The sequence below is a fragment of the Lycium barbarum genome, chromosome 9 (assembly GCF_019175385.1).
Source record: "Lycium barbarum isolate Lr01 chromosome 9, ASM1917538v2, whole genome shotgun sequence".
NCBI lineage: Eukaryota > Viridiplantae > Streptophyta > Magnoliopsida > Solanales > Solanaceae > Lycium > Lycium barbarum.
In genome coordinates, this window is record NC_083345.1 from 22204631 (window position 1) to 22274298 (window position 69668).

A 69668-nucleotide genomic window follows, 5' to 3' on the forward strand; every position below is an offset into this window, starting at 1 on the left:
TTCTGTAAGCCCACAACACCTCCGGCAATATATCCCTCCAATGGTGCTTCGATGCTTCAAGCCTTTTCCTCAAATTTTGGATTATCGTTTTGTTCGTGGATTTTGCCTGTCCGTTCGCGCATGGGTGATACGGGGTTGACACAATTTTCTTGATCTTCACTCCCTCGAGGAAATTATTGACCTTGCCACCCACGAACTGAGGACCATTATCACACGTTATCTCGGAGGGGATGCCGAAATGGCAGATGATGTGATCCCATATGAAGTCGATGACTTCCTTCTCTCTTATCTTTTCGAAGGCCTGTGCTTCAACCTATTTAGAAAAATAGTCAGTCATAAACAAAATGAAACGGGCCTTACCTGGTGCCTGAGGTAACAGACCCACAATGTCCATTCCCCACTTCATGAAAGGCCAAGGTGAGATCACCGAATGCAGCAACTCCCCGGGCTGGTGAATCATCGGAGCATGCTTCTGACATCCGTCGCATTTTCGGACAAAACTTTTAGCGTCTTCGTCCATCCGATTCCAGTAATAACCGGCCCTGATGATTTTTCGAACCAGAGCTTCCGCACCGGAGTGGTTGCCACAGGTTCCTTCGTGTACCTCTCTCATCACATATTCCGTTTCTCCGGGGCCCAAACACTTAGCCAGGGGGCCGAGGAAAGAGTGTCGATACAATTGGCCGTCCACTAAGCAAAAACGGGCGGCCTTGGTCCGTAGTGACCGTGATTCCTTCGGGGCATTCGGGAGCTTTCCGTCACGCAAGTAGTCGATGTACTTATTGCGCCAATCCCAAGTTAAGCTCATTGTGTATATTTTGGCGTGTCCGCTTTCTATGGCCGTGTTTGATAAGTGCACCGTTGCACCGGGGTCAATTTCCTCCCCCTCGACCGAGGATCCCAAATTTGCCAATGTGTCGGCCTCACTGTTCTGCTCCCTCGGTATGTGCTGCAAGGTCCATTCTTTAAACTGATGAAGCACCACTTGGGTTTTTTCGAGGTACCTTTGCATTCGTTCGTCCTTTACTTCGAACACGTTGTTCACCTAGTTTGCGACCAAAAGCGAATCGCACTTTGCCTCGATTATCTCGGCCCCCATGCTTCGAGCCAATTCCAAACCTGCAATCATAGCCTCATACTCGGCTTCATTGTTAGTCAATTTAGCAGTTTTAACGGATTGTCGAATGACATCCCCGGCCGGGGTCCTAAGGACAATCCCTAGTCCGGAACCTCTAAGGTTCGAGGCCCCGTCCGTGTGTAGAGACTAAATGCCCGTGGTCTTTCCCGAAGTCAGCAAAAGTTCCTTTTCGACCTCGGGGACCATAGCCGGGGTAAAGTCTGCTACAAAATCGGCCAAGATTTGGGATTTGATGGTCGTTCGAGGTTTATACTCGATATCGTAACCGCTAATCTCTACAGCCCATTTTGTTAATCTACCTGACAACTCAGGTTTATGCATGATGTTTTTTAAAGGGTAAGTGGTCACTACACATATGGGGTGGCATTGGAAATAAGGTTTGAGCTTTCTGGAAGCGCTTACCAATGCTAATGTCAACTTTTCCAAATGGGGGTAACGGGTCTCTGCATCCCCCAAAGTTCTACTTACATAATAGATAGGGAATTGCGTACCTGATTCTTCTCGGACCAAAACGCCACTTACCGCCATTTCGGAGACAGCTAGGTAGAGGAAAAGTGGCTCATCGGCCTTTGGTGTGTGCAGCAACGGAGGGCTAGACAAGTACCTCTTCAACTATCGTAGGGCTTTTTGGCACTCCGGTGTCCATACGAAGTACATCGAAGGTTTCCTGCAAATGCTTCAAATGGTCCTCTGTTTCCAGGGACTTAACAACCATATCGTCAACATAAACTTCCATTGTTTTCCCTATTTGTTCTTCGAACATTCCATTAACTAGGCGTTGGTAAGTTGCACCAGCATTTTTTAGTCCGAAAGGCATGACGTTATAACAGTAAGTCCCATAACGGGTGATGAAGGACGTTTTCTCTTGATCCTCCGGGTGCATCCGGATTTGGTTGTACCCGGAGTAAGCATCGAGAAAACTTAACATTTCATGTCCGGCCGTCGCATCGATCATTCTATCAATGTGAGGCAATGGAAATGAATCCTTCGGGCATGCCTTATTTAAATCCTTATAATCGACACACATTAGAAATTTGTTACCTTTTTTGGGCACCACCACCACGTTAGCAAGCCAATCCGGGTATTTCACCTCCCGGATGGAACCTATTTTTAAAAGCTTTGTTACCTCGTCTTTCACGAAGGCGTGTTTTGGTTCCTCCATGGGCCTTATGTTTTGCTTCACCGGGGGAAACTTCCTGTCCAAGCTGAGTTTGTGTGATGCTATTTCTGGTGATATACCTGTCATATCTATATGCGACCATGCAAAGCAATCGGCGTTAGCTCGAAGAAACTCAATTAATTTGCGCCTGAGCTCCGGGGTAAGACCCGTGCCCAGGTATACCTTTCTGTCCGGTAAGAACTCGAACAGGATGATCTGCTCCAACTCCTCTACGGTAGATTTGGTCGCGTCCGAGTCATCCGGCATGACAAAGGATCTGGGTATCCCGAAGTCATCTTCTTCATGCACTGGATCTGGCCCGGTATACTTTGGTTGCTATTGGGGGACCTCCCCACCGGTTACACCCTTCTTTTCCTGAGCCGGCTCCTTGGGCCGGAGCGCCGCCTCCTCTATTGCGAACATTTCCTTTGCCGCGGGCTGCTCACCTCGGATGGTCTTCACCCCCTCCGGGGTGGGGAACTTCAGCAACTGATGCAGTGTTGAGGGAACTGCCCTCATGTTATGTAACCAAGGTCTGCCCAATAACGCATTATACTTCATGTCGCCCTCGATCACATAGAACACCGTTTGCTGAATGGTTCCATCCGCGTTCACGGGCAACGATATCTCTCCCTTCGTAGTCTCGCTGGCCATATTGAACCCACTGAGTACCCGAGCCACCGATACGATCCGATCTAGCAGCCCTAGCTGTTCGACCACTCTCCATCGGATGATGTTGGCCGAGCTACTTGGGTCAACCAAAATACGTTTAACCTTAGTTTTAAAGATGAGTATAGAAATTACCAGTGCATCATTGTGCGGTTGAATGATGCCTTCCGCGTCTTCGTCATCGAAGGAAATAGAGCCCCCGGTTGAATGGTCTCGGATGCGTTTTTCACGAATCACGAACAATAGAGACCTTGGTCCGTTTCATTATCGGCCCCCGAGGGACGTCGATACCCCCAACTATCATGTTGATTGTATGCTGGTGTTCAACCGGTTCGACCCCCTGATGAGCTTCCCTTTCCTTATAGTGATTTTTGGCTCGCTCGCTCAATAGATCTCGGAGGTGGCCGTTTTTCAATAACCGGGCTACCTCCTCTCTCAACTGGCGGCAATCCTCAGTTTTGTGACCATGGGTTCCGTGATATTCACACACCATGTTCGGATCCCGTTGTCCCAGATCTGACCTTAGTGGTTTCGGCCATCGCACATCTGGGACGCGGCCGATGGCCGAGACAAGATCCGAAGTACTGACGTTGAAGTTGTACTCCGAAATCTTCGGTGGACCCTTATTGCTGGAGGAATTTCCGGCATCACTCCTGAACGAGAGCCCCCGGCTGTTTGACGGGCGCTCGATCCGCTTGCTACCTCGACCTAAGAAGTGGCTCGGGCTTTCCCTTGACTTTTCCGACCTGAAATTTGCCTCTCCGAGTGGGAGTATGGCTGAAACCTTTCTTTTGATGATTCGGACTTCGTTTCGTAACCCTTCCTCGGTTTCTCGAAACCTCTATTCACTTTTAACTTTACCGAAGAGAGCTCGAGCTGATCATCCTCCACCCGAATCTTTGACTCATACCGATTGTGGACATCGGCCCATGTCACGGCCTCGTATTCCAGCAAATTTTCTTTCAATTTGGCCGAAGCAGCTGAACTTAGCATGTTGAGCCCCTTTGTGAAAGCTTGTGCCGCCCATTCTTCTGGCACCGGGGGGAGTTCCATCCGTTCCCTCTGGAACCGGTTGACGAACTCCCGCAATAGCTCATCGTCCATTTGGGTTATCCGGAAGATATCGGCCTTACGGGCCTGCACCTTGATGGCACCGACATATGCCTTTACGAAGGCATCGGCGAGCATTTCGAAAGAAGTGATCGAATGCTCAGGTAGGTGGTCATACCACGTCAATGCTCCCTTCGACAAAGTTTCCCCAAATTTTTTCAGCAACACTGACTCGATCTCATCTTCCTCCATATCATTACCCTTTATGGCACAGGTATATGAGGTCACATGCTCGTGCGGGTCTGTTGTGCCGTCATACTTCTGTATATCGGGCATTTTGAACCTCTTGGGGATCATTTTCGGGGCCGCACTCGGTGGAAAAGGCCTTTGAATGTACCTTTTTGAATTCGGCCCCTTCAGTAAAGGTGGAGCCCCCGGTATCTGGTCCACCCTAGAATTGTATGTCTCGACCCTCTTTTCGGTTGAATCTACCCGTTTCGCCAAAGTTTCGAGCATCTTTAGAACCTCGGTAGAGGAGCCAGCTCCAGAGCCGTCGCTCTCGACCATTCGTGCCTCGTTTCTTCCGTTGTCGGCAGCACTCCTTGCCTTTTCCAGCCCTGCTTCACCCTTTCCGTTCTGCAGCCGGGCAATTGCTATTCCTTGCTTGGCGATTGCCGCTCTTTGTTCCTGCAACATTTCAAAAATCAAACGTAAGTTAATACCATCGTTTGGCGCGTCCGGTTCTCTCCGGCCCCGATCCCGGGACAGTGTAACGGAATTGTGTGTATTTAGAGGATCAGTGGCCGGTAGGGCGGCATTCTCTTGATCCACAGTATTTTGCCGGTTGAGTCCCTCCCTTGAATCGACGGGGTTCGGGTCAGCGGGGTTCGGCAATGCCCGTAGTCCGCTTCCTTCGTTTTGCGCCACAATCTCAGTGTTATTGACATGACCGGATTGTTCGATGTCAGCCATTTAGTCCGTTTTCGCAGAGACGGGCAGGGACGTTTTTGATTTTGATGAATATAATAGAAATCAAGACCAAAGACCACTATTATCCTAGCCCCACGGTGGGCGCCAAACTGTTTACCCCGGAATCGGATAATCAATTAAATTTGTATGCGGGTATAGGATATGTGCTTGGATCTTGATGTATGTTAGATAGAGAAAATGTGTATGTGAAAGCTCTTTAATGAAACGGCTACTGATGACGATTTGTTATGATAGCAATGGGAAACACTTGATGTAAGAAACACAATAATAATGGAAACAAACGGCCTTGGCCGAATCAAATATTGAGAGAGAGATTGGATATGTGAATTCTTCTATTATAAGTGTTCTTGGAAAGTAAAAGGAACCAACCCCCACAAAGGAGGAAGATATGCCCTATTTATAGTGTCACCTCCATGGGTCTCATACAATGGGAAACAATAAAATAATAATAGCAAGGACAGCTCTGCACGGATTTGGTGGGATTAGACTGACGGCGCCGTCTGACACACGCATGGTAGGTAGTTGACTGCGGCAGGACGCTACTGGCGCGTGGCCCGCATGCAACGGCTACTCGGACAAACGGCCATGAATGCTCGGGTGACCGGGCTTGGATGCTCGGGTCACCGGGCTTGGCTACTACGACAACGTCGAAGGCAGACCTGTCGGTGCCCTTGCCCAGCACCGGCCCAAGCATTGCCCCGGTCAAGGGCGAATAGTATCCCTCACATTCTCATTCCTTCCTCTGGTTCCTCGTTCCACCGGTTCGCCTCATATCCGGTTTCTACCGTATACAAGGACAAGTCACTTTAAATTTTGATCCGAGTAGAGTCTTCCCAAAACAAGGAGTTTTATTTATATTAGATTAGATGTCTTTCTTAGATTGAGGTTTAGCATAAATTAGGCGTCTTGCCTGAAAATAGTCACTAAAATATTTTGTCTATCATTATCGACTATTGCTACCGGTTATTCAAAAATATAATTTTATAATCATTTGCGTTTTTCTTTGTTCTAACCCCCAACCCCCCCCCCCCCCTCCCCGGCCCCAATGTTTGAAAATAATTCTTTAACTTCCTTTTATCCATGTCATAACTTCCGCTCGAAACAAGTGACCTTGATTTTTTATTCAGGTAAGAGTTTTGTCTATGACAAAAGCCATAGATTAGGTGTTTAGACTAATTTGGTGGCTAATTACGTATAAATACTTGCTACAGTGTCCTTATCATCAAAAGATGAATGATCAGCAAGCGCGGTGTTTTAGTTTCTGTAATTGAAAGTAGCTAGGCACTGTCTTAAAATTTCAAATTTCACACATGAAATGTCATGGAATTTGACTTGTCGAATTTAAAACGTCAAGGCAGTTATTCTTTAAAGATAAGGCAAAAAAGGCCACTAAACTTGTTTCTACATGCATTTAAGGATCTTAATCGGCACTATCCAGTTAGAGTTAGCAATATGAGTGAACTTAATTTCTCCTCATGTTGCTTTGCGATATACTGACGTAATGAAAATACTCCAAAGTAAATGGATAGAATTTTTTGACAACTCCTGAATCTGATTTCTGTATGAAAGAGGCAGATTTTATGATTTTAGCTACTAGTGACTGAAGACTAAATTTCTAAAATTCCGAGGGTTATCCAGATAATTTTTTTTTTGAACCCCTAGGGAAATCTGCCGCCGCTACCCTTCTAGTGTAAACTGCTCACTGTGCAATATCTCGCAAATCACATAGGAAATGTAAACCGCACTAGGCAAACTCGGTGAGACAAAGTCTGACTGAGAAGGTTGCTGGTGAGGGGAATCGATCCCAACTCATGTGGGAAACCACTCACCCAACCAACTTAATCAACCGTTGCGGGTGGTTATCCATATATTACAAGAAGAAGAAAATTGAGTTTTTTTTTTTCCTAATAAGTTGCCAACGGACGAGTTGCCTATTTTGAGCGATACTCAGCATCTTATTGATTCAGTGACGTCGCTTGGCTTACCAAATTAAATTTCAATTGCATGATGCGCCTAAAGGTAAATCAACATTTGGAGAGAATGACCAGATGAGATTTTTCGTGTTGTGACACGAATCCTATAAATTAAGGTGTGAAAGGATGTCCGCTAAGGAAAAAAAAAAACATGTAAGAAGAATTTTCCAAGTATGTTTTAAGCATATAAAATTTCTTATCCCATGCTCAATTTAGTCCTTAATTACCTAGGAACAATTTGCTAATTAAGTTCAACTCCAAGCGTGTAATAGAGGTTTAGTTCCAACGTTTATGACACGGGACGAGGTTTCATTCTTCCAGACATCTCACATCTAACTATGTTCGATAAATCTAGCCAGGTAGGGCAGCTAGCAATACGATTATCCCAATTGCATGTAAAAGACGATTTCAAGCCAATGGTTTTTCTTTTCTTCCTTTTTGGCTATATTATACCAATTATTTGGCCATAAAGTATCACATTATGTTGTACTAAGACAGCTCAAACTTCAAAGACATCAAACGTCGGCCATACATCTCCTTAATCTGTACAAAATGTATCAATTTATCATGTCTTTTGAGTTGTTATGTTTAGGCTAATGATATCGAGACGTCGGCGATACATCTCCTTAATCTGTACAAAATGTGTCAATTTATCATGTCTTTTGAGTTGTTATGTTTAGGCTAATGATATCGAGTTTAATTAGTTTGGTTGAAGTATTAAGATAAAGAAGTCGCAGTTTCAACTTATGCTATTCCCTCCCGTTCATTTTAGTACTTATTGTGGTTATTAAACATAATTGATCCAAAATACTTGTCACGTTAGAATTAATTATTTTGTACCACAAGTTAAGATATTAATTTGAAAACTCTGTGAAATTGGGGAGTCAAAACTTTTAATAAGTGGAATTGTCTATTTAGGTATTAAGCCTTTTCAAAGTACTTGATATTTCTTATGGTCTTCATCACTTTGACTATTGTGTTCCTATTAGTACATTGGTCTAACTACTGGGTTATTCAGCTACGAACTCAATGCTTTCGTTCCTTCATAATCAATAACCAGTCCTATTTCTCATGGGGCATTGAGAGTTGAGTCCAATTATGAATGAAGGAATAATACTTCAAATCTTGTCTTATCTTGAGTATCTGGCAAGTGGGGAAGGACTATAATAAATGAAGTACTGGGAAATAGAAAATAGTCATATGCAATAAATGGGAAATTAAACAATGGAAGACTAGTTATGACTCATGGATTTTGTTGGAGCAATTGTATAACTGTAATTGGACCCAGGCTGATGAGGGTCCTTCAACAATATTCCAACTCTATGATTAACACAGAAGGAGGGAGTGGGGGGGGGGGGGGGGGGGGGGAGAGCGGGGAGGGAATGGCTACTAATGAGCTTTTTTAGTATTCTGCCCAAAAAATAAATTATCTGTATTATGGCTATGCCTTTGCTAAGAGAAAAGAGGAAAAGGAAAGACAAAAAGAAATCTTTCCAATCATTTGACTGAACATAGGATTGACTTTCGCCTGGTGATTTAGTTGAGTGAAAAAAAATAGCATTTAAAATTCAAGTCGAAAAATGGTACATTTGAACGTGAAAATAAAGTTGAAATTTTGTGAGTGAAAACTTGAATTTTAAAAAAAAAAAAAAAAAAAAACTTCTAAGACCTATTTTTGAAGCTTCAAATTCTATATTTCAAATTTAAAGCTATAATAATTTGATAAATAAAAACTTATTTGAAATAATTATTAAATATTATTTTAAATATTCTACATCTTATTCATGGTCAAACAACTCTAATTCTTGTTCGGTAAACCCACTGCTAGATAGTAGATCTGATCCGATATCAGACACGACAGAGTCCGATCATAATGCATGGTTCCTAGTATTAGATTTGATTGATTTTGAGTAGGATTGGGGATTTTCCTGTGGCATAGGAAATATATAGGTTCCAATTGATTTCACAGGCATAATTTCAAGCTATAATAATGCTATTGCTACTTTGACTAATCTTTTACAAAATACATGTGATCTTTCGAGTTTCAAATAATGAGAGCTCTTTACATTCATTGAAGATATTATTGCTTTAACTATTCATGAGAAGCAATTATTTTCACTTTCTTCTTTTTTCATTGTTCTCATCAAATAAATAAATAAAAAGACAAAGGTAGCCTTTCTAAATCAGTAGACATTGGAGGAATTGAGGTATCCTATGTGCATGGAGAATCTTTTCGTGAGTTTTCACTTTTCACCTCTCTTGTTTCTTCTTTTTCTTTAGGTGGTCGAACACAATGTCACGCGTCATGATTTGAGCAAAAGAAATGATTGAAAGATGATTTTTATTTATATTCTTTTCATTTGACTTTCTATCTGGTGGATCCAAGCGTATTATGTCTTTGTCCAGATCGACTCGATCCACTAGCGTAGATTTGGAATGTACTTTTAGGCGTTCATAAAAATTCACTAATTTTTATTCAGACCTTATATACTCTCTTTGTTTCAATTTATGTGAACCTATTTGACTGGACACGAAGTTTAAGAAAAAAGATAAAACTTTTGAACTTGTGTAAAATGAGGCACATGTATTTCGTGTGGCTATAAATCATTGCATAAAGGTAAATTATTTTCAAATATGGAAAGAAGTCATTCTTTTTGACATGGACTAAAAAGAAAATATATTTACATAAATTGAAACGGTGGAAATATATATTAAAAAAATTATTATAAACTCACTTATAATTGTATATTGACTTAAATCGTTATAGAAATCTATAAATTTCAAATAGGAGATCCTGAATTCGTGGATGTCGATCTACTCTACGATTCTTTCCTTAAATTTAAAATGTAAAACTGTTGCACGCGGACGGAGGACGTTTTGGTGGAGCCATGCAGATAAATCACGACAAACAAGAACTACACCAGTGCAAAGAAAGGAAAAGGAGACAATTCATAAGTATATCTAGCCTCTAGGTAATACTAGCAATATCTGTAATTATTAGACTCTATAAATTACCTTATCAAACAAAGATTTTCAATCTAAGGGTCATTTAGCTAGAAAGATTCTTTCTTAATCATTTTTCAAACAAACTCCACTCGTATGCAATTAGCTTCCTGTATTAACACACGTTTCGTGTTCCATTATATTCCGGTTAAAAAGAAAGGACAATCTTAAATTAACAACTAGCATAAAGTTAATCAATTATTATTGTTGCATTTATTTTTCAAAACCAGAAGCGGTTTTGCAAACGAAATGGCCATTGAGAGAAAATTATCTGGCCCAAAAATAAATGATTCAACACTGGTGGTGTGGGCTGCCCTCCATCTCAAAGATAGACTTTGGTATAATGGTCCGATTGATAGAAGTGAGTTGCTATGTAAAAGATGAGGTGATTTGCACAAATAGGCTAATTCCGGTTGCTGTTTAAATTTTTGTCCTGTTTAAGGAATTTAAACAAAACTAGTTTTGCTGCTACATGTTCGGAGAATTAAAAATTATGTTTCACAGGTCATGTCAAGCGGGTCATAACTTTAGTACAAACTCCACTCTACTTACCTTATTAAATTGTTCCCAAGTTTTATAGGATCAGTAATCTTTCATTTTTCACAAATTATGTCAGATGAATCATAACTTTAGTATAATCATCATTTTATTTATTTTATTAAGTTGTTCACAAGTTTGTTGGATTTGCAAGATTGATACTATCTTTATTTTGTATATCTTGTTAATTCGTTCACAAGTGTTGTCGGATATAACAAATTATAATGTGTTGTTTAATTATTCACAAATATTGCCGAATTGACAAGCGCCAATGCTCTCTTTATTCTATGTACAGTATCTTTTTATTTTGACAGATTAGTAAATCTTACCTGTGTTCAATTTATACGAAATCGTTAGTCCTTCCATTAGTAAGTAATACTTTGCATTCCATTAAGCTGAAGAAATGTATTAATCCATAAATTTCTTTATTTTAAATTTTTTAAAAATATAGTCTTTAACTCATCATCCTCATCATCTTTCATTCGGCCTATTTCAAAATAGGTTGGCCCAACCCAATTCTAGCGGGTAGAAGACTCCAACAACCTAGCCCAACCTAATCCTTCATTTGAAAAGACCTTCAAAATGCTAGTCTAACCTAGTTTTAAACGGGTCACGAGCTAGCCCTACTTATAAATTTTAGTTTTTACAAAAATCTATGAGATATTATCTTTTTGAAAATGAAGAAAGACTTTTAATATTTAGATATAAATAAGATTATTATTTTTTATTTAATAGTTAAATCCACATATTAAATTTAATTAATATATTTAGTTATATTAGCCCATAATATATGTTTGGATTAAATAAATCTTGAATTTAAAATATCCAAATTAATTTATCGATTTTAGTCCAATAAATTTAAATGCCTAAAATTTCCCTACTTTTAAGTCTTATCGAATTTGGAAGGTGGAGATCTTCTTAATGAACTTGTAAGTAATAAAGTTGGAAATTTGAACTCCCTTCCTCCTATTAACACTAGTAAGCAATTACAAGTTGTTGGAAGTAGTTCTTTTTCTCCACATATTCTACAAGATGCAGTTTTTTTGCAGATTTTTTTGACGAAAGCGAGGAGGATGAAATTCTGGATAGATGCTTTGCAAGGGACACCGACATCTCTCATAGGCAACAAAAAAGTGGAAAACACGAATTAAAAATAAAACTCATGATAGACATCATAGTTGGGATGATAAAGTGTATGAGGAGTTTGTCCCAAGGCAACGACCAATGAGTGGCAAAGCAGAAGGTGACAAAGTTCAACTACATCAACAAGGTTCAACAGATCTAAGTAGAATTATGTATTTTCAAGAACTCTTGAACATCTGGTTGGGGGAAGGAGACAAGGAGAAGAACCAAATTGATACTAGGCAACATATTTTAGGATTTGTCACAGGTAGAAGAATGGGCTCTACTCTACTCTCTTTCTTGTTTTATTATCATTTTATTAGTATCCACATTTGTAATATCATCATAGAATGTGTTACAAACACCGTAGTGATCATAGAGTCTCAGGTTCTTTCAAGTTCTTATTTCTTACATGTTTGCTAGTAATAGTAGAGGTACGTGACCTCATTAAGATTTGTAAGGCTCCCTTACTTGTACTTATTCTTTTTTGAGGTTCTTTTATTATTAATAAAAAGGTCATTCATGTGACTACATGAGCGGTCCAGTAGTCGGAGTTAAAAAAAGACGAATTTGGAAGGTGAGACATGAAATACTCACAAGAAAAACAATCTTTACGTGAGGTCAAATTTGATGAACTCCACCTCACCAGCAAATTGCATGTAAAGTTAAAGAATTCCTAGTTCCTTGGTTTCTCCGTGCACCCAAAAAAAATTGTGGATATCAGCTAGTTGTACCTCTTGAAGTTGGGGTACCAAATGGTTAGATTTCCATACTTTCAAATTGGACTTAAACGTGGCTCAACCAAAAAATATTGCATCCATGCTATTTTTCGCAAATTAGTAGGCCCCATTTGTCTGTATTAGTATTTTCTTAAGTCACAAAATACTTGTCATGTTTTGCTTCCGAGATTCAAACTACATCAACTTTGAGCAACATTTAACATGTATTTTTTTACCATACTAATATGAGAAGATATGCAACTTGTAGATTTTTTGTATAGTTTTCAAATAGCTAAATTTTAATTTAAACTACCGAGTTAATCTAATCTAATTTAGTTCCGAAGTTAATCAAATTGACTCTCGAAAAGAGAAAGACAAAAGAATTTTGAGATGGAGGAAATAGTAATTAGCTAACCAGTTTTTATTGGGTTCGAAGGAGGTTAATTCCTTCTCAATAACGCCCTCCTTCCCATACTAGCTGTCAAGATTACTAAAAATACTTTATCTCAAAAACACTCTCTTCGGTCCATTTTACTTGTCGTCCTTACTAAAAATAGATGGTCCAAAATAATTGTCATTTTAGAAAATCACGATATAATTAAGTTTTTTTTTTTTAATTTTACGCTTACTCAATAAATATGGAGAGAAGAGTAGAATTAAATTGAGATCAAAAAATAAATAGGGATAATTGAATAGAATTAAATTGAGATCAAAGAATAAATAGAGATAATTTAGTCAAATTACCCTTTTAGTTAATGTTTTCTTAAGACGTGCAAAAGGAAAACATGACAAGTAAAATGGATCGCAGGGAATGCTTGTCATTTTGTAAAATCAAGATAGAATCTTATTTTGCCCTTAGTATTAAGTACTGTTCTTGAAGGTAACCAATAATAATTACATACAGGGCGGATCTACAGCCCAGTGAGGGTGTTCACCTGAACATCCTTGGCAAAAAATTATACTGTATATATAAGGTATTTTTATATGTTTTATGTACATATATAGATTTTGAACACCCTAAACACAAGAGTAGGGGTTGGTTCAGTGGTTTGTTGGGTCCAAATTTCACCTTAAGGTTCCAAGTTCAAACCTTGAGCATTACATTTTTATTTTTCGAACCCCTCAGAGAAAATCTCTTCAATCCTTTTTAAAAAAAAAAGGTTTCCTTGTGGAATTGGGTCTTGGGAAATTGTATTTTAGTTGGGAAAAAGAACTGCTAACTTAAGTCCTAACCCAATTCTTGTGGGAATGGTACGTAAGCATCTTAACCGCCTATTCTATATAAAGAGTATGCTAGCTCACATCAAGTTTTATTACAATTCTTGGGACTGATCCAAATTGCTGCTCTGTTTTGTCTTTTGGTTTAGGCGTCCTTCTGATGGAAAATTTATATCTCAACGCAAGAAGGTCGACGCACTGGAAACTACACTCCCCGAGCTACAACATACAAAAAATCATAATCAGATTGCCGCGACATATGCTCGCAAGGACTGGGCCTGCCAAAGATAATTTCACTGAAAGAGTCATCAAGCTTGCAACTTTGAAGACGCTAGCACGAACGCAGTTAACTTTCTTGTTTGGAAGGACAAATTTGCAGAGCCAATATGCAAGGAAAGCCGGCAAAGAAGTTATGTCTCAGAGTTACTCTTTCATACCTAGCTCAACGAAGGGGCATTCTCCTCTTCGGTTCATGGTAGGAAGCTCATGTCGATGCTTCCAGAGGGATTGTGACTCAACCTTGGCTTTGTAGTCCGATTCTTTGACGCCTTTTGCGGAGACTCAGCATACCTACTCGGTCCTCGAAACCAAAACTTCTCCAATCATGGACGAGACCGGACACCTTTTGCAAGTCTGTAGAACCGCAAAAACAAGTATAGGCAACTTTTGGTGAGGAATGTTTTCCCTTGATTGTCCACTTGCGTCAAACTCCTTCTCTATGGGAAGACTTCCTCATAGAAGGATCTGTGCATAGGAAGACCTCAAATTGCTCGTAAATCCCACAATGAGATGAGCACTTCTCCAATGAATGCAAAAAGTGTGTTGGTGGATGGACGCCAAAGCTCACAAAAAGGCTTGAAGCACATTCTCATTGTGGCCAGACGTGAACAATAAGGGTATATGGCAGCAACATAGAACTTGACATGTTCTCTTCCTAGTGACGGGCGATCTACACTTTACTGTTCACGTATGACCACAATGGAACATGTTTCAGAACTTTTGCGAGCTTTGGTGGCCATCCACCAACACACTTTCCACATTCATTAGAGAATTCTCCATCTCATTGTGGGATTTGCGAGCAATTGGAATTTTCTTGTACATGGACCATTTTATGACAGAATCGTTTCCTCACCGAGTTGATTCAAGTGGAAAATCGAGGGAGTCATTCCTCCCTGAAAGTTGGAGTAAATATCTTAAAAGGTCACTTAACTTTGAGAAATTATTTGGCAAAGTCACTGAACTTTGCTACATATCAATAAAATCATTCAACTTTGACCTTTACTTCCATAAAATCACTCAACTAAATATGTCATCAAAAAAAATATAACATGACAATATTAATTATTATTTTTATGCCATGTAGACATGGACCCCACAAATTAAAAAAATCATATTTTAATACCTCAACATCAACCCACCAACCCTTCATTTAAAACTCATTTTCTTTGTTGTTTCTACCTTATTTTTATGTGTGCTCTTAATATTTTGAGAAAAGACATCATCCCCCCCCCCCCCCAAAACTTGGCACGAAAACTCACTTTAACTAAACTTAACTGATAATTATTTACCCCCCCTAAACAACTTATACAGCAATTATTTTGAACCTTATGTGGCCCATACCAGTTGAGAGGTGGGTGTTGTTCACCACTCGCCGTCTGATAGGTCCACGTCATTAAGTTTTTTTTAATTCCTTGAAATTTATTTTATTATTTCTTTAGTTTCTTCCTTCTTCTTCCTTTTTTCCCAATTTTCTTTTCTTTTCCACATCCATCCATGGCAGATCTTCACTTTAATGGCAAATTCAAGTTTCCTCCATTAAAGATGCACTGTGAGCTTCATCACCATCACTTCTCCTTCACTCCACAATCCATAAATTAACAATATCAAACTACACCCAACATCATATGCTTCACTCCAAAACGTCATCATTTTTCACCCGTTATTACTATTATTAGCAACCCCATTTCTTCCATAACCATTTTAGAGGCTCTTCCTCAAAATTAAAGACCATCCCATTTGAAGGACAAACTGTGCAATTTCTTTATTTTTGTGCTGTTGCTGCTGCCCTCGTCCCTCCGCCCCCACTCACGCCTCCTCTCCTTCTTCCCCATCGTTTCAAGCTTACCACAACAATTCAAGTGAGTCTTTTGCTTTATGTGCTTTGTAATTGAAGATATGAAGCTTCAAACGACGAATTGTAACAAAAAGTGGAGAAATAAGTGATTTAGATAAGTGAGTATTATTTAAATTGGGGAATTTTCAGAAATTGGGTTTGAACAACAATAACATACCCAGTAGTGTATTCTTTCTTAGTGGTAATAAAGTAAAGGTGAAGGAATCGCAATGGCATTAAAATCAGGTGAAGGAATCGCAATGGCATTAAAATCAGTACTCGATTCTTCAATGGCATTAACGTTAACTTATTTTGTTCTTCAAAGGCATTAACGTTAACTTATTGTATCTGCTCTCTTCAATTTATATAGAAAAAGAAAGGAATTTTTTATTTATTTATTTTTTTAAAAAAAAGATGAGGATAGAGAGCAGATACAGGGGGAGGATGGGGAAGAAGGAGTTAGAAGCAGGGGAAAGGGAAAAGAATAAGAAAGAAATGGAAAAAGTTAATTTAAAATAGAAAATAAAATATTAAGCAAATCTTAATATATCATCCAATTAGAAGATGACATCTGTACAGTTGGGATCACTTTTAGTGTTATTTTTTCCTCCCACGCGCTTTTAAGAAATTGAGTATACTTTCTTGCCACGTCACCCATTAAGGTGGTATTTAATTCAATTGAAAGTTGTTTAGGGGGTAAATAATTACAAGTAAAGTTTAGTTGCTAAAGTGAGTTTTGCTGCCAAGTTTCAGGGGGAAATGATGTCTTTTCTCTAATCTTTTTCTTGAAATTATTTTCTTATTTATTTATTGCACTGTCCTTCTTTTCAGCTTCTATAATCTTTCTTTTCGTCTCTATTTTCTTATCTTTCTACTTTGTGTATGTATATCTATTTAATAGATAAGACTTACTCATACAAGATATTTAAACCAAATCAATATGTATGAATTTTATTATAATTAAGAAATAAATAAAATAAAATTACATATTAATTAATCACAATAAAATATATATATATATATATATATATATATATATATATATATATATATATATATATATATATATATATATATATATAGAGAGAGAGAGAGAGAGAGAGAGAGAGAGAGAGAGAAACACGTGAATGTTATTATTGGTCTGGCTGAAAAGAAGAGGCCACATAGGACCAGTTGGACCCTTTCCTTTTGTAAGCAACAACAATTTTTTTTTCACCAAAAAAAAACAACACTTTTTTTGGCTAATATACATTGGAACTAAGGTTAAAAATAAATCCGTTGGCATTAGTGTTTTCAATGAGTCAATTGAAATTTAACAACTTAGCTCTCACGTAAAGTGTCTAAAGTAGTAGATTAATTTTTATACATTAAATTTTAGAAAAACTGAAATGTATATCCAAAATTAAAATATGAATTTATTTTATTTTATTTGTGGGGTCCATATCTACATGGCATAAAAAAATTGATTAATATTGTCATGTCAAATTTCTTTGATGACACATTTAGTTGAGTGATTTTATGAAAGTAAAGGCCAAAGTTGAGTGATTTTATTGATATGTAGCAAAGTTTAGTGATTTTGTCACATAATTACTCAAAGTTGAGTGATCTTTTGAGATATTTACTCCTGAAAGTTGTCTATACTTGTTTTGGCATTCTACAGACTTACAAAAGGTGACCACCATGAGGTCTCCGTCCATGATTCAGTGAAGTTTTGATTTAGGGGACCGAGTAGGTATGCTGAGTCTCTGCAAAGGGCGTCAAAGAATCGAACTACAAAGACAAGGCTGAGTCACAATCCTTCTGGAAATAACAACATGAGCTTCCTACAACAAACCGAGGAGAGGAATTCCCCCTTTGTTGAGCTAGGTGTGGAAGAGTTACTCTGAGATGAAACTTCTTTGGCGACTTTCCTTGCATATTGTCTAACTCTACAAATTTGTCCTTCCACACAAGAAAGTTAACTATGTTCGTCTAGCATCTTTAAAGTTGCAAGCTTGATGGCTCATGGAGTGAGATTATCTTTGGCGGTCCCAATCCTTGCGAGTGGATCACATAGTTCTCTGTAGATTCCTTGGACAGCTATTGAAGTTGGAGGAAAGTATCACTTTCATTCTTAAAGAAATTAGAGAAGTCACTGTAATTGATACTTCTACTTTGGAGGATTTTGTTGAGGTTTTCTTCAAGCCGTATGAAGAGTGTGTTCCAGGAGCTTTGTGGATAGCATGTTCTAGGAGCTTTTCTCTATTTTCTTTTCTTTTTTTACTTGGGAAGGGTTCCAGAGAGGAAGATCTACGAGTCCGGAGCCTAAAGGGCACAAAAATACATAAAATAAACCAAAAGGGGGGCTTCCTTCCACGATATACCAAAAGGGGTATAACGTAGAGGGACCAACGTTATAGCGCAAAAAAAAATTCCCAATGTCAGACCAAAACAAAAAAAAAAAATTAAGGGTATAACGTGGACTGATCCACGTTATACAAATAATTTTGTATAACTTGGATCAGTCCACGTTTTACAATATATATGTTGTAAAATGTGGATCAATCCACGTTATACAACATATATATATATTGTAAATCGTGGGGCTGTCCACGACTCATACAACATATACCCAAAATTTTTGCCCTAATTTTTCTCATCTTTCTCCTCCGCTTCTTCCTCCATTCTTTTCAACTTACAAAATGTCTTATCCTTCTTCTTCTCCTTCTCCTTCTCCTCCATTTATTTTCTTTTTAAACCCTGCGTTACAGTCTAATTTTTGGAGCAACTTCTTCATCAAAAATATTTTGTTCCTATCTATATTAAGGTATTTTTTCTAACTCATATAATATTGTATATTTATAGTAGATGTAGGATATCTATTTGTCTTATATATCTTGATTATATGGAATCTTTAATTTTTTATTTGCATTATTTTTATCTGAACTTTAGACATGATTGTTAGAAGCATTGTTATATAAAAGGTCTGATTTGCTTAGTAGCACTTTTGAAGAAATGTGTTCCTATGTTACTGTTATTTTTGTGGATTGTTATATAAAAGGTCTGATTTGTTAAGTTTTTCATTGTACCTTTAATGTGATATTTATATAGCCAGAAAAGTGAAACTTAATTGATGCCTCGCTAGCCCAGAAAAAAGGATACTTAAAATGTTATGATAATGCTTTATTACATGGGACCTAAGTCTAAGTGGGTGGACAATTATTTTCTCTATACTTTATAGGTATTAATGTGGTCCACTATCAGTGGTTTCTAAATAAGGCGTATGGAAGTTGGCTTTATCTAGCCAGTGCATATTTGTTCTGCTAAAATTGGAATAATAATTTTTTTTAATAGTAAGTTACTCCAAATAGCTTGATCTGGACTTCAATTTTTATTTTATTTTTTTAAGGTATGGAGCTTCCACGGGTACCCCTACATCCGGGGCCAGAAGTGTACGATGTGTTAACACTCCAGGAGAAGCATCGATCACAGGCTGTGTGGGATGGGGCCTTGAGAGGACCGACCGGATGCCTGTTTCCACGCCGCGCGGATACCGAATTTTGGAAGCAAGTGAGGCGCCATCCTTTTCATCCTCGCATCCTTGACTACTTTGGCCTTTGTGGATTTAGGGGAGTAGTAGAGGTAGGATGTGTATCATATGATTGGGCAGTCATCACTGCACTTATAGAGAGATGGCGTCCTGAGACGCACACCTTTCATCTGCGTACGGGTGAGGCGACTATCACATTATAAGATATTGAGCTCATGTTTGGCATGGTTGTTGATGGTAATCCCTTGAATGATCTTAATGCTAGAAATATAAATACTGTTGGGTGGCAACAGTTGATCCATGAGCTTACTGGTTGGGCACCCGGTCTGGATTGTTTTAATGGTGTTAGTAGGTTGGAAGTAAATAAACTAATTGAATATATTAGAGGCTTAGATGCTATTACAGATCAGACCCCAGAAATTGATGTGCAAAAGCGGGTTAGGTTGTACTTGCTATGGTTTTGTGGCGGCACGATATTTCCGGATAAGTCCGGTGACTTACTTAGTTTAGACTATTTGCTTGACATGCGTGACCTTAGAGCAATGAGTAGACAAGCTTGGGGAGCGCCTGCATTGTCATATTTGTATACTTGTCTATGCCGCACTTCGATGAGGAAAGCCAAGGATGTGTGTGGATTCATTTCCTTATTGCAGGTACGTGACCTTTAAAATTATATAATTTTATTTGGTTGTCTTATTTGATAGTTATAAGCTTTTATTTATGTATTTTAAATTTTTAAAGGTTTGGGCTTGGGAGCGAATTATACTGATGTAGCCATCACCCAGGGCCCTTCAGCCACACACGGCTCTTGCACAAAAGTGGAATCATCGTAAAGCTCGCGAAAATGAGGCATGTGTTGTGCTACCCATATGTAGGGATGTATTGGACAACCTAACAGATGGTCAGATATTTTATCATAATTATGGTTGTTAATGGCGTTTTGATAGAATAGTTACGCTTATGTGTAATTTATTTATTTTATTATCATGTAATTTATGTTCTTTCTATCGTAGTTTGTGTGGCAGCCTTATTCAGAGGCCATCATTAATGGACTCCCTGAGTGGTGTCGGCGTGGCCGGGGTATTTGGACGGCGCAGGTTCCCCTTATTTGTGGAATCTATCGAGAGTGGCACATGATAGACCGCGTTCTCAAACAGTTTGGTAGGAAGCAACATATTCCGGGACCATGTGTTGAGATTGATCCTTTTCATTACAAGCGTGACAAGCGGTATGCTATAACAGTGGAGGATCAACAAAATTTTATGCGAACGGACCTTTTTTGGGAAAATCGTCGACAAAGGGTAATTCGGGCTGAGTATGAAACTTAAGACCCAGAGTCATTATCAGAGTATTTTTGTTGGTATCGACGTCATTCGCGCACTTTCATAGGAAATCCTGCGCATAATATGGATAGAGGATACCAACACATAGCAGGCAGGCATGAGGCACTGGTACGTACATTACATTGCATTAGATGTTTGATGTCTTTATATGTGTCTTAGACCACTATCAAATCTTATAATTTTATTTTTTTTAGGCTTTAGGACATCAAGAATCATACAGGTTTTCTCACGAGACTATCCAAGATCCAACAAAGTCTAATGAAATGAAGGAATTAGCAGAGAAGTTTAGCCACATTAATACAGAGTCCATGGCTGCTGCCTTTCTGGGGACGATGCTGAGTTTTGCTCCAAATTATACACCACCGATGGAGTATGTTGAGCCGCCTACTGTGCAAGTTCCTCGTCGTCAACTTCCTAATGTACCAAGACCTGCGGCGCATGGTAGAGGACGCCAAGCAGGTAACAGACGGGGTCAAGGTCCCGTGGATCACCAGTTGGTTGATGAGGATGAGGTTCGTTTTGATCAAGATATGCCCAGCTCATCGATGCTTGCAGCTGATGATGCATATTACCCAATAATAGATTTTGGTATGTCCAGCTCATCAACGTCTGCTCCCGAGGTCCAATCCCCGACCGTAATCACATGTGAGGGGCCTTTTCAGGCATTCGCTTCGTCTGAGCCTATTAGCCTCGCAGTTATGGCCCAACACTATGGTGTTCAGACAGGCACCTCTTATGGGATGACATATGATTTTCCTACATTCACTAGACATAGCTCTTCAATTGGGAGGAGACTGAGTTTTACCGACGTGAGTATTCTAACCACTCAAATAGCTTTTATCTAGTTTAATTTCATTAATTTAATGGATACCTTATGTGTCTATATTATTTATTTTGCATAGTCTCCCATGGCATTTGATGTTGGATCCTCACACATTCCTGTGCCGGATGTACAGACCTTAGAGCCACATGTTCGCTTTTTATTCAAAGTATTTATCTATTAAATTAGATTAAGAAGTCTTTAAGGAGTGATATGATGACTTGTGGTTGTTATGTGGTGTCTTGTTGGCGATGTTCATTGTTGTTGGATTGCTTTGGTTGTTTGTTTTGGAAGAAGTCCTTGTTACAGGGGAGATGTTGTCCGATTTTACGCAGACAATTAAAGAAACTGCTAAGAAAATTTATTCAAGGAATTCAATTGTACAAAAATAACTTCTATTTTTTATGGCATTTACAGGATGAGGATGTGATACAAGAGGTGGTTTACCAACGTAGATCAAAACGAGAGCGCCGACAAACTACGTGTGGCACGGGGGAAAAAAGGGACAATGTAAAAATTGAATTTTTATTAATTATTGAATTTATCTCAAATCTCAATTCTTATATAATCTTCCAAGAATACATAGTATGTCTTGTGCTTTTTATAGTTAATTATTAAATGACTTGTGTAAAAACTACATTATAAGATGCCTTAACTTGAAAATAAAGGTCACAGATATTCATTAAAAATAGAAATATAGGCAGGTTCAATTTACTTCAAAAGGAAGTTACGCAAATTAAATTGTTGCAATTGCATGCTTGATTTGACGATTGCATGGCAGATTTGACGACTGCATGCATTTCAACTTTAACAAAAAAAATTATAAATTAATTTACCGTTTTGCTTTTACGACTGCATGGCTGATTTAACGACTGCATGGATTCTCAGCTATAACGTGCATAAAAAAAATTCAAGAATCAATTATTGCAAAACGTTGGCCGGCCAACGTTTTACAACAAAATCAATTGCTACAAAACGTTGGCCGGGAGCGGTAGCAATAATTGATTCTTGAATTTTTTTTATGCAGAGAATCCATGCAGTCGTCAAATCAAGCATGTAGTTGTAAATGCAAAACAGTAAATTAATTTGTATTTTTTTTTTTTGTTAAAGCTGAGAATGCATCCAGTCGTCAAATCTGCCATGCAATCGTCAAATCAAGCATGCAGTTGTAAAATCAAACAGTAAATAAATTTTTTCAACATCTGCATTATGACAAAGGTCCGTGATTCATTTTTTTTATATACCAGTTAAGATTTTTTCAAGAATTCTCCAATTCTCTCTTGTATTCTGCATATCTCTCTGAATTCTCCACTTCTCTCTTGCATTCTTTCATTCATTTTTACATTTGTATTCTCTTGAAAATAATATGGAGGAAAATTATGCAAGAGTTAATTTATATTGGGGTGGTGAAGTTGTGTACGAAGAGGTTCAATGAGATATAACCGCCGTCTGGGAGCCGTACAAAGGTCTCCACTCTCCCTCAAATACGATCGTCTAGAACGTGTTTTCATAAGCAAAATGGCCATAACTGATCCTAACCTTTTAGTGGTTATCACTGGACGATATTCAACATCAATTACGGCTAGGGGATTTCCATTTACGAGGAAACTCTTATTTCGGACAATGATTCCTTATCGTTATTTCTTCGAAGTCCTGATATATTTAGCAATCATATCAGCATAGCGACACTTGACATGTATACAACTGTTGAACTCTCTACCAATGTTGAAGCACCCACTGACGATGAGTTTGATATTCGAGGTACTATGTATTTTCCCGCTATGAATATTAGGCTTCAAAGAGGTACACTTCAACAAGAAACAATGGTAGGAGTTGGTAGCCAGTCACATAACTTTGGTTGGACTATGCAGAGCTGTGATATTCCTGGACCGAGTAGTGCTCCAGATACAAGTGAATTAGGTGGCACGAGTATAGTTCGATATCGCCCTACTCAAGTGGAGTCATTTACGGAAAGGTAAATATAACGATGTTTTGTTCGCTTAAACTAAGAGACTTCTAACTAATTGTTTTTGAGATTTGAACGCGTTGAATTTTCCTATGTTTGTAGGTGTAACGATTTTGAAGAAAATCCCGTACTGACTCAGCTCACACAAATTGTGAGAAATAATGATGTAGCTAATGATCACTCCGATGAGTCAGCTAGTGATATCCTATTAGATCACACAGAAACAGACGATGATCACTCATCTGATGATGATGGTCATTCTTATGAAGACATTACTGCTCGAGGTGATGGTAACGTTAGCTATCATTCTAATGCGATTCCATATTTGGATAACACAGAAGAAGGCCCGGATAACTTTGCCTTCATGAGAGATGACGGTCCAGTTCGACCTGCACTTTGGGATCGTAAAAAACCTGAATTTATCAATTCAGGTTAGTATGGTGGCAATGAATATTCTTTTTGTTTGTTGGCCCATTTTTAGGGGGTTGATAATTTTCCTTGTATTATGCAATTAGGTATGTTATTTCAGAACAAGCAGGAAATAAAAGGCGCAGTGAGACTATATTGTCTCAAAGAAAAGAAAGAGTTCATTTCTGATCAGTCCAAAGGTAAATTTTGGAGGGTTATTTGCAAGAGTTATATGTTGGGATGTGAGTGGATGATCCGTTTTAGAGAAATTTCAAGTCGTATGTGGAAGGCAGGCAAAACGGTTCTCCAACACAGTTGTCTCACAGATGATTACAGGAAGAATCATTCCAATTTGAACAGTCACCTAATTGCTACTACGTTGATACCATCTATTATGGTCGATCCATACATCAGTATTAAGTCAGTTCAGGAAAAAATAAAAGGGTTGCATACGTTTACTCCTAGTTATAGAAAAGCACAAAAGGGGCGTAATAAAGCTATTGAAATGGTATTTGGAGATTTTGAAACCTCTTTCAAGACATTGCCCCGATACATGGATGCCTTAAAATATTTCAATCCAAGGACCGTTGTTGAGTGGGAGCACCAATCAACTACAATGCAAGGTGAACACATCTTCAAGTTTCTTTTCTGGGCTTATAAACCAAGCATCGATGGATTCAAAAATTGCAGGCCTGTTATCTCAATAGATGGCACTCATCTGTACGGTAAGTATGAGATGAAACTGTTAATTGTTGTTGGAATTGATGCGAACAATAACATTTTTCCGCTTGCATATGCTATTGTTGCACGCAAGAGCTTTGAGTCTTGGACGTAGTTCCTTGTGTTTTTGTGGAGACATATTGTTTGTGGGAGACAAGGAATTGGACTTATTTCTGACCGTCATCAGGGTATCTTACAATGTGTCCAAACACATGATTGGTTACAACCACCATCCACACACCATAGGTTTTGCGTTCGGCATTTAAAAAGCAACTTTAATAAAAAGTTCCTCAACAGTGACCTTGAGAAGCCAATTTGGTTGGCGGCTACAGAGCACCAGAAGAAGAAGTATAAAATGAGGATGGAACAAATCAAAAGATTGTCACCTCCAGCGCATCTGTGGTTAAAATCTCTTCCGAAGGAGAAATGGACATTGAATAAGGACAACGGTCATAGGTGGGGGGCTATTGTCACACCCCATTTTAACCCCGGGAGTTAAAGTAGAAGTACGACATATTGATGATTCCTATTTTTGTTATTTGTTTTAAGGAGTCGCCACCTAATTGATTTAACGGTGAATTAGGACACCTAGATATTAACTAAGATAAAGCTAAAACTAAACCTCTGTTAATGGTCTGCTTAACTAGTGTGATTCTAGGTAAGGGTTCTATATTATCCTAAAGGGAAGGGATTAGGCATCCTTTAGAATCCGTTAACTACGGTTATCCGGCCAAACTTAGGTTGATTAATTAATGCTAAATAAAGTGCTTTGAATTTTTGAGAAAAAGACTAAGAAAGGTTGTTAAGATTTTAAGGAAAATATAAAAATGCTGCTTAAAATAAGACTAAGAGAAAATATAATAATTTACATAAAAGAAGCTTTTAAATGCCATTAAAAAAAAAACTTATAAATGTTGCAAAAACTTTAAATAATAATGTTGTTTAAAATAAAATTTGCATGAAATATATAAGTAGAAGGAAACGCGAGTTTGTACAATGTTTAAATAAATATTTGAAACAACTCAAGTGGCGAAATATTAATTGATTTTGCAATTTAAGAATATAGACAAGATGCGAGTTTTCTTTCTCCTTTTCATTATCATTTATTAACTATGCTTAATTAAAAATATGCATGATTGACTCAAAACTTGAAAAAGTTATTTAAAATATGTTCGAATTTATGTTTGCATATTAATGATGTTTTGAAATTAAGACAATAAGAATGTGACTCCTTTAATTCGAAAAATATGAATTTTATACTATCCATTATTCTATAAGTAAATATTATGGATACTATAAATAACTTTAATGTGAAAAGAAGAAAAACGAAGCTTATGGGATTAATTATTAGTCTTCTTTAAACTAACTACCCCTTACTAAACTAAATATATTAACATCATTAAAGTTTATATAAACTAAATAAAAACAAAAAAAAAGTTAGTATACAAATTAAATGCACAAAATAAATAACATAAAAGAGCAAATATAATTTAAATGGGATTCAGCCCATTTTTTGGGGCTGTTGCCGCTGCTGTGTGGGCTCAGGCCCAATACTGATGACTCAAGAGGATTTCGTTGGGCTTAGCCCAACATCGAGCGCGGAAGGAGATGAATCCGAGGGACTCATATGCGATGGTCATGCAAAGAAAAAAAATGAAAAGAAAGATTAGTATACGATCAATAAGTCTAAACGTAAAAATACAAATTCAAACAACTCCGTAGATTATATATATATTATGTATACTTAAGCATAATACATGCCTACCCAGATTAGCCACCACACATATATGAACAGGCGATACTCAAACATGGGCAGAACCAAATGATGTAGCGTTCGTTGTTCTTAGGCGTGTATAGAATTTGAACATATGCAAAGGCTGGTATACACATAATATTCAGAACATACTTGGTATACTTGAAAGGTATACACCAATGAATCCAAGAGAACCAAAAGATATTCCTACATGAACAGTTTCAGGCGTAATACAGATTATCAGAAGGCCAAAGCATTTGTTATTCCTAAATGAAAACATGTTCAAGTCACTACCAAATTTCGTTCATTTAGGACTTCCAGCAAAATATTCAACCGCCTCAGTTGCATTCTTATCAGAGGGAAGACAAAGGAACTGAGAGTAGGCATGTGCATTTATAATCACACAGAAGCATGAGTATTTAGTGTAGTCATATGAAACTACCTATGAACACAAATCTGCTAATAAGATTAAATATCATCTGAAACTGAATTAAGGCACGAATAGGCAGATTCTGTCAACTACCAGCCTGGAAATTGAGCTATATTAAACATGAATGTCTAAGTATTTTAACTACTAAAACGAAATTAAGCCAACTGAAATAGGGATATGCCCAAAGACTACTGAGCTAAGCTAAACTGAACATAAAAACAAACTGAGCATCTAGATCATAACTATAAACCAAACAGAGACAGCGGAGATCAAACAACAAAATAAAGCGAAGAGAACATCAGTACAACTAAGTACACTGATACCAGCCAAGCCTATATTCAGACTTAAGAAAATGTTCAGTTATGCACCATCTATGATGATAAAGAACAGCAGCAAATTTCAAACCTGTTGGCATATTTAAGCCATCATTTTAAGATACTACAACAAACACTCAAAAGGCAATATGCCTCAAACAAACAAATAGATGTGCGTACTGGATTCCTATCTAACAGGGGTAAGATGATGACAGAAGCAAACAGGATTTTATCCATTCCCTCTGCTTTTCCAGAACAGGTTTTGGTATTTGAAACATGTTTCAACAGGACAGTCCATTTTAACAAACATTTCACTTAAACCAGATCGAGATGACTTGTTAGGTAAACTTTAAACAACCTTTAGAGAAGATGCTATGCCTTCGTAATTTCATGCAATGTATTTGAGATAACCAGGCAAGTAATCACGCTGAACTTAGAGATACAGGCAGCAACATGACATGATTTTAATGAACACATTACAACGACCTAATGATTTCATCAAAACAGCAGACTGCTCTAGTGAGTATATTAACAGCTTCCTCAACAAAGCAGTAAGAAAAGGAACTGAAATGAATGCGACAGCCTGACCCCAACTCACTTGTTCACGACAAGTTAACATAGCCAGCAGCATATAAGGACATAAGATACAATGACAAATAAGGGAAATGTGAGTGTACATTCATCAGCAGACATAACAACAGATTTAAAGACTAATCCTGGACCATTTTTACCATAAGAACCAACCTCAACAAGCATTACCAGTATTAAAGAGGAAGCATATCACATATCACAGGCTTGTAGACACTCGTACCAACATATTATCCCTTATAGAATTAAATCAGACATGTATTCCATATTAGACTCAAATCAGTCGAAAGCAAAACAGGAAACGTTCATTAAACGACCTTAGTAGAGACATATCAAACTCAATACAATACCATTAGACAGTCTTCTTATCAAATATAAATGAAAATCAAAGCAGATTTCTATTGCGAAAACTAATAACATGCTGAAACGATAATTAATTTACAAATTAATTTCACACAACTACATGCAGATCCGCTAACAACCTTAAAACTACTAAAAAAAACTGAACAATAAGGAAGAGGTTTTACCTTCTTCGGGTGCAGCGAAGTGAGGCGAATCTTCGATCCACACTCGAACACTACTAAATCCGAGTTTGCGATGCTCGGATTCGCAGCAACACCAAGGTAAACGAAAACAAAATCGATGTAGTATTTTTTGATTCGACAATAAAACAAGATTGTAACTGCTGATAAACCTCGTATTTTAAGGGATTATAGGCGACTAAAAGACTTATATTTTTAGAGATTTTCGGGATTTCAAAGCTTGTTTCAGGACTTTAATTTTCGGGCATTTTTGCGACTCAAAAACCTGTCCTTATAGTGAATTTTTGGGGTTCAAGAACTCGTTTTTGTAAGGGGATTCTTGCGATCTTCTCCCCCTTTAGACGAAACCAGCCACGATTATTTATAGCTAGATTTTAGGATTTGGGGCTAGGGTTTTCGTTTTGAGGAAGAGAGAGAGGAGCGGGGGGACAAAAGAACGTGGGGTGGCAGAAGCGTGGGGAACAAAAGGGAATGGGGAGTAGCAGTGGCGTGGTGGAGATGGCAGGTGAGCGTGGGGGGAGATGAGGGAGAGAGGAGGGAGAAGGGGAGGGCGGCGGACGACGATGGAAAATGAGGGAAAGGTTTCCCTTTGTTAAAGTGGGAAATGGGCCGGACCCGGTCCATTTGTGGACCGGGTCCATTTTTAGACTGGGTATTAAAATAATGGACTAGTGAATTAAAACATAGACTGGTCTAAAAATTGAGATAAAAAATATGGGCTAGTCCAAAAAATATTAGGAGTTAATCGGACTTTGATTTGGGGTCCGGTAAGTCAAAATGCGGACCGAGTGCAAGAAATAGTTTGGCTTCTAAATTTGAATAAAAGACCCATTTTGATTACGGTGTACTAAGGGTGTCACAATATTATCTAATGCGAAAAACGTGTAATTATAAGAGATCCGGATAATAAAAATATATGATGTTGCAATGACCGTGCAATAATATTTTAACAATAAATAAACGCTATCATTTTAAAATGTGCGAAATAAATGCGATGTCTATGCGGAAGTTGGTAAAACATTGAGAAATGCAGGTTTCAATAATACCAAATAATAGCAGCAAATAAATAGCAGTAGTAATACTGCTAATAATAATAACAATAATGATAATGGTAATAATGATAATTTTGATGATAATGGTGATAAAAAATAATGATAGATATAATAATAATAGTAATAACAAATATTGATAATTAAAAATGATAATAATTAATAATAATAAAGATGATAATAATTAATAATAAAATAATAATAATAAATAACAATTATTGATAGTGGCAAAATGTTAATAAATTAATAATAATAACAATAATAGTGGTAATAATAAGATAATAATGATAATAATAATAAGAAATAATAATGATGATAATAATAATAATAATAAATAACAATTATTGATAAAACAATGATAATAATTAATAATAAAATAACGATGATAATGATGATTAATAATTGATAACAAAATAACGCTGATAATAATGATTAGTAATTAATGATAATAATAATAATAATAATGGAAATAACAAGAAATAATAATTAATGACAATTAGTAATGATAATTTAAGAATAACAATAACAATAATAATAATAATAGTAATAATAATAATAATAATAATAATAACTGCAGCGGAATAATAAAATGTGGGTGTTAATAAAAGACTAATAATTATAGTAAAATTTAAATGCATATTTTTTAATTTCTCAAAACACTAGAAGTATTAATTGGTATTTTGGGGGAGAGGCGGGACAAAATTGGGTGTCAACAGCTATGACAACAAATGTTTCCAAGTCTTACAACGGTTTATTGAATAAAGCTCGTGGATTGCCCGTTACTGCCATGGTCTGTTATACGTTTAAAAATCTTGTTGATCGGTTTGTTGAGCGAAGCACCTTGCTGATTTGTTGATTGCGGATAAAACGTTTTGGCCACTCGCTGTTGAAAAGAAGTTTGATGAATACTGGGAGAGGTCCCTAAAGCACACTGACATGAAGCAATACAATACAGCTAAAGGGGTCTTTGAGACTCTGACATTTGCACACAAAGGTAAGGGCGGAAATATTCATAAAGTCTCTGCCGACGGGAAAAAGTGTTTGTGTGGGAAGTGGAGAAACTACCATATGCCATGTTCACATGCCATTAAATTTTGTGATATCCGCGGAATTCAACCAAAGACCTATGTTAGCAAGTACTACAGTTGCAGGTATTACAAGCTAACGTACAATGGGAATTTTTCACCGTTGGGTGATGAGGCATATTGGCTACCTTCTCCCTTCAGTTTAATTGCAAACGCTGAATACGAGCGAACTTCAGGAGTGCGGAGTACAACTAGAAGGAGGAATGAAATGGATATAGCTCCTGCTCGCATGGCTAGAAAGTGTAGTACGTGCAAGCAAACAGGTCATAACAAGAATCGCTGCCCCGACAGAAATCAGTATTTGTTGTTGCTTGTTGGTTCTTATGTTTTTTCTTAAGTTGTACGATCGTTGTTTCCTTATGTAATCTTCCAAGAATATATAACATGTCTTGTGTCGTTTAATAACGTATGTAATTTAACATTTACTACTCAGTTAATGTGTGACATTTATTTAACTTATATTTTAGTATTTTTTATTTATGTTCGCATATATAACACATATATTGTATGCGTTAAAATATTTGTTTGAGTTAATCACTGAAATTAACTGTATGCGTTAAAAATTAAAAAATCACTAAAAAATTTTTTATTAAAAAAACAACCAGATATGATTTAAATCTGGCCAACGTCTTACAAACTATTTTTGTAAAACGTTGGACGGGGAAAAATATATATGTTGTATAACGTGGATTGATCCACATTATACTCTTAATTTTTTTTTTTGTTTTGGTCTGACATTGAGAAAAAAAATTGGGGTATAACGTTGGCCCCTCCACGTTATACCCCTTTTGGTATATCGTGGAAGGTAGCCCCCTTTTGGTTTATTTTGTGTATTTTTGTGCCCTTTAAGCTCCGGACTCGAAGATCTACCTAGGAAGAGGCATTCAACACTGTAAACAACAATTGTTCATCTCCAATTATTTGCATGACTTAGGCTCGATCTTTGTATATATAAATATGTAGTTATTTTCATATCTCTTTCGTATTTCTAGGATTGATGTATCAAACTCTTGTAATATTGAAGTCTTTTCCAGCTCGACACAAATGTCGTCTTTCCTTTTGCAATATATGCCTTTGTCTTTGAAGGAATGAAGGTGATGTTCGGAATTTTAATTTCGATGATCACGTTAGGCCACACTTCTTTTTAAAACTTATGCGACTAAACTTAGAATAAAACTAGAAATTGCATGTGCACCTTAGTTAAGCATCAAGTCATAAATGTCCAAAATTTTGACTAGGCCACCTCTTGTGAGATTTAAACCAAGGGACCTTTAAAAAAAAATAAAAAATTGTGTCCTTATTTTTGCTTAGGCAACCTTTGTGAGGTTTTCAACCAAGCGAACCATTTTTTTTTTTTTTTTTGTATCTTTAGTTTTCACATTTTGATTTCATGAAGGTCGTGACTACCAAATCAATTCCTCTCTTATTTATAAAATCAATTCCAACATAAAATGATCATATGTGACCAATTTTGTTAACTTTTAATAAAACTGGAGTTCAATTATTACTACTTTAAACCAGTGTTTTCAAAGGTGTTTTCGGGGAGAGTCCCGAGGCAAGCCCCGGGGCGAGGCGTACCAAAAACACTCTGGGGCGCAAATGAAAGGCGTAGGGCGTACGCCTTAAAATTTGGGGCGTAAGTCCCGGGCGCAAAAGCGCAAGCCCCAGGCATAAAGGCATATGCCCCGGGTATTAATTTAAATTTTATTGTTTTAAAAGTATTTTTGCTATAGGTTATGATTTTTAATATTGTTGTAATAATATTTATACTTTGTGTTATCATGTTTATGTTTTCATGTTGTAGTGATTTAAAATATATATAAAGAAAACAACTCTCATTGAAAATAACACTAGTATTGTCATAAATAGTTTTTTAGATTATTATGTCTGAAATGATATGATAAAGATTTCATACCACTATGTTCCTGAAGCAACTTCATCAACTTTTTGTCATTGCTCTTACACTTTTAGCCCTTCTCCTTCTTTGAATATATAAATAAAAGTCAGTGCAAATATTAGTTAAGGGTGGAAAGGACTAATAGATTTGGAGATTGACGATGAAGTGAACGAAGATTCATTTTAAAGATTATCTAGGCTACTATCATTTTTTATGTTGTGACCTTTGTCAAATAATCATTATAATAATGTTTTTATATTAATTTATTTGCGGAATTTTCAATGAAAATTTTACATTTGCTTATAACAATCAAACCTGTATTTAAAGCAAAAACCAATAGATGCAAAACACAACCATCCGAACAAGCAGTAATTTTCAGTTTTATGTTGGGGAAAACATCTTCCAAAATCTGAAATTGAGATAGAGACAACTTCCAACCAAGAAGAGCGATTAAGTATGAATCATGAGTGGTAGATCATAAGTTAGCCAAGACATGGATGTATATTCATGGTTTCGACGAAGCCTCTCTACAACCACAACCACTGTTACTCCTAAACCTAACCTTAAAGACAACGAACTACTCTATGGTGTCACTGATCAATTACTTGATTTTATCAAATCCTTTTCCATTGACACCTTTCGAAATTTCTCTGTCCCAGGTTCCCTTTCTTTCTTTTTTTTTTTTTTTTGGTTTTTCCTTTTTCTTCTTTATAAGCATAGTTGTAGTTATTATATGGAGATTTAGGGTGTGTTTGGTATAAAGGAAAATGTTTTCCATGGAAAATAAGTGGGTTTTTTTTTTTTTTTTTTTTTTTTTGTGTTCGGTACGTGAGGAAAAAAAAATTATGCTAAAAGCATTTGTATATAATCTAGACAAATATTATGGGAGGTGGCGGTGGGGTAACGGTGGTGGGAATGGGGGCTATGGGGGTGGGGGTGAAGATGAGGTGGGCAATGGCGGATTCAAGATTTTCATTCAGGGTGTTTGGAAAAAAGAAGAAGCTAAATATACACTGTAATTTTTTACCGAGAGTGTTCAAAAGTTAATATATGCACATAAACACAGAAAATTTACCCTATATATACACTGTAATTTTTTGCCGAGTGTGTTCGGGCGAACACTGGCCCCCAAGTAGATCCGCCCCTGGAGGTGGGTTGGATGGTGGGGAGGACAATCAATGTGGGATGCCACTTATGGATTTTGTTTTCCCTACTAGGGAAGTCGTTTTTCCATTTTTAACGAGCTTGTTTTCTTAGAGAAACTGTTTTTTGAAAATTTTTGGGTGAACGAACATGGGAAAATTGCTCCATACCGAACACACCCTTACACTCTGCTTACATGCTGATGTGTCTGAAATGGTATATGGTTTTGTTGTTAGATGAGGAGAATGGTAACGAAGGCAGTGGAGATAAACCCGAGAATGTACGGAAAGATCTATCCGATTGGCAACAGCGTCATGCTTTGATTATTCTTTCTAAAGTCAAGGTCTTTCCTTACCTTCCATTGTTTGCTTTACTTTCTGGCCCTTTAAATGGTTGTTGCTCTTGCATTTTTTTTTTTGGCTTTCTGTGCCCTTTTGGTTTTTCATAAAACTGAGTTGAAGGAAGATTTAGGAATTGCGGTTTGGATGTTGTAAAACTAGGTCTCCTATGGCTTTTCAATATGATTCATCCTTTGAGCTTGTTGAATTAGACTCACTTGGTTTAATTAAGATTTTGCCCCTTTCTGGTGGATTTCAAGAGGCCCTAATGTTTGACTGTGTAAAATATGCACATTATATGTAAATGCGCACACACATATACATACATACAAATACGTATACCACCTATAGCATTTTTCTAGGTGCTAAGTGGTTTGGAGGACTAGAACCAAGAAGCTAGTCGATGGGAAATTGGGGACAAACAAGAGTGGAACTAATAAACATTGTTAGCAAAAGGCTTCTAATACCCTGCTTCATCGTGCCTAGCAGATAAAAATGGAACTTTTGTTATCAGTTAATCCCCCCATTTTATTTACGTAACAATATTTGACTGGAGACGGTTAAAATAAAGGAGGAGTCTTGGTACATAAACTAAATGTATTTAACATACCAAAATACTCCTAGTATCTAGTAGGGTTCAACATTTCATCAATTCCTATAAGTACATATAATTAAGATTAAGAGCCTGTTTGGATGGGCTTAAAAAAAGCAGCTTATAAGCTAAAAAAAAATAAGTTGGGTTAGTCCAACTTATTTTTTTTGGCTTATAAGTTGTTTTCAGCTTATAAGCTGCTTTAGATAAGCTAAGCCAAACGGGTCCAATTAATTTTTTGGGCTTATTTTAAGCACAAAATGACTTTAAGCTGGCCAGCCAAACACTCAAAAAAGCTGAAAACAGCTTATAGGCAACTTATAAGCCAATCCAAACGGGCTCTAAAATGAGAATGTTAGAAGAAACATAAAACAGTGTCTTTCTTTATGGTATCGACCTGAAAGGAAAGATTGCCGTGTGAAAAGGAAATAAAGGATTATTCAGTTATGACAAAGGTTTACTTTTATACTGTAGCATGAGAAAATACAAAGAACCTTGACCTGGTTTCAGTAAATTTTGCTTGGTAGAGTGACTAGACTAAACATATCAGGCCAGGTTTTTACACTTGTATTATGTCTATTTTATTTGAGATCTAAAATTTACTAAGTGGTGGATGCAACCTATGGATATTTGTTTAATAGGGCAAAAGCCGTCACCAACTTTTTCAAGTGAAAAGATTAGATGTATGACTTTTTTTATATAGTTTTGGGCAATCCTCTCCACTTCAAGTAGCTTTTGTGGTTGAGTTATGCCCCATTTTCATTTCTTATTACATGGTATTAGAGCCAGACCCATCTTTGATGTTGAGATACCTAATGTTAGGCCACGTACGTTATATTATTACATGCTTCATCCTGAGCGTATCAAGGGCTATTAGAATCTCACATTGGTTAAGTGTATAGGCTGTGGTCATGCGGTTTTAGACATTTCTCACCACATGAGTGACTTTTTAGGTTGAGTTAAGCCCAATGTCCAGTTTCTTAGCACTGAGCATGTCGTTTGGTATTAGCAGAGCTTCTATATTAGATAGGTTGATGTAGTAGGGATTTTCTCTCATCTCCCTAGAAGAATATCCTAAAATGCACTAGGCTAGCATCATTTCACAACTTGATAATATGGCGTCATGTGAAGGTGCCAAATACATATCTCATTAACAGCCAAAATATGAAGAAAAAGAAGATCAGCGACTTTTTTGTCTCTTTGTTGCATATTATACGTGATCCTGCAGTCCTTCCTCTAAGCAGTATCTTGAGTAAAGTCTAATCCTTATATGCCTGTTTCTACCAGTTGATGGCTATATCTGAGAGACGTGTTAGTTTCATCAGCTTGTGTCTATTCTCTTTTTTTTCTTTTTTTTTTATTATATAGGGGGAAGGGGATTACAATGTGGGGATTCGAACCCTCACCAACAACGTGAGAGTTCAGGTAGCCAACCAACTGAGCTACTAGATCTCTACTGTGTCTATTCTCTTCGTACTTCCTGTTATGCACCTGTGCCTTAGTGCTTCTCTCTGGATATTATTTTTCTCCATGAGCTTAATTTCGGTTCATGCATTTCCAGCAGATGAAAAGATATTATTTCTGTGGATTTGACCATATTGGTTAGAGACCTGCATCAGATTTATCAGTTGGCATTTAGTTGTGGCAGCTTGTATTTACTCTATCATTATCTTCTTATATCGATTCTTCATTGCAACCTTCAGGAACTCTCACAATTGAGGTTCAAATTATGTCCGCGTTATTTGAAGGAGCAACAGTTTTGGACAATATATTTTGCCCTTGTCAAGGGTTTTGTTGCCAAGTAAGTTCCGTGTACTAACTTTGTGAATGCTGTTGTGCTTGTGTTTCTACCATGGGAAGTTAAAGTGCAATTAATTTTGATGATCAGATATGAGCTACATGCTATACAGTTAGATAAGCTCAAACAGATGAGAATGGAAAATGAAAATACACCAGATGTTGCTGCATGTGAAGTTGAGATGTCTGAAGCGAAACAAACAACAGATGTATCACCTACAAATTCGGAGGAGCACAATTAGTATCTCCTTTGGACATGTCATTAATTATCAGGTATAAATTCATTGTTTCTGTTCCTGAATCAACCTATTTGTGATTTCTATAAGTGAGCATGTTCATGCACAAATTTTATGCAGCAGAGTACCTTTATCTTTTTCTCACTTTCACCTTATAACCATTTCAGTGCACGAAAAGTGCCCCTTCTATGAGCAACATTCAAGCATTTGAAGGTAATGTAAATAAAACAGATTATCTGAATTTTCTGATTTATGATAATAGAAAACTGAAAGTCAAGCAAAATTATAGATGAAAATAGAAAATGAAACTGATTCTTGAAATTGGAAATGTTTGTTCATCAATAAAAGGGAGAAAATATTTGCAAAATTTGACGTGTCACTTGACCGCTTCTACTGTACATGTGTTACTGGAATTGATCATATGGTGCTGATCTGCTTCTTAGTCAAGCTGTTTGTTATTAAATCCGCTGAGAAAGTTCATGCAGAAATTTGATTAACCAGCACCATTCGTTAATCTTTACTTCATCATAAAACCTATTTAATGTAACTGGGCAATGCCCATATAAGAACAGTTTTTAAGTGTGCACGTGTTTCTAGCATGAGTATCTAAGGCAATGTAGGGAATATAGTTGAATGAATGTGAATGAAATAGAATGTTAGTAATTTGCAATGGCAGATATTAAAATACGGAAGCAAGTTTGCTCATGTCCTTAGCATGACTATGACTATCTAAGGCAATGCGGGGAATATAGTCTGAAAACAGGAAGTGAAACAGAATGTCTGAGATTTGTAAGGGAAGATTTTCAAAAATAGGAAGTAAGCGAGCTTGTGTCCCTGGCTTGAGTATTAAGGCAAATGTAGAGTATATAGAGGAAAATGGAAACTAAGAGTGGAATATTTGAAAATGGAAGTGTCTAGCAAAGGTTAGATGTGATAATGGGAAGATTTTGCCGTCATAAATTACAAATCTATGGACACCGTGAAAGATGAAAAGATATTTTTACAATGTGATTTCCTGCTTAACTGTTTTTTATTATGTCGGCGATTCTGGTTGCAATTGCCTGATTCCATTTGGTTTTGGATTGCCAAGAATTTCTTCTCATTCAACCTGTCTGGTTTAATGATATTTTTTCATACAAATTGAGGCATATATCAGTTGGAAATGGGGAAGTGTTTCGTGGTGGACCAGCATGATTATGATGGATATGGGAAAGCAGTGGCGGTGGTAGAATTTTTTCCACGGGGATCAAAAAATTAATGAAAACAACACTCGGAGAAGCCAACCAAAACACTATTTTACTATATTATGATTGTACTCAACGAGGTTGCATATCTTGAAAGGTTTTGATAATAGCATCATTAGAAATATTATCAAACACAACTTTTCAACATAAGGGACCAAGCAACCGCTAAAAAGATACGTCACTCATTCGACTCCACAAGTAATTATTGGTAAATTTCATTGCCGAAGAAGCTCTTTCAGCGGATGTAGTGGCAACTAGTGTAAGCAAAGAAAGTTTTAAGCAGAATACAAAAGGATAACTTGAATGCTTCTTTGTCTGAACTAATCTTTTTGAAAGATTACAAAACCGATTTAGATTAGAGAACCTTTCATTAACATCACGAACATCAACAATGTAACTTGCAAGCTTATTGTCAAGAGCAACCATACTAAATTCATAAGTCATCAGGATATAATTCAACCGTTCTTATTATTTTTCTGATGTCAAAACTTGAAAATGAGTTAATTGGATTCAACCAAGCAATTCCATGAAGCAAATCAATTGCCACTTCGCCAAAAGGATTATCAAATTCTTGAAGTTGCCAATCAGTAATTTTGTGAAACACTTCAAGACGATAATGATGTGAGATTGTATAATCAACATGTTTACGTCGTGATCTTAAAGAGCTAACATATGACTCATCAAAGTTAGGTATCTTTTCATATTCGATACAAAATACAGATAACTCATCAAAGTTAGGTATCTTTTCATATTCGATACAAAATACAGATAGCTGCAATAAAAGAATCTCATTCACCATCTCTTAAATTTTGCAATCTTCTGTTTGCTACTTCAACAAGTAGCTTGGCGTTTGTGATATCTTGTTCCTTTTTCTCTAAGCATTTATTAAGCTCATTTGTGATGCCTAAAACATTTCTCATCAAATGCAACATGAATACATCCTCAATTGTTTGACAAGTTCTGAGATATCCCTTTGCCTTAGCCCTTTCATCCGAAGAATGTGCAACGAGAACAAGTGACTCAAGAACATCAAGAATAGAGCCAAACATAAGAATAAAGTTACTAAAAGATTTATAGTGAGATCCCCAATAAGTATCACCAGATCTAGCAAGACCAAGTTCTTGATGCAAGCCCCTTACCAGTGTTAAGCTCACTCAAATCTAATGCCTCTTGAAATTTTCTCTTTGAGTTTCTCGATGTTCATCCATTCGTTTAAAAGAAACTCCTAACACATCAAAATATTTGAAACCAATACTACAAGTTTTCCCACTTCAACACATATTTTAGAAACTGCAACTAGATTTAGTTGAAGCTGATGAGAGAAGCAATGCATAGAATGAGCAGACTGGCTTTCTTGCCTAATCAATATTTTAAGACCATTAATAATATCACCTTTGCATATTACTTGCGCCATCGTAACATTGCCTATGTACAAAAGACAAGACTCAAGGAATGTTGAGCAAGTAAATCAACTATTGTACTTTTAAAGATCCACAAGTATCTTTAACATGAACAATCAATAAGTCGCTCCATTACAAATCTAATTCTATCAACATATCATAGAACAACAATTATTTGCTCCTTACGTAACACATCAAAAGATTCATCAATCATTAAGGCAAAGTAATCCCAATTTAATTCCTCTATAGTAGCCTTAATTGTTTCAATCTTGTATGCAGTCACAGTTTCTTTTTGAATCGTTGGAGAAGTCATCTGAACATTTTGTGGAGCATGTTCAAATACAAAATCCCCAATGTTGTCGCACCTTTTGGCATACCAAAATTCCCCCTACTAAGTGATGATTTAGATTTATCATGACCGCAAAATGTCAACCCTTGATTTAAAAGAAGCAGTTAAGTGGATCCGATACTCGCACTTAAATTTATTGGATTGCCTCTCAAATGCCGATTGAATAGACTATTGTTTTTTTTTTTTTTTTTTGGTAAAGTAAACAAATTTCATTAGAAAAGGCATCAAGTAGATGCAAAGTTACAGAGAGAAACCTAAGCTTCAAACATTGAATAGACTATTGTTGTTGTATTAGATCCTCACATTTCTTTTTGAATTGATTATGAATGCTATTCGGCCCTCCAAAAAACTAGTCTTTTTCTGCCAACTCTTAAATCCTATACTTGAAAATAAATCACCTGCTTGATGAAATTAATGTTTATAAATAGATAACAATTCAAACAATAGGCTGCATCTTTCATGGTATGCCAAAGGTGCGACAACATTCTTCACTGCATGCAAGATTGAATAAGGCTACTATAGAGGAATTAAATTCTGACTACCTTGCCTTATTGGTTGATGAATCTTTTGATGTGTATGTAAGCAGCAAATGGTTGTTGTTTTACGATATGTTGATAGAATGGGATTTTTTATGGAGCGACTTATTGACATTGTTAATGTTAAAGAGACGTGTTTTATCTTTAAAAGTAGCATTTGTTGATTTACTTGCTCAACATTCCTTGAGTTTGTCTTTTATACGTGGACATTGTTACAATGGGGCGAGTAATATGCAAGGTGATATTAATGGCCTTAAAATATTGATTAGGCAAGAAAGTCGGTCTGCTCATTCCTTTTTTTTTATTAAGCACCGGGTGTCCGGGTCTCTTTGAGCCCCGACTAATCCCGGGGGTGCACAGGCCCTCGGCAAGGAGTTTCCCGCAAGTGCACCACGGGTAATTCAGGGTTTTACCCCAGTCCGATGGCCCTCAGAAATTGTTTGCACCCAGTGGGTTTCGAACTTGAGACCTTGAAAGGGAGCACCCCAAGGCTCAAGCCAATTACCACCAGGCCAACCCCAAGTCGGTCTGCTCATTCTATACGTTGCTTCGCTTATCAGCTTCAATTAACTCTTGTTGTGGTTTCTAAAAGACGTGTTGAAGTGGGAGAACTTGTAGTATTGGTTTCAAATATTTTGAATGTGTTAGGAGCTTCTTTTAAACGCATGGATGAATATCGAAAATCTCAAAGAGAAAAATCAAGAGGCATTAGATTTGGATGAACTTAACACTGGTAGGGGCTTGCATCAAAAACTCTATCTTGCTAGAGCTGGTGATACTCATTACGGATTTCACTATAAATTTTTTAGTAGCTTTATTCTTATGTTTGACTCTATTCTTGATGCACATTCTACGGATGAAAGAGCCAAAGCAAAGGAATATCTCAAAACTTGTCAAACATTCGAGGTTGCATTTGATGAGAGACGTTTTAGCAATTACAAATGAGTTTAATGCTTGCAAGATATCGCAAACGCCATGCTACTTGTTGAAGTAGCAAAGAGAAGATCGCAAATTTTAAGGGATGATGAATGAGATTCTCTTATTGCTAAGATATCTGTATTTTGTATCAAATATGATATTTTGGTCCCTAACTTTGATGAGCCATATGTTAGCTCTTTAAGATCACGACATAAACATGCTGAGTATACAGTCTCACGTCATTATTGTGTTGAAGCGTTTTGCAAAATTATTGATTCAAGTACTTAATGATCGTTTTGGCCAAGTGACGACTGATTTACTTGTCTGAATCCAATTAACTCATAGTTTTGACATCTGGAAAAATAATAAGAATGATGGAATTATATCTTGATGAATCTAGTATGGTGCTCTTGAGAATCAGCTTGCAGGTTACATTATTGATGTTGTTAAAAGGTTTCCGATCTAAATGGGCTTTGTGATCTTCCAAAAAGATTAGTTCAGACAAAGAAGCATTTAAATTATCTTCCTGTATTCCGCTTCTTTGCATTCAAACAGTTGTCACTGCATCCATTAAATGAACTTTTTGGCAACGAAGTTTATTAAGAATGACTTCCGAAGTCGAATGAATGATGATTTTTTTAGCGGTTGCTGATAATATTTCTCATGATGCTATTATTAAAACATTTCGAGATATGAAACCTCGTCGAGTACAGTTGTAATAAGGTACGTTGCGTTTTCAATAGTGTTTTGGTTGGCTTCCGCACATGTTTGTTTCTTTAACTTTTTGAATGACCTTAGCAAAATCCTGCCTTCGCCACTGGTTACAAGCACTTTTGGTGTTTACCAAATGCATAAAAAGGGAGAAGGTGCTTATGAGCTAGTTTAATCAGTTATATAAGCTTTATCTACCAGAAACATGGCTTCGTTTTAAAGTTGTTTCTTGTGACAAAGGTTCAAGGAGAAAAGTCAGCTCAAAGAAATAGCTTTTTGGTGTTCTAGGACCTTTGGTCTTGAAATTTCTATCGAGTAGTGATCCCCTGCTAACTTTGTTTCTTTACATTTTTTATCGAATAGTGTTTTCGGTGTTTTGCTGCTTTCAAAGAAAAGATAGTGTTTTGTTGGTAGGAGGGCAGTAGCTTTCATCTGCTATAAAACAATGTCATTTAAAGTCTTTGACTTTGTCACTGAAGTTATTTGTAAGCGAGACGACTAAAGGCGCAACGTTGAGGTAGACACATTTATTGAAAACCTACAAAAGATTATGTTATGTTATATTTCAAAATTATGGATAAAATTTAGTTCATAATCCTTAATTTGTTTCACGTATTATCAATTAGATCACATCCCAACAGAGGTAAAAACATTAGGTAATTTCTTCCCATGTGTCCAAGGCTTGGTGGACAGAGCTATCCAGTTTCTGTGCTGGTAGGAGGTAGCACCCGTGGAATCAGTTGAGGTGTGCACAAGCTGGCTCGGAAACCACGGTTATAAAAAACAGTGTCATTTAGATGTTTGTAATAAATTAAAAAGAAAAAAAAAATGAATGGTTATCTATACATCCTCATATGCTGCTGGCATGTGCTCGTAATGATATGTATATTAGGGCCTTAAGCATATAAGTTCCGAATTATCTGTGCACTAGTTAGGAGTTAAATCATTTCATAACACTGGTAACAGGTAAGAAGAAAGGCCACTTTACTAAACCTGATCAGGCTGCTATCAGCATGAGATATATGGTGGAAGGCAGCTTGTTTTACCTGAATGTATGTGTGTGTGTGAAAGAGAGAGAGACGGTTGAGGGAAATCGAGTTTAGTACAAGAAGATGCATGTCATTTGCTAAAGTGAGTATGTAATCAAATCCCCAACTTGTTTGGATTGAGGCATAGTTATTTTTCGAGTATTTTAATCAATGGTAAAACCTGAATTTCCTCGTTGATTCCATTCCCGATACCCTGGCAAGAGGACAATGTGCTCTAAGGTGGAATATAGCAGCTCTAATAGCTTACTGTCCTATTCTTGGAACAAAAAGAAAGTCAGAACTGAGAAATATGCTGCTTGCATAATCTAGTGATAATTTCTTGGAGACGACCTTCCTTTCCAGCCACACCTAGAGCATTTCAAAGGGTCAGTAGGAACTAGGAAGCTTTTTAAGTTACCATTAAGCTTATTATTTCAATATACATTGAATGAGTAGTTGATTATGATATTGCATAGCTATACATCTATACAAATGTACCTCTTCGCATTTAATTATAAATATTCACACGATATTCCTCGAGGACTTGTTGAGTTTTGGCAAGCCAGAGTTTTGCAATTTGCTATGTTCTTTAAGTTTTTATGAAGATTTGTCTATAGAGCAAAAACAGTGCATTATTGATCACTCCGACGTTTATCTTTTTATTATCTCTTCTAACCGAACTTTACCAAACAGCATGCCGTTGTCATCTTTATTCAAGATCTTATGGTACTCTTATGTCCTTCACAGGTGCTGCTGACTTCTCTGCTGATGGCTGACGATCTGTGCAAGTGACAAGGTGTATTATAGTTCTGTAAATGCTTAGAAGATTAGATCTTAGGATTAATCTAGGTTGGTTAAATACATTTTCTGCTTCTCATGTTGGTTTACTTTAAATTTATCTAGATGCAACTACTTGGAGCGCTTTTGTTCCCGGCTGACCTTAATTTATTAATGGTACTAGCTTGATGTTCTCATACCAGATAAATATTAGGACAAATGAATCTTTCTGTCCTTGCTATGTGTTGAATTTTGGCCTTTTACAAATATTTGTGTTTCTTCTCGAGTTTGTTGGGTTAATCCACTGGAGAAGTGATTTTTCCTTCTGTGTGTCTGGCCAAAAGAGTGCCGATTGACTTGAATAGTTGATTTGTCTAAAGAATTGCTACAGTTATGCATGACAACGGTTGTTTTCGTTCAACAAAACTCGCCGAAGAGATATTTAGAGTAAAACGAAGCTTAAGGTTCTTGCAATTCGCAGAATTGCCCTTCTTTTGGGGTGGCCTTTAAATTTTGCCCCTCATATTTGCGGTCTTTAAATTTTGCCTCTCATATTTGTGGTCTTTAAGTTTTGCCCTTAGTTTGGATACCTGAGGTTCTGGGTTCGAACCCCCGTTCAGGCATAAAATAAAAAAATAATTTCGCAAGGCAGGGCTGGAGGGAGTGTATGCCGAATCCGGCTTACAAAAAACTAAAGTTATGCCGGAGGGGGCATAACTTTTCCTTAAGGCAAACTTTTAGTTATGCCTTAAGGAAAAGTTCCGCCTTATGGGGCATACTTTTAGTTATATTTTATGGGACACACTTTTAGTTAAGGCATAACTAAAAGTATGCCCCATAAGATGGAACTTTTCCTTAAGGCATAATTAAAAGTTTGCCTTGAAAAGTAAAAAAAAAAAATATATATATATATATATGTCTCAAGGCAAAGTCTGCCCCCTCCGGCATAACTTTAGTTTTTCCGTAAGGATTGTATGCCGGATCCGGCATAAAGTCCTTAAGGAAAAACTAAAGTTATACCGGAGGAGCATAACTTTTCCAAGGCATAGTTTAGTTATGCCTTATGGGGCAAAAATTTTCCTTAAGGAACTATGTCTTATGGGGCAGACTTTTAATTAAGGCATAACCAAAAGTATGCCTCATAAGGCAGAACTTTTCCTTAAGGCAAACTTTTAGTTATGCCTTAAGGAAAAAGTTCCGTCTTATGGGACATACTTTTAGTTATATTTTATGGGGCACACTTTTAGTTAAGGCATAACTAAAAGTATGCTCCATAAAATATAACTAAAAGTATGTCCCATAAGACGGAACTTTTCCTTAAGGCAAACTTTTAGTTATGCCTTAAGGAAAAGTTCCGTCTTATGGGACATACTTTTAGTTATATTTTATGTGGCACACTTTTAGTTAAGGCATAACTAAAAGTATGCCCCATAAGGCGGAACTTTTCCTTAAGGCATAATTAAAAGTTTGCCTTGAAAAGTAAAATAAAATAAAATATATATATATATGTCTCAAGGCAAAGTCTGCCCCCTCCGGCATAACTTTAGTTTTTCCTTAAGGATTGTATGCCGGATCCGGCATACACTCCCCCCAGTCCTGCCTTGCGAAATTATTTTTTTATTTTATGCCTGAGCGGGAGTTCAAACCCAGAACCTCAGGTATCCAAGCGAAGGGCAAAACTTAAAGAACACAAATATGAGGGGCAAAATTTAAAGACCACCCCAAAAGAAGGGCAATCCGTGCAAAAAAATGTTTTTATGTTAGTACCAGACGCGGTTCATGTTAAAATGCAGCTAATCGAACAAGGATAAGTTAGAAAACAAATTGGTTGAGCACGTTTATGCTTTAATTTTTCTTAAATTTTCTATCTACACAACCTTTAACACTGATTAACTTTTGTCTACTGTAAACATTAGAGGACGGTAGCTTGGATTCAAACAAACCCTTAGCCCCAACTTCCAAGGCCCCCAACTTTGAGAAATAACTCAGAACATTATGAGAAGGAATTTCCAACTCTTTAGCTTCACGGCACTTGGTATTCTAACACAACCGGCTCAACTAATCTTGATTTCCGGCTACTCTTACTAATAGGGTAAAACGCTTCTATCTAAATATTTTCAATTTCTAAAAGTCTGAATTCAAAATTTCTAGGCTTAATACACCGATAGCCCTCAAACTCGCAAGCAAATTTCATTTAGATACTCGGCCTATGACTTGTTTCAATTGAGTACCTGAACACGTGATAAAGTACATTACGTAGATAAGTTAACCACATAAAATATGTCTTCTCCTTTAATTATACACATAATCCTCAATTGAAGCATCTCAGGTTTTACCGTTTATTGAGACTAATAGTATAATTAAAGGAGGTAACATATTTTAAATGGTTAACTTATCCTACTTAATGAGCATTTGAGAACACGCTAAAAAATCAAAAATTGAACGAAAAGTGTCTAATAGAGACACATTATCATGTGTTCAATTGGAATAAATTTAAGTTTGAGTGTCTAAATAACATTTGTTGGTAAGTTTGGGAGGCCGTCGATGTATTAAGCCCAATTTCTAATTAAGGCTAGAAAGGTTATGCATATTTGGGAAGAGAGAAGAGATGCACTACAAGAAAGAAGACATTTTCCATCAAAAATATTTTTATTGCAATAGATAGACTATTCTTTTCGCAACAATATTTTTTTTGTTGCTGCATAAACTGTTCCCAACGGCTGTTGTTGCAACGACGTGCAATAACTTTTTTGTTGCTGCTAAAGTACTTTTTGCAATAACAGTCAATATTATGGAAACAAAATTAAATTGTTTGGCAATAAAAAATTATTTTTAAAAGATTCATCATACATGCTAACAATAAAATTAAGTTATTGTCAAATATTGAATTTTGCCAACTATATTATTTTTGTTGTAAAAAAGCTTTTGCCATTTCTATACTTTTGTTGTAGTGATGGGAGGATCTAAGAAGAAACCAATGAGTCCACGAGGACAATTTTTGGGAAAAGTGCTTTGGTGGTGTGGTAAAAAAACAGTGAAGCAAGGCAGACAGTCCATTAACTGACTCTCACTGAAAACAATAACAAAGGAAAAAGAGAAGATCCGTTGGGGAAGATGTCACCCCTGACATTCACAGTGTTGCTCTTTCATCTCTACACTATTTTTGAAGCTTTACAACTCACTTCACTTACCCTACTTCATTCAAATTCTGAATTATTATCATTATCTTCTCTTTGAATAACACACGTGATATCACAGCACTGTGACTTAGCAGTGAAATACTATGTTCAAATTTCCATTATAAACCAAAAGAAATTAGGCGATTTCTTTTTATTTGTTAGTAGTAATTCTCAGTAGGCAGAAGTATTCAGTATTTATACAGGTGGACATAGCACGTATCCGGTGGAATAGTAGAGGTGCGCAAATACCACTACTAACAACTCCCCCCCCCCCCTCCCCCCCAAAAAAATGTGTGCTCTTAAAATAACCAAGGGCGAATTTAGGTACCACGTGGATTCATGATCTCTCCGTAAAACTAGGTATTTTGTGTATATATTTTTTAAAATTGAAATAATATTATTTACTGACATCCATACTATAAGAAGGCTAAATGGTACACTCAGGGTTTTGGATTGCTTTCTTCCTCGTCTAAGAAAGCAGAATCAACCTTCTCCTCTTATCCATTCTCATTGAACGACGGCGGGGGAGCAAATCCAACTAGAAAAACCAAATCCGCCTACATTAGGATTACTCGTTAATGGTTGATCAAATTTTTGTATTTCCTCCCTTTCCTTTTCTATTTGTATTTATTTCTCACTGCTTCCATTGAATTCCGTGTTTTATAACAACAAAGTTAATTTCCTCAGGACTATGGGGGGGACTCAACTTCAGAAAGCAATAGCCATTTAATGCACCTTTTGACCTGCCATGATGTTGCATCAAAGTGGGCAAGGCATCTCACTCACATAGTACTCTAGAAGTGCTAAAACTAGTTCTCCTTTTAACTTGCAGGTCCTTTGTTTGAAAAGTTAAAAACCAAAAAGTAAACAGTTAGTCCATTGAGCTCTTCCAATTGAATCCGTACTCACACAAAAATGAAAGAGGAAATACACAGAAAGGGCAAGCTACCAAATTTGCCTCTTTCTTAGCTCTTTAGATTTCTCCATTGGAAGCTAAGGAATGAAAGCATAAAGCATTAAGTATTGTATTCACCTACTCAGAACGCTTAAACAAATCTTGCAAGGTGCATTATGTTGTGGTGGATCCAGTATTTGAAGATTGTGAGTGGTTGAGTGCCATTACGTTATGTATACAGTATACCTACCACTAGCTATGAAGATCGAATAAGAAGTATGAGCTGGTTCGGTTAATTTTTAATTAATCAAATAGGTCTTTGATTGACAAATAGGCAAATAAGTTAGGTTTAGTTTAGTTTTCTTACGCTTTGATTAAAATATATTCTAGAATAAAATTGTAAAAACAAAACAATGTTCATGAAAGAGCACCTATTTTAGATAATTTGCTTAAAGAGTAGCTTAATTACTACATATTCTCTGTTTGACTAGATTAATTTACCTTTATTGTTTTCAGTTTAATTATTCTATCTTAATTCTCGGGTTATATGGCAATGCAAAAACTTCAAATTTGTCAATCTATGAGAATCATCAATTCAAAACGTCTATTAATCAAGCCAAGTAATATTTTTCAAAAGTCTTGCGACTGACGTGACACCCCTACCTTATAAGGTAGATTTTCCTTGTATATACGGGTGCATTGGCATACATAGAATTTTATGTAAGTATATATGGTGAGCTCATTGACTTGTAAGTAAGTTTGTCTTGTTTTCAAGCATTTAATCAATTGTGTATAATGTCATATTCTAAAAACCATTATTTGCATATAAATAAATAAGAATATTTTTATGAAACGGTATCTGATGACATTCTACTAAAGGATGCCTCTGCTACTGCATACATATATGTCATGTTAGTCGATGCACAAAGGTTGTCGTTTTGAACTGAAAGTGTTTAATAGAAACACTTTATCATGTGTTCAAGTGCTCAATTGAAACAAACCGTAATTCGAACGTCTAAATGATATTTACTAACACGTTCAAGGGTTGTCGATGTACTAAGCCTACTTTTTAAGGTCCATTACATGTTCTTCCATTTCAAAAAAACCGAAATTAAGTTGAAAGTACAAATGGTACACTCGTGAGAGAAGTGCAAACCATAAAATCTACATTTTGATCATCACTCAGAGCAGTTTTCATTCATATGACGAGGGAAGAAATGACAGAAGGTACAGTGTGGCATGTGAGGAGGCAAACAAACACGAGGGAAGTTATTCAATGCAAACCTGTGATATTAATTATACTAGCTGGGCAGCTTTTATTGAGAAAACAGGACAATATACGAATCCAAAGTAATAATAATGACAAAAATCTTCCCCCACCACCATCACACAAACACAAACTCCATTGCTACTGATGTTGATAGTTCTGACTAAACCAAGAAATACAAGCCTCAAGATAGGAAAACCCCATTTTACTGCCACTATGGTCCCAAAGGGGATTCACTTGCATATGACTTTATTTCATTAATTGTTATGATAGATAAACTACAATGAGAAAACAAAATGTGCATGTGCATGTTATTTAACCCTATTGCTAAGACGGGTGTTTCCATAAAATCTCACGCCTCATCCTACAAGGATTCCGAGTAATATCTAGCATCTCTTTAAGCTAAATTAAAGATTCTGCGGAATAAAGCCAAGGCTTAAGCATTCTGCATAGAACATATTGAAACAAATGAGAAAAGTCCTCGCTCCTCGTGCATGTTAGATGCTAAGAACCGGAAAATTCATGGTCCATTAAAGTAGATATACGGCACGTAATAAAGTGGAAATCCAACCACCCATAAAGGAGTTGAGACTTGAGAGACGATGAGGTCCAATCGGTTTGGGTATGAAAGAATCAAATGAAGAGAGACATTAAAATTCCTCTTTTTCGTCTAGTATAGGCACGTGTATGCACATGATATGTTTAACTTGTTTTCTTTACGGGTAATTAGCGAAGGAGATAAATAATATGAAAACAATAAGTTCAAGAGAGGTGATAGGTAGGGGTGTTCATGTGTCACGCCCCGAACCATGGCCTGAGCATAACACGGCACTCGGGCCTTGCTTGCATGTGTCCGAGCGAACCTCATGGCTTGCTTATCAACATGGGCATCAAAACAATATAATCTATATGATGAAATTTAAATGAATCATGAAAATGTAATTTGCGGAATAAAGTCTTGAAATTATCTCGTAGCATGAAGTATCATGAAAACATAACAGTCTGCAAACATGAAAGCATAACTGACTCTGTGGACTAACATCTGTCTATGAAACCTCTAAAACATGTCTGAATACTAGCTACCAGGGCATGGCCCTGGACTACCATAAACTGAATACTAATGCAGACTCCATGTTGAACCCCAAAAGGAGTGGGGCTCACCAATAAGCTGATAACTGAAGTGATTCTACTGCGCAGGTGTATGCTCCTCAAAATCGGTATATGCACCGTGAAGTGCAGGCCCCGGGCAAAAGGGACGTTAGTACATGATAAATAGTACTAGTATGTAAAACCTGCTGAAATGAAGTACATGGCACAACATAGGTATAGGACATGAACTGAAACTGAACGTAACTTGAACACGAGCATGAAACATGAGTAAAGTCTGAAAACAGGAAATCAATGGAAATACATGTATGTAAAACTGCTTGTAACGTAGGGAATGCTACAGTACAACCGACAACATGATATGGTACTTGCGTCCTACCAGGAGAACACTCACACCTTGCTAGGGATATGAGATTTAAGTAATAATAAGCATGTAAGGATCCAAACTGCATAGTGAAAGTGTTTCCTCCTTGCTGACAACCCTTATCTTACGGTGGCAACGTAGTTTCAGGCTATCTGAGTCTTCTTGGCTAACTAAGCAATTCCCAAAAACATGAACATGATATAGTTGGCTAAGAAGCCCATGATTTTCGTGAAATAACTTGTAAATAACTTGTAATCATGATTTCACGAAATAACTTGTAACATAGTTTCATGAAATATCTTGTAATATGGTTTCTTGAATAAGTTGTCAAAGTCTTGCAAACATGTTCTTGATTCATGAGTAATAACAATAGTTCATAATTATGTATATAATTGACTTGAAAACATGTTTGTAACTTGCTAGATAAAATCATAAAGTTTCATATAAACATAACGAGAACACATGAGGAAGAATTCATGATTCATGGATTAAGCTAGGGTTCCTAATAATCGTAATGGAAGATTAGGAATACAATAACGAATATAGATACAAAATTCATGTACATAAATACATAAATACGGGCAACTAATATGTTGGGTTTAATGCCCTAGGATTTGAACTTCATGAATATCAAGAAAACGGAGCATGGGGAAGAACGTAGAGATTCCCACATGTGGATGGAAGTTCTACATACCTTAATTGCTCCAAAACTTGAATTAAAGACATAAGTTTTGGAGAAGATTTCCTAAATCTTGATTCTTGAACCTTGAGATGGGTTTCTTGAAAACCCTAGATTAGGAACAATAGTTTCTTGCTTAGAATATATGCTAGAATTGAGTTGGAAGGGTTTGGATTGACTTACCTTGATGTTTTGGGATTGTTGCTAGGGCTTGGAATTGTGAATAATGAAATAAAAGAACTCAAGGCTTGAATTTATACAAAAGTGGGGCGGAAGTTATATGGACGTATTATACGGTCCGTATAAAGTTATACGGTCCGTATAATATGACCATATTTCATCATGGCTTAACAGAACGTCAATTTGGAGTGTCATGAAGTACGGACGACTTATACGGTCCGTATAAAATTATATGGGCCGTATAAGTAGTTCGTATAACATGACCAGTGAACGGACTGCTCTGTACTCCTTCAGTAAAATGGCCATAACATTTTGTACAGATGTCCCCTTGACCCCCATAATATACCGTTGGAAAGGTATTTCAAAGGGCTACAACTTTCATTCAGGAAGTTTTCCCTAATTACAAATTAATAAAGTGGTTATGGTCGTAGGAAGTAAGACCTTCTACAAACTCACTTGCAAACATGTCCCGTAGAGTGGCTTCCAACTTTGCTTTTCCCAAAGACATTTCTTATGACTTGATTAGTTTTCAAAACACTTCCTATAACCCTCATATTGGTTTCATTATATTATCATCTTATGAATCAAAACTTCGCCCGAAGCTACGAGGTGTTACAATATCTCCCCCTTGGGATCATTCGTCCTCGAATGATAGGTCATGGTTAAGAATATGGCTGGACATGGCTTGACTACATGAACGTGAAGGAAACATGACATGAAACATGGGGACTGAACTAATACGACATGGTTACATGGAAACGTGAATACTGAGACATGAACATGGGCACTAGATATATAACATGAGCGTGAAACATGAGACACAGCAAGTCATGGGCTAGGGAAAGTTACCTTGAGAGTTCTCTGCTTGCTCTTCAAACAAAAATGGGTACTTGGACTTCATATCCCCCTCGGCTTCCCATGTAGCTTCCTCAACCTTCTGACTCCTCTACAGGACGTTTACTGAGGCTACTTCCTTTGTTCTCAACTTGCGAACCTGACGGTCAAGAATGGCTATGGTGATCTCCTCATAGGTCAAATCATCCTTAACTTTTATAGTATCAATTGGAACAACCAACGACGGGTCTCCTACACACTTCCTCAACATGGACACATGAAACACGGGATGTACAGCAGCCAAATCTTGTGGCAACTCAAGTTCATAGGCTACTAGATCGACCTTTCGAAAAATTCTGTAAGGTCCAATATATCTGGGACTGAGCTTCCCTTTCTTGCCAAATCTCATAACACCCTTCATGGGTGAGACTTTAAGGAACACCCAATCATCAACTAAAAATTCTAAGTCCCTTCGCCTCACATCTGTGTAAGACTTCTGGCGACTCTAAGCCATTTTCAAACGCTCCTGTATTAACTTGACTTTCTCCATAGCCTGATAAACCAAATCTGGTCCTAACAACTCTGCTTCACTAACTTCGAACCAACCAATTGGTGATCTACACCTTCGCCCATACAGAGCTCAAACGGTGCCATCCCAATGCTAGCATAATAACTTTTATTATAGGAAAACTCGATAATAGGTAAATGGTCATCCCAATTACCCTTGAAATCTAGGATACATGCTCTCAACATGTCCTCAAGGGTCTGAATAGTGCGCTCTGCCTGGCCATCTGTTTGTGGATGAAAAGTTGCGTTGAGGTTCACCTTGGTACCCAATCCTTTCTAGAAGGATTTCCAGAAGTTTGCTGTGAACTGAGCACCACGATCGGAAATAATAGACACTGGGGTCCCATGCAATCTGACAATTTCATTAACATATAACTTAGCGTAATCCTCTGCTGAATCTGTGGTCTTGACTAGCAAAAAGTGCGCTGACTTAGTTATCCGATCAACGATCACCCAAATAGAGTCATGTCTCCTGGCTGAACGAGGTAAACCTGATACAAAGTCCATATTGATCATTTCTCATTTCCAGACAGGAATATCAATATTCTGAGCCAAGCCACCAGGCCTCTGGTGTTCGGCTTTCACTTGCTGACAATTCGGACACTTAGCTACAAAATCTGTCACATTCTTCTTCATATCGTTCCACCAATAAATTTCCTTAAGATCATGATACATCTTAGTGGAACCTGAGTGAATGGAATACCTGGAATTGTGAGCTTCTGACATGATTCGCTCTCTGAGCCCATCTACATCTGGAACACACAATCTACCTCGGTACCTCAAGGTACCATCATCTCCCCCTTGTTCGAAAGTCGTCGTCTTATGCTTGTGAATCCCCTCATTCAGCTGCAACAAGTAAGGATCATTAAACTGTTTCTCCTTGACTTCAACCACTAAAGAGGAAAGGGCTCTATTCTGAACAACCACACCACCATCCTCGGAGTCCAAAAGTCGAACTCCAAGATTGGCCAAACGGTGAACTTCCTTTGTCATAACTCTCTTATCTGCATCAATGTGGGCTAAACTCCCCATGGAACGCCGACTAAGAGCATCAGCTACAACATTCGCTTTCCCCGGATGATAAAGAATAACCATGTCATAATCCTTAAGAAATTCGAGCCATCTCCTTTGCCTAAGATTCAGCTCCCTTTGCTTGAAGATATACTGAAGGCTTTTATGATCTCTGAAAATATCAACATGCACTCCATACAAATAGTGACGCCATATCTTAAGTGCAAAAACTACAGCTGTCAACTCTAGGTCATGAGTCGGATAATTCTTTTCGTGAACCTTGAGCTGACGAGATGCATAAGCTACAACCTTACCATGCTGCATTAAGACACATCCGAGACCAACTCCCGAAGCATCACAATAAACCATGAACCCTTCGGTTCCCTCTGGTAGAGTAAAAACTGGCGCAGAAGTCGTTCTCGTTTTTAATTCCTCGAAACTGCGCTCACAGGCATTTGACCACTGAAATTTAACTTCCTTATTCATCAGCTTGGTCAATGGTGCTGAAATAGACGAAAACCCCTTTACGAAACGTCGATAATAGCCTGCTAGATCCAAGAAACTGCGGATATCTGAAACTGATGCGGGTCTGGGCCAATTCTTAACGGCCTCAATCTTCTGAGAGTCAACCTGAATACCCTCACCAGAAATCACATGACCTAAGAAGGCTACTGACTTGAGCCAAAATTCACACTTAGAGAATTTTGCATACAACTTGCGGTCCTTAAGAATCTGAAGAACTATACGAAGGTGTTCTGCGTGCTCGACCTCACTACGGGAGTAAATGAGGATATCATCTATGAAGACAATGACAAAGAGGTCGAGGTATAGCTTGAAGACTCGATTCATGAGGTCCATAAATGCTGCTGGGGCATTGGTCAAACCGAAGGACATGACACAGAATTAGAAATGACCATATCTGGTTCTAAAGGCTGTCTTAGGAATTTCTTGTCCCCTAACCTTAAGCTGATGGTAACCTGATTGGAGATCTATCTGGAGTAACATTGGGCACCCTGAAGCTGATCAAATAAGTCATCTATTCGTGGAAGAGGGTATTTGTTCTTGACCGTGACTTTATTGAGCTGGCGATAGTCAATGCACATACGCAAAGAACCGTCTTTCTTGAGAACGAAAAGGACTAGGGCACCCCATGGAGAGACACTGGGTCGGATAAAACCCTTGTCTAAAAGATCTTTGAGTTGAGCCTTAAGCTCGCATAATTCAGCTGGAGCCATCCTATAAGGTAGAATAGATATAGGTTTCGTACCTGGGAGTAGGTCAATTGCGAAATCAATTTCCCTATCAGGAGGGATTCCGCGAAGATCCTCAGGGAACACTTCTGGAAACTCATTAACAACAGAGTCTGACTGAAGAGTTGGGGTTTGGGTAGCTGAATCCCTAACCCGAACGAGATGAGAGATATAACCCTTAGACACCATTTTTCTTGCCTTAAGGTAAGAAATAAACCTACCCTTAGGACTCACTGAATCACCCTTCCACTCTAAAACGGGCTCATTAGGAAACTTGAAATTTACAGTTTTGGTTCTATAATCAACTGACGCATAACATGAATATAACCAGTCCATGCCCATGATTACGTCAAAATCGACCATTTCTAACTCACATAGGTCAGCTGGAACAACACGGTGATAGACTCTGACTGGACAGCCCTTATAGACATGTCAAGCTATGACTGACTCACCAACTGGAGTTGACACTTCAAAAGGCTCCTTTAGCTTTTCAGGTTCAATACCAAATTTCCTAGCAACATAAGGGATGACATAGGATAGGGTGGATCCAGGGTCCATGAGAGCATAAACATCAAAACTGAAAATGGTGAGTATACCTGTGACAACATTAGTACGGGCATCGATATCCTGGCGCCCGGTCAAAGCATACAAACGGTTTGGGCCACCGCTTGTGTTGCCGAATCTAGCTGGTACACGTCCTGCCTGAGTCTGGTTATTATGAGGAACTGACGAACTGAGTCTGATTACCTCCTGTGCCCTGTCTGATTGAAGGGTAATTTCGCTGAACATGGCCCGGCTGGCCATACCTGTCACACCCCGACCTCGCTGGGGTGTGATGGGCACCCGACCCTTACTTAGGGCCGAGCGAACCCTCAGACTTTCGCTGCACATAAAATCACGTCAACTCTTTTTTTTTCTTTAAAACAAATAATAAAGTACATAGCAAAACTTTTCTTTCAGAAATATTCTTTCTCGTGGCTTTCAAGCCGAACAAATTTGTGATCATACAAAATTCATTACGTACACAGACCGACAACCAATACCCACGACACTGTCTCCAAAGTCTCTAGTAAGATCCCAAAAGCATAACATACAGAATCTGACTCGGCAGTACTCCGGGAACAAATAGAGCTTGCCATCTGCACTGGAACATCTTCCATCTGTCCTCAACTCAACTGGGAGTACCTGCGCGGCATGAAACGCAGCCCCCGAAGAACAGGGGGTCAGTACGGAAATGTACCGAGTATGTAAAGCGGAAATATAACAATATAAGAAAAACCGAGCCAGAAGTATAGAAATAGAACAGGTAGTATCGGATCCGAGTCCGAAACGGAAATACAGAGTGTGTGGCCAGGACCACGATATATATCATAAGCACGGGGTGTAGCCGTCTGAATCGTGATATGAAACAAAGGTACAAAGCCTAACTGGCGGGATCATCGTGCGGATCGGGGCACAGAGTGCGACTGACATACCCGCAACCGAAGCTAGGGGTGTAGAACTATAGCCGACTGAAGCATAGTCCGGCTCAATCATGCAGAAGCAACACCAACAGAATCATTCTCCGAATCCGCTGTCCAGAAATGTAACAGGCAGAACCATGCATGCAGAATCATAAACTTACACAAGCACAGGTAGTATACATTTACCTCAGGTTTCGGCCCTTTAGTGAGGGGCGCAATGGACAGTGCACTGGGGTGTGCACGAATAACCAGGTCGCCACAGGGTCGCCTCTAGTGCACAAGTCATACCCAAGAGGTTCCAGCAGGCAAATACGGCAGTTAGAATGTCAAAATGTTTTACTTTCTTTTGAAAAACATTTTTGTTTCACACATATAAAAGAATCAACGCACAATTTCCGCGGCCATAAGTCCAGCGGTCGCTACCACGCATACCGCGGCCGAGTACCCAGCGGTCACTATCACACGAACCGCGGCCAAGGGTCCAGCGGTTATAATCACACATACCGCGACCAAAAGTCCAGCGGTTACAATCACACATACCGCGGTCGAGGGTCCAGCGGTCACAATCACACATTTGACATACCGCGGTCAAGGGTCCAGCGGTCTATGTCAGGCACAATCACAAGTGCGGCAGACGCGGTCAAGGGTCCAGCAGTCAGTGCCACACGTCCGGCATGACGCGGTCAAGGATCCAGCTGTCAATGTCGGACACGCCGCGGTCGAGGGTCCAGCGGCCAATATTACATATGCGCATATTCACATAACCGGCCCGGGACTCGGTGAAACAGAAAACAACCATACAGGATACCAAATCACTACTTCCCAGACATAAATCACACGTGCCAGGATCATGCATCACACAAGATTCAGGTATGCCAAAATCGTATATCAGAAAATACAGAAGATAAGTAGTTTATCCAAATTATCAGGGTAAGGTTTTCAAAACGTTTTAGATGTCAAAAACATTTTATAACGCTCATGAAGGTGGTCATAACACCTATCGTATAGTAAACAGCATAATAACCAGGAGTTACCTGCGAACTCCGGACAAGAGTACATTGGCTAAAGCTATACAGCACATATCAGGGTTTCTGTCCCCGCAGTTGGTTCAATAATAATTAAAATCCGTCTCAGGATAGATAAAATATCTCCCGTTTAGTAGTCGGGACAATAGCCATAAGTCCCTAGACTTGTCGCACCGAAGTGAGACAAACAAAACCATAGGAGGGGCGCCGGGGGTAACGGGCCCACCTCGGGTCAAGTCGGGGTGGCGGACATGAATCACGCCCATTAGACTCTACGGAGTCATCCAGGAAAGTTTCGGAGTGATTGGATTACATTTGTGAAAGTTATGGAGGTTTAACCACTTTTTTTCAACAAAAGCACCTTTTGAAGTTCAATTGAATTGAATGAATAGTACCAAGAAATCAATCTCGGTTTCCGATGAGCAGAATTGCCCCCGAGGCTAAAATCTCCACCTAGCACACCTAGGACATGCCAAAGAACAAAGGGGAAGGCTTTACATACCTCGATTGCGCCTTATACTCGCTTGGCTTCAATTCCAATTTCGTCCAGAATCTACAAATGGTCATGTTTACCAATTGTCAATTTCAAGCTTTTCAAGAATCTAAGCTTAATCACATGCCTACCGAAATTTCGGCAGCATTTCCCCTATAAACTCGCCTATCCGAATTTCCAATTGCTCTCTTGTTGACACAGAAATACCAACAATAACATATGGACACAACCATATCTTCAATTCTTTTATTTCAACAAGAACAACAACATATCAAAACAGCCCCCAACTATAACATAACGATGCCCGAAATTCTAACGAACACTTGCAATACACCAAGCAGCCCGTATGCACTTCTTATACCTTATTCCATGCAATCTTTTCAGCAAATTTCTGAGAAATACAACAGCATCCACACGACACCACATCATCTATTCATATGCAACTAAACCACATTATTATCTCTATAATCCTTACAACAACCCACAACAATTTTTAACTCCAACTCTAACCTTCAAATTCCTTCATTCTCATCACATAATCTATGATTACAACAACCAAAATATTAATTCAAATCAGTCCATCAATTTCAATTAAAACAGCCCCTAATCCATAAATCTCAACAAAACAACAAACGAGTTTATAATGTTGTTTTCTCCGTTCTAATTCGTTAAAACTCTAAATAAACACTTTAATAACATAAAATGAATCTTATAAATACCTTAGAAGCAGCTCAAACACGAAAATTTCATTCCCCAAGACCAATATTTAGCTCAAATTGAAGGCAACTCAACGTACAATGCTTTTCTCTTCATGAGCTTCGGGATTCGGGGCTCGGATTTTGATCAAAATGACCTTCTTAGCCTTGAAGTTTTCTCTCTCTCTCTCTAATGTTCTTGGAATATTTTATGTTAAATGAAAAGCCCTCAAATAATTTTTCCTTATATACTTGACGTTAATGGGCCTCATGGGCCGAAATGTGAATGTTTGGATCGGGTCACAATTTTCTACCCCGCCAGCCCAACTTGCATCGTCCATATCTGCTTATCCAGATATCGTTTTGGACGAGCGGTTTGTTGCGTTAGAAACTATACTCGATGAACTTCATTTTAGAATTTTGAAACACCTTAAAACTCTTCATATACTAGGAGATATGCCTCCAACAATATGGGCTAAAAATCTGGTCCGAGATATTTTCTGAAGTTGTTTGGATTCATTTCGTTCAGCTTCGTTTAACTTCTAATCCTCTTCTGACCCTCATGTAACCTCTTATACATACATATACATACTCATATACGCTCATAACGCGATTTCAAATCCTTTAGGTTACGATGTCACCTCGGGATACTTAAGGCAACCATATATATATAACGATATTCTTACTAACTCGATTAACTTTCCTTGAACTTTCTTAACTCATTCTTTCTTGTCTTAATTAAAATAGCACGGACTCTTACGGGGTATAACAATACCCATAGTAAATATTCGATCCAGAGCGGCACTCCCCAGGATGCCTGTTCCCACACTTAGCACAAATCGAATTGGTAAAGTTACTCTGAGTCACACTGGCCTGAGACTGGGAGCCTGACGACCTGAAATACTGTTGACGGTTATCTTTCCTGAACTTGGAAACTGGAGCACTTGTCGTGGATGGAGTAGGTCCGGCTGACCTGTTCTTAAAGAACTTTCTGTTTTCATTACCGCTGAACTGTCCGGTAGACTTGGCCTTTTTGTTGAACTCCTTGTCTTTCTCTTTCTGCAAGGCTTCCTCCTCCTTTAGCCTTGTCTCATTCCTTTGTACGAAAGAAACCATCTTGGAGATAGTCATCCCCCCATTCTGTGCGGCAATATTGGCCCCATCGTACAAATAGGGATCAAGACCGCCAACAAACTTCCTCACTCTTGCCCTCATGTTCGGTACCATATTTGGAGCATGCTTAGCCAGACTGATAAATTCTAAATAGTAGTCCTGAACTGACCTACCATTCTGTTTAAGCTTCAGGAATTGCTCAGTCTTAGCTTCTCTGACTTCTATTGGTATGAAGTGGTCCAGGAATGCACTTGTGAATTCATCCCATGTAGCATCAGGTGCATCCTCACCTCGGGATAATTCCCAAGATTCATACCAGGTGTTAGCAATCTCTGCAGCTGATGAGCTCCAAAAGTAGTTGCTTCGATTTCCGTAACTGTCATAATTCTGAAGATTTTCTGAAGAGCATCGATGTAGTCCTGAGGGTCCTCGTCTTTTTTTGTCCCCGTAAAGACTGGGGGATTCATCCTGAGAAAGTCCTTAGTCTTAGAAGACTCTCCATTACCTCTTGAACTTGACCCAGATTCCTGACGTTGGGCCTGAGCTGCTACCAGTTGTGTGAGCATATTGATAGCATTCCTAACATCCCCATCTGAATCCATAGGAGGTGTTACTGTAGGAGCGGTTGGGGCTGTTGTCTGAGTCGAAACAGTCTCTTCGCGAGTTGTTTCCCGCAGTAGCCCCTTGGCTGGTGGCTGTAGCCTTTCTGGTGTATTTCCTTTTCGCAGGCATTTTCTGAAAATACGTACACGTACGAATTAGAAAGACATCCTAAAAGTACTGCTCTAACTGCACGATCTAGAATATGAAAGAAGTGAGACAATCCTGAATGTCTTGGTGGTCAACTGTTTATATGTATGGGGCCCTCACACATATAAAAGTGACCCCACTGGACACGGTTTCATAGACTTCCTAAAGACACTTGAACCTGGCTCTGATACCAAGCTTTGTCACAACCCGAACCATGGCTTGGGCGTAACACGGCACTCGGACCTTGCTTGCATGTGTCCGAGCGAACCTCATGGCTTGCTTGTCAACATGGGCATCAAAACAATATAATCTATATGATGCAATTTAAATGAATCATGAAAATGTAATTTGCGGAATAAAGTCTTGAAATTATCTCGTAGCATGAAATATCATGAAAACATAACAGTCTGCAAACATGAAAGCATAACTGACTCTGTGGACTAACATTGGTCTATGAAACCTCTAAAACATGTCTGAATACTAGCTACCAGGGCATGGCCCTGGACTACCATAAACTGAATACTAATGCAGACTCCATGTTGAACCCCAAGAGGAGTGGGGCTCACCAATAAGCTGATAACTGAAGTGATCCTACTGCGCAGGTGTATGCTCCTCAAAATCGGTATCTGCACCGTGAAGTGCAGGCCCCAGGAAAAAGGGACGTTAGTACATAGTAAATAGTACTAGTATGTAAAACCTCCTGAAATGAAGAACATGGCACAACATAGGTATAGGACATGAACTGAAACTGAACGTAACTTGAACACGAGCATGAAACGTGAGTAAAGTCTGAAAGCAGGAAATCAATGGAAATACATGTATGTAAAACTGCTTGTAACGTAGGGAATGCTACAGTACAACCGACAACATGATATGGTACTTGCGTCCTACCAGGAGAACACTCACACCTTGCTAGGGATATGAGATTTAAGTAATAATAAGCATGTAAGGATCCAAACTGCATAGTGAAAGTGTTTCCTCCTTGCTGACAACCCTTATCTTACGGTGGCAACGTAGTTTCAGGCTATCTGAGTCTTCTTGGCTAACTAAGCAATTCCCAAAAACATGAACATGATATAGTTGGCTAAGAAGCCCATGATTTTCGTGAAATAACTTGTAAATAACTTGTAATCATGATTTCACGAAATAACTTGTAACATAGTTTCATGAAATATCTTGTAATATGGTTTCTTGAATAAGTTGTCAAAGTCTTGCAAACATGTTCTTGATTCATGAGTAATAACAATAGTTCATAATTATGTATATAATTGACTTGAAAACATGTTTGTAACTTGCTAGATAAAATCATAAAGTTTCATATAAACATAACGAGAACACATGAGGAAGAATTCATGATTCATGGATTAAGCTAGGGTTCCTAATAATCGTAATGGAAGATTAGGAATACAATAACGAATATAGATACAAAATTCATGTACATAAATACATAAATACGGGCAACTAATATGTTGGGTTTAATGCCCTAGGATTTGAACTTCATGAATATCAAGAAAACGGAGCATGGGGAAGAACGTAGAGATTCCCACATGTGGATGGAAGTTCTACATACCTTAATTGCTCCAAAACTTGAATTAAAGACATAAGTTTTGGAGAAGATTTCCTAAATCTTGATTCTTGAACCTTGAGATGGGTTTCTTGAAAACCCTAGATTAGGAACAATAGTTTCTTGCTTAGAATATATGCTAGAATTGAGTTGGAAGGGTTTGGATTGACTTACCTTGATGTTTTGGGATTGTTGCTAGGGCTTGGAATTGTGAATAATGAAATAAAAGAACTCAAGGCTTGAATTTATACAAAAGTGGGGCGGAAGTTATATGGACGTATTATACGGTCCGTATAAAGTTATACGGTCCGTATAATATGACCATATTTCATCATGGCTTAACAGAACGTCAATTTGGAGTGTCATGAAGTACGGACGACTTATACGGTCCGTATAAAATTATATGGGCCGTATAAGTAGTTCGTATAACATGACCAGTGAACGGACTGCTCTGTACTCCTTCAGTAAAATGGCCATAACATTTTGTACAGATGTCCCCTTGACCCCCATAATATACCGTTGGAAAGGTATTTCAAAGGGCTACAACTTTCATTCAGGAAGTTTTCCCAAATTACAAATTAATAAAGTGGTTATGGTCGTAGGAAGTAAGACCTTCTACAAACTCACTTGCAAACATGTCCCGTAGAGTGGCTTCCAACTTTGCTTTTCCCAAAGACATTTCTTATGACTTGATTAGTTTTCAAAACACTTCCTATAACCCTCATATTGGTTTCATTATATTAACTGAAGTGATCCTACTGCGCAGGTGTATGCTCCTCAAAATCGGTATCTGCACCGTGAAGTGCAGGCCCCAGGAAAAAGGGACGTTAGTACATAGTAAATAGTACTAGTATGTAAAACCTACTGAAATGAAGAACATGGCACAACATAGGTATAGGACATGAACTGAAACTGAACGTAACTTGAACACGAGCATGAAACGTGAGTAAAGTCTGAAAGCAGGAAATCAATGAAAATAAATGTATGTAAAACTGCTTGTAACGTAGGGAATGCTATAGTACAACCGACAATATGATCTGGTACTTGCGTCCTACCAGGAGAACACTCACACCTTGCCAGTGATATGAGATTTAAGTAATAATAAGCATGTAAGGATCCAAACTGCATAATGAAGGTGTTGCCTCCTTGCTGACAACCCTTATCCTACGGTGGCAACGTAGTTTCAGGCTATCTGAGCCTTCTCGGTTAACTAAGCAATTCCCAAAAACATGAACATGATATAGTTGGCTAAGAAGCCCATGATTGTCGTGAAATAACTTGTAATCATGATTTCACGAAATAATTTGTAACATGGTTTCATGAAATATCTTGTAATATGGTTTCTTGAATAAGTTGTCAAAGTCTTGCAAACATGTTCTTGATTCATGAGTAATAACAATAGTTCATAATTATGTATATAATTGACTTGAAAACATTCTTGTAACTTGCTAGATAAAATCATAAAGTTTCATATAAACATAATGAGAACACATGAGGAAGAATTCATGATTCATGAATTAAGCTAGGGTTCCTAATAACCGTAATGGAAGATTAGGAATACAATAACGAATATAGATACAAAATTCATGTACATAAATACGGGCAACCAATATGTTGGGTTTAATGCCCTAGGATTTGAACTTCATGAATATCAAGAAAACGGAGCATGGGGAAGAACGTAGAGATTCCCACATGTGGATGAAAGTTCTACATACCTTAATTTCTCCAAAACTTGAATTAAAGACTTGAGTTTTGGAGAAGATTTCCTAAATCTTGATTCTTGAACCTTGAGATGGGTTTTCTTGAAAACCCTAGATTAGGAACAATAGTTTCTTGCTTAGATTATTAGAATATATGCTAGAATTGAGTTGGAAGGGTTTGGATTGACTTACCTTGATGTTTTGGGATTGTTGCTAGGGCTTGGAATTGTGAATAATGAAATAAGAAAACTCAAGGCTTGAATTTATACAAAAGTGGGGCGAAAGTTATATGGACGTACTATACGGTCCGTATAATATGACCATATTTCATCATGGTTGAACAAAACGTCAATTTGGAGCGTTATGAAGTACGGACGACTTATACGGTCCGTATAAAATTATATGGGCCGTATAAGTAGTTCGTATAACATGACCAGTGAACGGACTGCTCTGTACTCCTTCAGTAAAATGGCCACAACTTTTTGTACAGATGTCCCCTTGACCCCCATAATATACCGTTGGAAAGGTATTTCAAAGAGCTACAACTTTCATTCAGGAAGTTTTCCCAAATTCCAAATTAATAAAGGGGTTATGGTCGTAGGAAGTAAGACCTTCTACAAACTCACTTGCAAACATGCCCCGTAGAGTGGCTTCCAACTTTGCTTTGCCCAAAGACATTTCTTATGACTTGATTAGTTTTCAAAACATTTCCTATAACCTTCATATTGGTTTCATTATATTATCATCTTATGAGTCAAACCTTCGCCCGAAGCTACGAGGTGTTACATCATGTTTCGGTTTGGGTCGGTTATTGATTAAAACCATAACCAAACCAATTTAATCGGTTTTTAAATGTCTAAAACCATAACCAAACCAAATAAAATAATAACCACCGGTTTGGTTATTGTCGGTTTGGTTCGATTTTTCGGTTTATGACTAGCAGCCATGAGACTTATCAGTAAAACATTAAAAAGTTGAAAAAGATATGTCTTTTTTTTTGTTCAAATGATAACTTTTATTTAAAGTTTAAGATGGAACATACATCATAGAAACATTTTCACTATTAGTGATAGTGTAGTACTTAAGTTACCCAAAGTTGCTAAACTATTACATATAGAGCTAAAAACTAACTTAGTAGTGGTTGCACCATTTTTGTCATCTTAATACACATACCTGAAAATAAAGTAGAGCATAGGAGCTTTTAGTTGTTGTTACAAACATACAGATTAATTAAACATAAAGACTACCTAAAATTAAAATGAAAATATATGAAATAAAATACTTTGTGTAATGATCCCAAACTTTGGGGCAGTACTTGCATTTTGCCCTCAATTCTCCCATTTTATTAAAAAAACTTTGTGTAATGATCCCAAACTTCAGATGTTTTTCTATCATTATCCCCAAGGCTAGGGTCTCGACTACAAGGAGTTGTTCTTTTTGTTTTTTAGGAGGATTACCCACGGAAGAAGTATTAAGGCATTACCATGTATTTGAGTTGCAGCAAATGCTGATGTTACTGAAATATCTTCTATAGGAACCTCCAAATCTACAACCTCTGTCCTTTTCATATGAAAAATATTAGAAGTTTAGGATCCATTCAGACAAGAAAAAAGAAAGGTATAAATTCGGAAATAAAAAACAACCTAAAAAATCAAATGGCTGACAAAGAAAGGCTAAAAATTTAAGTTAAAGACACTAGACTCTAACGTGAGCTTCTATTAGTAGGTTTACACTTAACACTTAAAGAGTTAAAAGACTTAAAGGCATGGGCTTGGACATATTCTTAAAAACATGAATCTTAAACAATCATGTGAAATAAATAGACCAAAAATCAAATTAATGATTAAAAAGTATAAAATATTTATAATTATTTATGAAAAACTAATATTATACATATAAATAATTATAAAATTTATGTATATAATTTATCGATTTGGTTCGGTTATTTATTCAGTTATTATATAAATAATTATAAAATTTATGTATATAATTTATCGATTTGGTTCAGTTATTTTTTAATAGAACCATAACCAAACCAAATATTATCAGTTCTTAAAATTTAAAACCAAACCAAATGTCAATTTTTTTATTCGGTTTGGTTAAATTTTCAGTTTGATTTTAGTTTTAACCAAAACCGTGAACAACCCTAGTGATAGGAAGCCCACATATTTTAGGCGTGTAATTGACAATTTCACCAGTGAGAACCTTGAGTTTGCTCTTGCAACTAGCACAACACAATCCAAAAGAAGAGTTGCTACTTTGGATCGAAATGACCGTTACAAATTAAGAAGACTATCCTTATATTTCAAAGCAGTTCTCTTAAGCTTGATTAGTTAATGAATTTTGAAATACTTGTAGTAGAACAATATGGAAAAGGTAACAATTCCTTTTTGATGCGACAGAGCAAGATGCTGATACAAGGACATTTACTGATCACAGCAAAATTGAGACTGCTTTCTTATTTAACTCTGTTTATCTGCCAAAGATCACCAAGATTGCAATTTTGTCTACTTGTTCAGAAGGATACGGAAGGGCGAGATTTTATAACCTTAGAATTGACAACTCGCATCCTGGTAAAAAGTACACCACAAACCTTTTGATGTCACATGGTACTATGATCAAGTAGAAAATAAAGGGGAGGGGGAGAGAGAGAGAGAGAGAGGTGATGAGCTAAATCCTAAATTGATACTAGAAAAAAGAAAAAAAAAAAAAAAAGGAACAGAGGTACATAAGGTGTTGGCTATGTCACCTTACAAGTTAAAAATACAGTCAAAGCCTAATTGACAATTTATGCCTGTTCTACTACTTCCAAATTGTTAGTCATGTGTAATTCTGCCATCTGACAGACAACTAAAACTACACCAATCTCTCTTTATACAATAATAGTTTAGTTGGGGCCTGGGGGAGAACATAAAATATCCAGTAACTTCCTTCAAGCCCCCATTCCAAATTTAGATGTTTTAGGGAAAAGTAATCAGCCCCAGCTCAGTGATTCACCCTAATCCACTCGTACCGGCCTGAAAGCGGTAAGTCATTTGCCACATCAAAGTTGTACCTGGTAAGAAGAACAAATTTTCACATTAATGTGTTTAAATATGACAATGTCCAAGAGAAAATGAACTTAATGCTTTAGTTCTGCCATAAAAAACACTATGTTACATACTTCTCCATAAAAAGGCGCTGCTGTTGCTGCTCGGCAAAGGTGAAGAATTCCTCGATTTCATGAGCTGAAGGGATATTTCTAAGGATAGAGTTCCTTGTTCTTTGAGCTGTTGTGTTTAACTCTGTTCGCCTTGTCGCAGAACCAGGGTTGACCATAACATCCACCTCCCTCGCCACGCTGCAAGGTGTGCTTTCTCTAGTGCTCCTTTTAAACAAGAAGAAGAAAGAACAAATTCACAACTATCAGTTACAAGAAATGAAATTTTGCTGGAACTACAATAGAGAAATCACTGCCAATTTGTTTATTTCCATCTGCTAAAGATCTGCATTATCTATATTTTGGGTATCAACTATCTAATTGAAATAGTTATCCACACCCCCCACAGGACACCTGATCTTCCACATCCTAAAAAGGGACAATAAAGTACTGAAATTAGATAACTGAATACAAAAAATTACTAGTACTAGTTTTCATGCAATGTAAGACAGCAAATAATACACACATGGGTGAAAAGGATATCCCATTTTTACCCTTAGAATATTGCTGAAGACTTTGCCTTGGCTACTCAGTTATGTGGCCCCACTACTAGGACAAGTCATGAGAAAAGCACATAGTGCAAAAAATAGTAATCAATGGCTTAATAACATTATATATTTTGCTATATTTACAAATACATCCATGACCACCAAACCCTAATTCTTTTTCTTTCCACATATTACTGACCACCAATGCATTAGTGCATAAAAATAAACAGATAGCTTTGTTATGATCAGTCTAAGGTGCTTAAGAAAAATGAAACTAGACAAAAAAGAACCGAATATCCAACTTTTTATCAGAACAACATTAGATCCAATTAAATAAGCAAATCTGCAAAAATCTAGTACAAACCTCATTTTTTAATTGTAGTATTAGTTTACTGTAGGGAAAACAAACCTCGGAAAGCAAAAGAAGAAAGAGGTCCAACAATATAAAAGTAAGGGGCTAAATGAAAAAAATAAAGAAAGAAAGAGGACATTTTGCTGCATTTGAAGAAATTTCTCTGCAACAAAATATTAAACTATTTTTGCAATGTTTTGCTCTTTTCTAACACTAAATGATAGTAAGTCCCTTTTTATACGCAGTGGAATATGGTATTCCAAAGGTTGTCTATCATAGGATACAAGAAATGTCTATTAGTTACAATTCTTTTTTTTTTTGTACAAGTAACTATTAGTTACAATTCTTTTCATGTAGATCCAACTGCTCAAATACAATATATAACAAAAATTGCTTATTCAGGAGCTCTAAAAGATGAGCAAAGTCTTACTTATCAAAGAATAATACTACTAATTTATGTTGCTCGGACTCTTCAAAAATGTCGACGGGTGCGTGTCAGATCCTTCAGAAGTAGTGCATTTTTTGGAGGATCTGACACAGGTGTGGCAACATTTCTGGAGAGTGCAAGCAACTTAGCTACTAATAGATTACGAAAATCTTGAGGCACTTGAATGGCAAGTACAAAAAATGGTTATAGCTTCATAAGTAAAACAAAATCAGTATAGACCTCAAATATGACCTATACACAACTCTAAAAGAAAGTGGAAACAGGCAGAAGGGCCAAGAACAATATGAAGAGGAAGTGGAAATGGCAAATGAATTAAGGAAACAAAACCAAAAAAGTCATCTTTTACTTGACCAAAAGAGCTTCAACTTACAAAGCAAACATTTTTTTAATAAATTTATAACTTTAATAAATGAAGAGAAAAAACTTTAAACATGAAAAATGCAACGAAATATTAAAAGCATGATGATCTTCAAACTTTAACGAGATATCTTTGCATAGAAACTGAAAAAGCACAAGTAAAAAAAGTGGTACCCAGGAATGCAACACCAAAAAAGGAAACTAAAGGAGACTCTTTTTTCCTTGAATGTGAATGTAAAAGCCCCTCAAAGGGCCCTTTCAAACAAAAGCGTCAAATTCGTTTACACCTTCAAACCAGCAACACGGGGCAAGCAAACGCACAGTGGAAAGAAAAAACCATAGTATCCACATAAGTTCAGAAAAAAAAAATCATCTTTTCTTCTTCTTTCCCGCCTTAAACCCATCTAAACCCCTAAAGCATACTAAGGGCTCGTTTGGCCATAGATTTTGGAAACAACATTGTTTGTCCATGGAATTTGATCAATTTTTCAAGAAAATTTTCAAGCTAGTTTTTTGGTGAAAATTTTTCTTCTACGCATAAACTTCAATTTTTTTCCAAGTAAAATGCATGTACAGACACAACTTGAAGTTCCAAAAACTATTTTTTCAACACAACTTCAAAAAGTCTTTTTTTTTTCTTCTCAAATTTCACAAAATCTATGGCGAAACGCTAGCTTAGACTAGTTTTTGAAGTTGTCTGCTCACAAAACTTCAACTTCTTTTCAAATAAAATATCCAAACACAATTCAACTTCCATAAACCATTTTCATCTCACATTCAAAAACTCTTTTTTTTCAATGTTAAACCAAATCTATATCCAAAACCCGAGCTAAGTGAACCAAAAAAAAAAATGGAACAGCACGCAATACATAACAAAACTAGTAAGCATACAAACAAAAAAGGAAAAAATAATTAATTAATACCTATCATCTCTGGGTTGTTCAAAATCAAGACTATTTTCCCCAAACGAGCCAAAATCCAAGAACCCATCTTTGTCACTAACAGAACCCGACCCAAACCTGGAATGGGCCTCTGTTTGGGTATTATTGGGCTTTTCCGGGTCGGGTAGGTGGGTATGTGGTGGTTTCTCAAGACGACGAGAACGAAGTTGAAGGTAACACGTGTCAGGCGGTGGAGTAGTTGAAGATTGAAGACGTTGAAGGGCTAAGGTTCTTGCTCTAGTACGAACACCAAGAGTAGTGGACTCTGATACTTCCATTACTGCCACGTCACCTGTTATTTTAGCTTTTCTTAAGTATTTTCCCATTGAGAAGAAGAGGGGGAGGGAAAAAGGGGTTTTGATTTTGTAATGAGGAGAAAGAGAGGGAAGGAAAAGAGGGGAAAGGGTTTTGTTTTGTTTTGTTTTGATTTTAGGTGAAGTTAGGGTTGAAACGGGATACTTATGAGTTGTGATGACTCAACAGTAACGTTAACATTATTATTTTTTTTCCTTTCTTTTTTTCATTTTTTCCCAATCAAAACAA

The 69668-nt window shown here is 37.3% G+C and overlaps 3 protein-coding genes across 6 annotated transcripts; 1 reads left to right on the top strand and 2 right to left on the bottom strand.

Moving 5' to 3' along the window:
- The first annotated feature begins 32452 nt into the window (after positions 1-32452).
- On the top strand, positions 32453-43438 carry LOC132610106 (uncharacterized). 4 transcript variants are annotated; one of them, XR_009571021.1, is made up of 7 exons: positions 32453-32794; positions 33515-33621; positions 35912-36009; positions 36097-36278; positions 36409-36454; positions 43175-43223; positions 43331-43438. XR_009571021.1 is itself a non-coding variant. In XM_060324368.1 (5 exons), exons 1-4 carry the CDS (start codon positions 32629-32631, stop codon positions 36245-36247), a joined length of 522 nt encoding a protein of 173 aa, XP_060180351.1. In that variant the 5' UTR covers positions 32455-32628; the 3' UTR covers positions 36248-36278; positions 43175-43438. The 4 variants fall into 4 exon arrangements, 1 of the variants encoding a protein (XP_060180351.1); XR_009571019.1 differs by having other exon boundaries at positions 43175-43438; XR_009571020.1 differs by lacking the exon at positions 36409-36454 and having other exon boundaries at positions 32454-32794.
- LOC132611755 (uncharacterized) lies at positions 37651-38899 on the bottom strand. The gene is made up of 4 exons (XM_060326133.1): positions 38718-38899; positions 38316-38619; positions 38001-38257; positions 37651-37912 (listed from the first exon to the last, which is right to left on the bottom strand). The coding sequence occupies exons 1-4, from the start codon at positions 38897-38899 to the stop codon at positions 37651-37653; spliced, it is 1005 nt and encodes a 334-aa protein (XP_060182116.1).
- A 22568-nt stretch (positions 43439-66006) lies between the features above and the next one.
- LOC132610871 (cyclin-dependent kinase inhibitor 3-like) lies at positions 66007-69567 on the bottom strand. The gene is made up of 3 exons (XM_060325268.1): positions 69108-69567; positions 66504-66707; positions 66007-66395 (listed from the first exon to the last, which is right to left on the bottom strand). Exons 1-3 carry the CDS (start codon positions 69449-69451, stop codon positions 66326-66328), a joined length of 618 nt encoding a protein of 205 aa, XP_060181251.1. The 5' UTR covers positions 69452-69567; the 3' UTR covers positions 66007-66325.
- Positions 69568-69668: the final 101 nt, after the last annotated feature.

What these genes read in the sequence shown, in the direction of transcription:
- LOC132610106 (XM_060324368.1), top strand. Translation starts at nt 32,629, where the DNA reads ATGGATGTATATTCATGGTTTCGACGAAGCCTCTCTACAACCACAACC. An exon ending in TTATTCTTTCTAAAGTCAAG is followed by an intron (nt 33,622 to 35,911) that starts GTCTTTCCTTAC and finishes TGCAACCTTCAG; the next exon opens with GAACTCTCACAATTGAGGTT. An exon ending in GTCAAGGGTTTTGTTGCCAA is followed by an intron (nt 36,010 to 36,096) that starts GTAAGTTCCGTG and finishes TTTGATGATCAG; the next exon opens with ATATGAGCTACATGCTATAC.
- LOC132611755 (XM_060326133.1), bottom strand. Translation starts at nt 38,899, where the DNA reads ATGGCGCAAGTAATATGCAAAGGTGATATTATTAATGGTCTTAAAATA. An exon ending in TTGGTTTCAAATATTTTGAT is followed by an intron (nt 38,620 to 38,717) that starts GTGTTAGGAGTT and finishes AACACTGGTAAG; the next exon opens with GGGCTTGCATCAAGAACTTG. An exon ending in ACGCCAAGCTACTTGTTGAA is followed by an intron (nt 38,258 to 38,315) that starts GTAGCAAACAGA and finishes CTTTTATTGCAG; the next exon opens with CTATCTGTATTTTGTATCGA.
- LOC132610871 (XM_060325268.1), bottom strand. Translation starts at nt 69,451, where the DNA reads ATGGGAAAATACTTAAGAAAAGCTAAAATAACAGGTGACGTGGCAGTA. An exon ending in GAACAACCCAGAGATGATAG is followed by an intron (nt 66,708 to 69,107) that starts GTATTAATTAAT and finishes CTTGTTTAAAAG; the next exon opens with GAGCACTAGAGAAAGCACAC. An exon ending in CAGCGCCTTTTTATGGAGAA is followed by an intron (nt 66,396 to 66,503) that starts GTATGTAACATA and finishes TCTTCTTACCAG; the next exon opens with GTACAACTTTGATGTGGCAA.